The sequence below is a fragment of the Hyperoodon ampullatus genome, assembly GCF_949752795.1.
Source record: "Hyperoodon ampullatus genome assembly, chromosome: 1".
Classification (NCBI taxonomy): Eukaryota; Metazoa; Chordata; class Mammalia; order Artiodactyla; family Ziphiidae; genus Hyperoodon; species Hyperoodon ampullatus.
Window position 1 is genome coordinate 196,965,300 of NC_136914.1, and position 53,557 is coordinate 197,018,856.

At 40.4% G+C, this 53,557-nt stretch overlaps 1 protein-coding gene across 2 annotated transcripts; it reads right to left on the reverse strand.

Annotated features, from left to right (window-relative positions):
• Nucleotides 1–23,073: 23,073 nt before the first annotated feature.
• Nucleotides 23,074–50,078, reverse strand: TCTN3 (tectonic family member 3; the record flags this gene model as incomplete). 2 transcript variants are annotated; one of them, XM_079720308.1, is made up of 14 exons in its annotated part: nt 23,074–23,310; nt 36,312–36,449; nt 40,179–40,332; nt 40,613–40,707; nt 41,154–41,261; nt 42,135–42,260; nt 43,573–43,647; nt 44,218–44,253; nt 44,723–44,838; nt 44,918–45,026; nt 45,263–45,390; nt 49,122–49,240; nt 49,557–49,680; nt 49,844–50,078. In XM_079720308.1, 14 exons carry the CDS (start codon nt 50,076–50,078, stop codon nt 23,074–23,076), a joined length of 1,800 nt encoding a protein of 599 aa, XP_079576434.1. The 2 variants fall into 2 exon arrangements, with proteins under 2 accessions (XP_079576434.1, XP_079576433.1); XM_079720307.1 differs by having other exon boundaries at nt 43,573–43,653.
• Between the last annotated feature and the right edge of the window lie 3,479 nt (nt 50,079–53,557).

Sequence of the window (53,557 nt, forward strand, 5' to 3'; positions counted from 1 at the left end):
TTCAATCTTCCTCCTAGACTGAACCCCAAGTCCTCTACCTGGTTTCAAAGCCCTGCCTAATGGAATTATACACATTCTCCCTGATGAGATCACCACCACTGCTTTCAAGCTCACCTCCTCTCTGGCCCATCAGCATGCCATACTCATTCCTGCTTTTGTCTCCCACCTGGAAACTACTTGTAGAGCCTCCCCGTCCCCAGAACCATCAGGCTACACAATTCCAGGGGCACCATTCACAATGTGCACTTAGCAGCATGGAACATTTCCCCTCTGCTGGTGCAAATCCTATCAGTCACAAAGGCCCACCCTGAGTCTCAGCTCTCCTAGGAAGTCCCAAGAATGACCACACTCTCATTTGGCCTTCCCACCTCTGGACCTGTCAGCCACTGTCATTTGTGCCCTCTCATTTGGATATTACCTGTCTTGAACAATCACCTAATTATTTTGGGAGTCCCAGTCTGGCTCCCCAAGGGCAGAGACAACCGTTAGAGGTCTGTTAAGGCCCTCACAATGTAGCCCTTTGATAAATATTTGTTACACTGAATTGATCTGAGGGACTCAATCTGAAAGGCAGATTTGATAATAATTGCTTAGTACAGAAAATATATGAAGAAAATTCCATCAAATTTCAGGTTAGTAGTTTTCTAATACCAACTCCAGCAAAATTGTTTTGTTTTGTTTTGTTTTGTGGTACGCGGGCCTCTCACTGGCTCCAGATGCGCAGGCTCAGCGGCCATGGCTCACGGGCCCAGCTGCCGGACCGGGGCACGAACCCGTGTCCCCTGCATTGGCAGGCGGACTCTCAACCACTGTGCCGCCAGGGAAGCCCCAAAATTGTTTTTTAAAACTGAAAATACGGCTATGGAAGATAGAGCTGAATTACAGCTAGAATGGAAAAGCTCTAGCTTTATCTCCAGGATACCTGGATGTTTGGTTTTTTTGACTCTTGGTCAGGGGTTGGCAAACTATGGCCTGCAGGTCAAATCTGACCTGTGCCTGTTATTGAAAATAAAATTTTATCAGAACACAGCCATGCTTGTTCATTTATGTATTGTCTAAGGTTGTTTCAGCTACAATGGTAGCTGAGACAGAAACTGTACAGCCTACAGAGACTAACATATTTAGTATCTGGCCTTTTACAGAAAAAGTTTGCTGATCTCTGCTCCTGGAAAAGATAAAGGTAGTGGGATTTGTGATGTGATATTTAAAGTCCAAAACTCCCATGATGACCCCAAAGGTCAGTTTCTTTACTGATAAACTATCAGTGGTCAGCCTAGTTTGACTCCATGGCCAGGGGGGCATAAAGTTCCCACTGAAAACTTCTGCTGTGAGGCCTTCCAAAGTCAAGATTCCTTGCACAGATCTTTTGGTGATTCAGTCTGGAGACAGAGTGTGGTCTCTGTGCAAATAAAAGACCCTGGTGGGTGGGAGATGGGCTTGTGCATAGGATGTCTCTCAGACCCTCAATGCTTGCTTACACTCCCTCTGTGGCCTTGTATCCCTTTGCCTTTAAATGAAAGCCTTATATGGGTATTCTCTGTGGAGTTTGATAAGTCCTTTCACTATAATCTGAACTTGGGAAATCTTTGCAATGATAGCTCATACTTATTTCAAGATTACTAGGCTAACTAGAAAAGATAAAGCCCAGCAAAACAGAAAAAAAAAAAAAAAGCTCAATATTCACACAAGTCCATCTGGGTACTCAACCCTGACTACATATCAATCACCTGGGGAACTTTAAAAACACAGATGCTTGAGCCCCATCCCAGAGATACTTATTAAATGGTTGACTGTGAAGCCCAGGCACCTCCAGACCTCTCAGGTGATTCTAATGTGCAGCCAGGATTAAGAATCACTGACATACACAGCTAGTTCTCACTAAGAAGCTTGAGGGATGAACTGCATGAAATCAACTCCACTCCTTGACACCCCCTCTGCTTGTCCTGGGATGCTGTCTCCCAGTGGCACCTTCATCAGGAAACAGAGTTTTCAGACTGGGTTGAAATCTATTGTTCTCAAATTAGAATTATTTTTACGAGCTGAGAAACCTGAAATGACAGCTTAAAACGCAGATTTTGTTTTAGTTCAGCTGAATTTTCCATCTTGGCAATTACCTGCTCAACAATAGATGCCAGGCGCCCCAGTGCCAGGCCACATTCATCCCCTCGGGTCACCACGGCACTTCCGAGTTTCACCACGATTCTCTTGGCATGCTTCAGCTCACTGCGGTGGGCAAAAGACTTGCCATGCGTACGACTGAGGGGTACCGTGATAAAGGGGATGTTGCTCCAAGAACGAACGTGTCTGATGGCTGAAGGCTGGACACGACCTGCAGCCCCCGAACAAAGTCAAATGCAAGAAAAAAAGGATAGAAATACACAATTTCTCATTGAAAATATGCATGCAAAATAGTAACCAGTTTGGCCGCCAAAAAATAGCTTTATCATTCTTAACTGCGTAAAACCAGTATATCAAAAGCCACACTGATCTAGCATGTTTTATTCTAGTATTGTGTGGAGTTTGTACCCAGTACACAGGTGACAGGTGACAGGTACACTCAAACACTGCTGGTCAATAATTTAAATGAAACATTTTTCCCTGAAGACATGTTGGCAAAATATATCAAAAGCCTTAAAAATGTTCACAACTTTGATCCAGCAATTCCATGTTCAGAAATTTATTTTAGCGAACATATCAGAGATGGAGACAAAGAGATTTATCAGCAGGCTATTCATCAGTATTATTTATAACAGGAAAAATAGAAGCAGAGTAAACGTCCAAAAAAGGGCAGAAAGATTTAAATACGTTTAGAATTTTCAATAACACAGGAAAATGCTCATATATTAGTTTCACATACATGTCTAAATGCATAGGAAAAGATAAATAAATAAAAATATTACTATTTTATCTCATGATGGGGTTATGGGTTATTTATTTTTCCTCTTTATTCTTGTTTTGTTTTCCAAATTTATGCAGTAAAAATGCATTGCTTTCATAATCAGAAAAATATGTGTGCTTTTAAAGAAACCACACCGCTATTAAAAAAAAGTGAGTCTGATTAGCTAAGACAATACAGAACAAAGTAACTGGTATTAAGTAATAAAAAATCATAGCTAATCTCCCTACAAATTGCCTGTAACAATGATGAAAGAAACTGGAGCACTTTCTGAAAGGAAAGTAATGTTGGAGTCAGATACTTCTTTGTATCCCTTTAGACATCTGCCCCTAATCAATTCTGTCCTGATTCTTTTTTCTTGTAACATGGAACAAAATTTCTAAGAGGCAAAACAAAAACGAAAACAAAAAACCAAAAGAACCCCCACCAAAACAAAAAACCAAACTTGATTAAAAAGCTGAAAATCTAACAGTCACGGCTGAATGTCAGGCACTGAACCTCTTCACCACTGCTGACTGCCTTCCCCCACAACACGTTCTCTAGGTATCACTACAGACGTTAATAAATATTGGAATGAGTTACTAAAATAATCATTCCAAGCCACCTTTCAGGCTATTCTTCTATAACTGTATTACTACAGAGTAACTTCCTTCACTTGAATCAACCGTTATCACCTCCCTTTATATTTACAGACAGATTTCTCAGAACTTCTCTACCCAGTGCCTCTAACGCCTGACCACTCTGACCCGTCTAGCTGTAATCAAGCATCCACTGTCTCTCTCTATGCTACAAAAATGGTGGGTAAAGCAGGCAGAATCCTATTCTCACCGACGAGAAGATCCCTGTTCTCCTCCCTCTCTGCCTCCTTCACGCACAAAACTGAGAAAGAACATTTTAAATGAAGTCATAAAGAGCCTTTCCTTCTCTCTCTTAAATAACTGTTTCTTTAAGTGACAATGTTTCAAGTCTGCTGGAGAAACAAGACAGACGATGCGGGTCTTTTTTAACAACCGGCTTGCAGTCCAGTTCCCAGCAGAGAGCTGCACAGTAAGCCCGTCATCTGGGATAGAACTGGGGCTTGACACCCCTGCTATGGGCTGCCCTGTTCCTGCGGGGGGAGCCCCAGGGACGAAAGCACCGGTGTGTTGTGAGGGCCATTCCATGGAGAACTCCCTTTCTCCATCAGGCTCATCAGTATAGGTGCCCTGGCCCCGCCTTCAGGAATATTACCCTAAGCAATGCACACACCTAAGTCTACGCTTAAAAGTTGTACCCATATAATAGTTCTGGCCTCGCTGACCTGGTGGAGGGAGGGGTGGTAGAGGGAGAGACTTACTTCCCTGGGGTTTGGACCTGGGATCATCAGTGGCTGTATGCAGAGCTCAGAGCTGCACCCAAGTATCACGTGTCTCTTTGACAGCTGTCAGAACTAGGCCTGCTGCCTACTTTTCTCTCCTGTGTACTGCAGGGCATGTCCTGGCCTGGCAAAGTGCTGAGCATGGGTGGGCAGCCTGAGAGGGAACCTCAGGGACACAGGTGGTGGCAAGCAGGTCAGTCCTACCAGGCCAGACTAGCATGAATGAAACTCCTGATCCGCAGTCTGTATCAGCAGAGGAGGGTGGCGTGGCTTGGTGCCAGGCAGTCAAGGGTCATTCTGGCGGCAGGCAACTGGGTCACAGCAGATCAGGGCTGATAAAGTTCAAGAAGAGGCCACATCTACGAACAAGGTGTGTTTTTTTGGCAGTGTGACATATGGGATCTTAGTTCTCCGACCAGGGAAGGAACCCACACCCCCTGTGTTGGAAGTACGGAGTCTTAACCATTGGACCACCAGGGAAGTCCCTGAACAAGGTTTTAAGCAAGTAAAAGCTCAGTCATATCCAGTGGGTTCTGCACCAAGGAGAGCTCCATGGGGTCCAGGGCTTTTCTGGGTTTCCTATTCAACAATGCTTTCACCCTCCTAGATTGACCCTATCTTTCTTGAGGGCATTTTTTTATGTGCTGTAGTGTATTATACATTTTAGGGTCCATATGAAGGACTAGAAGGCCTTGATTAGTTAAGAAAAATCCATGGCTTCCGGAAGGGTAATCTCTTCCCATCTTCTAAGGAAACTTTAGGCTCTAAGTCTTAAAGAAAAGACATCTCCTCCTGTTAAGGATGAGGGGATACCGAGGTGTATGTGTATACAAATGTGTTGGGGGAGGGGGTTGTCCATATTCCTCAAAAGTGCCATGGGCCACACTCCAAGGGAGGAGAAGCCCTTCAGCTTTTCAGCATCAGAGTCCTAATTCTCAGTAATAAATGAGGCTGTGTTCCAGGCCTGAAGAGGAAGGAACCCTGACATGGTTCCTATCTCTCTTCCTGGCCTTCCACTTCCCTCTGTTTGTATTTCTATGCTTTTTCACTTTGCCTTTTTAATTTCTTCTCTGCTCTTCTGCTTATCATGGTCAGTGAACATGGGGTTCCAGAAAAATCTGGATACAAAGAAAAATCTAGGGATAAGATCAGAAAGTGCCTCCTTCTGTGAATGAGTCTAATGAGAATAAACAATAATATCAACAATAAAAATACTGAAGTGAATATTTACTATATACCAGGAACTGTGTTAACTATTCATGTACCTTATACAGAGGCAGAGGATATATGAAAGGACAAGCGTAGGTTCTGGAGTCAGACTCCCTGGGTTGGAATCTCAACTCCTTCACTTACTTGCTGTTATCTCATTGATCTCATAGGTTGTTGTGGGGAATGAAATGAGTTAATGCATGAACAAGGATTGGCACAAAGTAAACCCTCAATAAATATTAGCTGGTATTATAAAAAAGTGTTAGCTATGGGCTTCCCTGGTGGCGCAGTGGTTAAGAATCCGCCTGCCAATGCAAGGACATGAGTTCAAGCCCTGGTCTGGGAAGATCCCACATGCCACGGAGCAACTAAGCCCATGCGCCACAACTACTGAGCCTGTGTGCCACCACTACTGAAGCCCACATGCCTAGAGCCCGTGCTATGCAACAAGCCACTGCAATGAGAAGCCTGTGCGCCGCAATGAAGAGTAGCCCCCGCTTGCCGCAACTAGAGAAAGCCCATGCACAGCAAGGAAGACTCAACACAGCCAGTAAATAAATAAATTTATTTAAAAAAAAAAAGGGTTAGCTATGCCTATCATCATCACTATCGTTATCATCATCTTCCTGAATTCTCATGAGTTAAGACTCATGAGTTAGGTATTATTATGAATTAGTTATTATTATTAGCTTCATTTTATAAATAAGGAAACTGAGGCTCAGACAAGTTGAGTAACTTACCAATATTACCAGATTGGAAAAATGGCCACAATACTTGAAGCTTCTCCCATTAACAGGTGGAGTCTATTTTCCCACTCCTTGAATAGGGGCTGGCCCTATGACTTGCTTTGACCAATACAATGTAGCAGAAGCCTAACTCTGTGTAAATTCTGAGCTTAGGCCTCAAGAGACATTATCACTGCCATGCTTGCTGTTCTTGGGAAGCATCATGTGAAGAAGCCACGGATAGCTTGCTGGAAGATGAGAGGCCATGTGGAATAGAGATGATCTATCATCCCAGCAGATTCTCCCCTGGCCCTCAACAATCAACCCTGAGCCAATGGAGAGCTGACAAGGACACAGAACCACTGTGTAGCTGAGCCTGGTCCAAAATGCCGACTCATGGAAATGTGACCGAAATCCATAGCTGTGGTCACTAAGTAAGTAGCAGAGATAGTTTTCAAACACAGGGAGCCTAGTTCCAGACCCTGAACTTTTAAACTTTACCCTCTTCTTTACATGAATAGGAAACAGATTTTTCCAATGATGATAAGCTTGATTAGCTGATAAGCAAGTCCTCTTGCAGTAAGGTTTTGAGACAGACTGTTGATAACATTTAGGTGTTATCAAGAGATAGGCAACTCAAAACATCATAAACAGCCTTTCAACAAATGGTGCTGGAACTAGACCTCTAGATGCAAAAAAATGAACCTCGATCTAACCATCACACCTTATACAAATATTAACTCAAAATGGATCATGGAGGGAGTGCTGGCTACCCAGAGAGGGAGGGAGCAGGCAGACCCCAGCTCAGAGCAGCTGTCTGGACACCTTGAGTTTTGGAGTGGGGAGCGCTGGCTACTGTGAACTTGGACCCCATCATGGTAGCCTTTCTAAGGATGCTCTTTCTTTTGTCTGCCCAGCCCTGGACTACAGTAGCAGCAGGGAATACTTGCTTCTCTGCAATGTTGTGTTGATTCATGGAAATTCTGATAAGAAAACCTGTGAGCCTTGACATTCAGAGCACATCACTTTCTATGGTGTGAACTGTGCCATCACTGCAAGGGGTTAAAAAATTGGTGGACTGGCACTTCTGGTCAAACCATCGGTGCGTAGCAGCGTTCTTCATCAAGGGTCTTGGTGCTCTGGCCAGGTGTCAGGCCTGAGCCTCTGAGGTGAGAGAGCCGAGCTCAGGACACTGGACCACCAGAGACCTCCTGGCCCCATGTAATATCAATCGGTGAGAGCTCTCCCAGAGATCTCTGTCTCAATGCTAAGACTCAGCTCCACTCAACAACCAGCAAGCTACAGTGCTGGACACCCTATGGCAAACAACTAGCAAGACAGGAACACAACCCCACCCATTAGCAGAGAGGCTGACTAAAATCATACTAAGTTCACAGACACCCCAAAACACACCACCAGATGCGGTCCTGCCCACCAGAAAGACAAGATCCAGCCTCATCCACCAGAACACAGGCACTAGGCCCCTCCACCAGGAAGCTTAACAAGCTACTGAACCAACCTCACCCACTGGGGGCAGACACCAAAAACAACGGGAACTACAAACCTGCAGGCTGCAAAAAGGAGACCCCAAACACAGTAAGTTAAGCAAAATGAGAAGACAGAGAAATACACAGCAGATGAAGGAGCAAGGTAAAAACCCACCACACCAAACAAATGAAGAGGAAATAGGCAGTCTACCTGAAAAAGAATTCAGAGTAATAACAGTAAAGATGATCCAAAATCATGGAAATAGAACGGAGAAAATATGAGAAACGTTTAACAAGGACCTAGAAGAACTAAAGGGCAAACAAACAGTGATGAACAACACAATAAATGAAATTAAAAACACTCTAGAAGGAATCAATAGCAAAATAACTGAGGCAGAAGAACGGATAAGTGACCTGGAAGATAAAATAGTGGAAATAACTACTGCAGAGCAGAATAAAGAAAAAAGAATGGAAAGAATTGAGGACAGTCTCAGAGACCTCTGGGACAACATTAAACATACCAACATTTGAATTACAGGGGTCCCAGAAGAAGAGGAGAAAAATAAAGGGACTGACAAAATATTTGAAGAGATTATAGTTGAAAACTTCCCTAATATGAGAAAAGAAATAATCAAGTCCAAGAAGTGCAGAGTCCCATAAAGGATAAATCCAAGGAGAAACACACTAAAACACATATTAATCAAACTACCAAAAATTAAATACAAAGAAAAAGTATTAAAAGCATCAAGGGAAAAGCAACAAATAACATACAAAGGAATCCCCATAAGGTTAACAGCTGATCTTTCAGCAGAAACTCTGCAAGCCAGAAGGGAGTGGCAGGACATATTTGAAGTGATGAAAGGGAAAAACCTACAACCAAGATTACGCTACCCAGCAAGGATCTCATTCAGATTTGATGGAGAAATTAAAACCTTTACAGACAAGCAAAAGCTAAGAGAATTCAGCACCACCAAAACAGCTTTACAACAAATGCTAAAGGAACTTCTCTAGGCAGGAAACACAAGAGAAGGAAAAGACCTACAATAACAAACCCAAAACAATTAAGAAAATGGGAATAGGAACGTATATATCAATAATTACCTTAAATGTAAATGGTCTAAATGCTCCAACCAAAAGACATAGACTGGCTGAATGGATACAAAAACAGGACCCGTATATATGCAGTCTACAAGAGACCCACTTCAGACCTAGGGACACATACAGACTGAAAGTGAGAGGATGGAAAGAGATATTCCATGCAAATGGAAATCAAAAGAAAGCTGGAGTAGCAATTCTCATGTCAGACAAAATAGACTTTAAAATAAAGACTATTACAAGAGACAAAGAAGGACACTACATAATGATCATGGGATCAATCCAAGAAGAAGATATAACAATTGTAAATAGTTATGCACCTAACATAGGAGCACCTCAATACATAAGGCAAATGCTAACAGCCATAAAAGGGGAAATTGACAGTAACACAATCATAGTAGGGGACTTTAAAACCCCACTTTCACCAATGGACAGATCACCCAAAATGAAAATAAATAAGGAAACACAAGCTTTAAATGATACATTAAACAAGATGGACTTAATTGATATTTATAGGACATTCCATCCAAAAACAACAGAATACACATTCTTCTCAAGTGCTCATGGAACATTGTCCAGGATAGATCATATCTTGGGTCACAAATCAAGCCTTGGTAAATTTAAGAAAATTGAAATCATATCAAGTATCTTTTCCGACCACAACGCTATGGGACTAGATATAAATTACAGGAAAAAATCTGTAAAAAATACAAGCACATGGAGGCTAAACAATACACTACTTAATAACCAAGAGATCACTGAAGAAGTCAAAGAGGAAACCAAAAAATACCTAGAAACAAATGACAATGAAAACACGATGACCCAAAACCTATGGGATGCAGCAAAAGCAGTTCTAAGAGGAAGTTTATAGCAATACAATCCTACCTTAAGAAACAAGAAACATCTCAAATAAACAACCTAACCTTACATCTAAAGCAATTAGAGAAAGAACAAAAAAACCCCAAAGTTAGCAGAAGGAAAGAAATCATAAAGATCAGATCAGAAATAAGTGAAAAAGAAATGAAGGAAACGATAGCAAAGATCAATAAAACTAAAAGCTGGTTCTTTGAGAAGATAAACAAAATTGATAAATCATTAGCCAGACTCATCGAGAAAAAAAGGGAGAAGACTCAAATCAAAAGAATTAGAAATGAAAAAGAAGAAGTAACAACTGACACTGCAGAAATACAAAGGATCATGAGAGATTACTACAAGCAACTCTATGCCAATAAAATGGACAACCTGGAAGAAATGGACAAATTCTTAGAAATGCACAAACTTCTGAGACTGAACCAGGAAGAAACAGGAAATAAGAACAGACCAATCACAAGCACTGAAATTGGTGATTAAAAATCTTCCAGCAAACAAAAGCCCAGGACCAGATGGCTTCACAGGCAAATTCTATCACACATTTAAAGAAGAGCTAACACCTGTCATTCTCAAACTTCCAAAACATAGCAGAGGGAGGAACACTCCCAAACTCATCCTATGAGGCCACCATCACCCTGATACCAAAACCAGACAAAGATGTCACAAAAAAAGAAAACTACTGACCAATATCACTGATGAACATAGATGCAAAAATCCTCAACAAAATACTAGCAAACAGAATCCAACAGCACATTAAACGGATCATACACCATGATCAAGTGGGGTTTATCCAGGAATGCAAGGATTCTTCAATATACGCAAATCAATCAACGTGATAACCCATATTAACAAATTGAAGGAGAAAAGCCATATGATCATCTCAATCGATACAGAGAAAGCTTTCAACAAAATTCAACACCGATTTGTGATAAAAACCCTGCAGAAAGTAGGCATAGAGGGAATTTTCCTCAACATAATAAAGGCCATATATGACAAACCCACAGCCAACACTGTCTTCAATGGTGAAAAACTGAAACCATTTCCACTAAGATCAGGAACAAGACAAGGTTGCCCACTCTCACCACTATTATTCAACATACTTTTGGAATTTTTAGCCACAGCAATCAGAGAAGAAAAGGAAATAAAAGGAATCCAAATTGGAAAAGAAGAAGTAAAGCTGTCACTGTTTGCAGAGGACATGATACTACACATAGAGAATCCTAAAGATGCCAGCAGAAAACTACTAGAGCTAATCCATGAATTTGGTAAAGTTGCAGGATACAAAATTAATGCACAGAAATCTCCTGCATTCCTATACACTAATGATGAAAAATCTGAAAGAGAAATTAAGGAAACACTCCCATTTACCACTGCAACAAAAAGAATAAAATACCTAGGAATAAACCTACCTAAGGAGACAAAAGACCTGTATGCAGAAAACTATAAGACACTGATGAAAGAAATTAAAGATGATACAAACAGATGGAGAGATATACTGTGCTCTTATATTGGAAGAATCAACACTGCGAAAATGATTATACTAGCCAAAGCAATCTACAGATTCAATACAGTCCCTGTCAAATTACCAATGGCATTTTTCACAGAACTAGAACAAAAAATTTCACAATTTGTATGTTAACACGAAAGACCATGAACAGCCAAAGCAGCCTTGAGAAAGAAAAACGGAGCTGGAGGAATCAGGCTCCCCGACTTCAGACTATACTACAAAGCTACAGTAATCGAGACAGTATGGTACTGGCACAAAAACAGACATACAGATCAATGGAACAGGATAGAAAGCCGAGAGATAAATCCATGCACATATGGTCACCTTATCTTTGACAAAGGAGGCAAGAATATACAATGGAGAAAAGACAGCCTCCTCAATAAATGGTGCTGGGAAAACTGGACAGCTACATGTAAAAGAATGAAATTAGAACACTCCCTAACACCATACACAAAAATAAACTCAAAATGGATTAAAGACCTAAATGTAAGGCCAGATACTATCAAACTCTTAGAGGAAAACATAGGCAGAACACTCTATGACATAAATCACAGCAAGATCCTTTTTGACCCACCTCCTAGAGAAATGGAAATAAAAACAAAAATAAACAAATGGGACCTAATGAAACTTAAAAGCTTTTGCACAGCAAAGGAAACCATAAACAAGACGAAAAGACAATCCTCATAATGGGAGAAAATATTTGCAAACGAAGTGAGTGACAAAGGATTAATCTCCAAAATATACAAGCAGCTCATGCAGCTCAATATCAAAAAAACAAACAACCCAATCCAAAAATGGGCAGAAGACCTAAATAGACATTTCTCCAAAGAAGATATACAGACTACCAACAAACACATGAAAGGATGCTCAAAATCACTAATCATTAGAGAAATGCAAATCAAAACTACAATGAGGTATCACTTCACACCAGTCAGAATGGCCATCAAAAAATCTACAAACAATAAATGCTGGAGAGGGTGTGGAGAAAAGGGAACCCTCTTGCACTGTTGGTGGGAATGTAAATTGATACAGCCACTATGGAGAACAGTATGGAGGTTCCTTAGAAAACTAAAAATAGAACTACCATATGACCCAGCAATCCCACTACTGGGCATATACCCAGAGGAAACCATAATTCAAAAAGAGTCATGTACCACAATGTTCACTGCAGCACTATTTACAATAGCCAGGACATGGAGCAACCTAAGTGTTTATTGACAGATGAGTGGATACAGAAGATGTGACACATGTATACAATGGAATATTACTGAGCCATAAAAAGAAACGAAACTAAGTTACTTGTAGTGAGGTGGATGGACCTAGAGTCTATCATACAGAGTAAAGTAAGTCAGAAAGAGAAAAAGAAATACCATATGCTAAGACATATATATGGAATCTAAAAAAAAAAAAAAAAGGTTCTGAAGAGCCTAGGGGCAGGACAGGAATAAAGACACAGTAGAGAATGGACTTGGGGACATAGGGAGGGGAAGGGTAAGCTGGGATGAAGTGAGAGAGTGGTATTGACATATATACACTACCAAATGTAAAATAGATAGCTAGTGGGAAGCAGTCACATAGCACAGTGAGATCAGCTCAGGGCTTTGTGACCACCTAGAGGGGTGGGATAAGGAGGGTGGGAGGGAGGCTCAAGAGTGAGGGGATACGGGGATATATGCATATGTGGAGCTGATTCACTGTTATACAGCAGCAACTAACACAACAATGTAAAGCAATTATACTCCAATAAAGATGTTAAAAAAAAACAAAACAAAAACAAAATGGATCATGGACTTCAATGCAAAACTCCAAAACTTTTAGAAAAAGAAACAGGAAATCTTCAAGATCTAAGGCTATACAAAGAGTTCTTAGACTTGACCTCACATGTACAATCCATAAAATGAAAAACTGATAAACTGGACCTCATCAAAGTAAAAAAAACTGTCCTCTGTGAAAGACCCTGTTAAGAGACTGAAATGGCAAGCTACAAACTGGGAGAAAATACTTTCTAACCACAAATCCGACCAAGGACTAGTCTGTAGAAGATATTAAAAAACTCTCAAAGTTCAAAAGTAGAAAACCAAACAATCCAATTAAAAATGAGCAAATGACATTTCACTGACGAGGATATACAGTCAGCAAATAAGCACATGAAGAGACGTCCAACCTCACTGGCCAATAGAGAAAAGGAATTTAAAACCACAGTGAGATATCATTATATATCTATCAAAATGGATAAAATCGAAGAGTGGCAACATCAAATGCTGGTGAGGATGAAGAGAAAGTGGATCACTCATACATTGCTGGTGTGAATGTAAAATGGTACAGCCACTCTGCAAAAACAGTTTGGCCATTTCTTATAAAACTAACTACCACATGCAGCTAACATACAACCCAGAAACTGAACTTTTGGACATTTATCCCAGATAACCAAAACTATGTGCACACAAAGTCCTATACACGAATGTTCACAGCAGCCTTATTCATAACAGACAAAAAATGTTAAACGACCAGTTGTCCTTCAATGGTGAATGGTTACACTAACTGTGGTACCCCCATACCATTAAACACTATTCAGTAATAAAAATGAACAAACTGACAGACACAAGAACTTAGATGACTCTCCAGAGATTTATGCTGAGTAAAAAAAGTCACCCCCAAAGGTTACATACTGTATGATTTTATTTATATAACATTTAAAAATTATAAAAATGGAGCACAGGTTAGAGGCTGCCAGGGGTTAGGGACAGGAAGGAGAGGACAGCTAGAAAAGAGAAACTTGAAGGATCCTGTAGTGATGGAAATCTTATCTTGACTCTAACCACCCTGGTCAATACCCTGGTTGAGATACTGCGATAACTGGGGAAAGGGTATAAGGGATCTCTCTGTATGAATTCTTGCAACTGCAAGTGAATCTATAATTATCTCAAAATTAAACACTTAATTACAAAGAAGGAATGAACAAAAATAGCCTGCAAAAAATCTGGGGGGATTAAATAAAGGTAACACTTTATCTTAAAATTTTTTTTTTAAATTTTGAGTTATTTATTTATTTGACATACGAAAATCTGTACAAAATTAATGTACACAAGTTGATGAGTTTGCAGGTAAGTATACACTCGTGAAACCATCACCATAATCTATGCCATAAACTTATCTATCCCCTCCAAAAATTTCACTTTATTGATAAATACAAACACAACGTTCCACCAGTAGGCTGCTTCCTTGCTTACTGCCTGTGTCCAATTCTGCCAAATTACATTTTTTTTACTTTTTAAAACCTTGTTGAAACACACTTGGACCAACCTCACACATATTTATGTTTCCTATGGTACCTACAAGATCTGGAGAGTGTTGTGGATTGGACCCAGGGCAGGAGACGGTGGGTGAAGGACTGGGACCCAGAGCGGCAGACTCGACTCAACATGCTGCGAGGTGGTCACGGACCAAGGTATCTGCAGAATGCATTTTAAAAAATGAATAATCAAAATACTAGACAATTCATTTTATTTTCGTCCACCTCCCCACACTGAGAGTAAAAACTTAACTCTCCTGCTCCAAACTCCCCTGTATTAGAGGAACTCCCACCTCTTCTACATATAGAAAAGAGAGAAAAAACAAATGGCTCCTTCCCAGGCTCTGACTGTATTCTTCCTTTCTTACAACCATCTTAGTTTTTTCTTTAAAATTAATTAATTAATTAATTAATTATTTTTGGCTGTGTTGGGTCTTCATTGCTGCGCGCGGGCTTTCTCTAGTTGCGGGGAGCAGGGGCTACTCTTTCTTGCGGTGTGCGGGCTTCTCACTGCGGTGGCTTCTCTTGTCGCGGAGCACGGGCTTCAGTAGTTGCAGCGTGCGGGTTCAGTAGCTATGGTGCATGGGCTTCGTTGCTCCGCGGCATGTGGGATCTTCCTGGACCAGGGCTCGAACCAGTGTCCCCTGCACTGGCAGGCAGATTCTTAACCACTGTGCCACCAGGGAAGTCCCAACCATCTTAGTTTTTATGCAAACAAATTGAAACTAAGGATTATGAATATTTTGAGTGACAAAAAATTCTTTAAGGTATAATGTTTACGTATTGGTATTAAATCTTCACCACAATTCCTATACCATTAAGGAGTCGCCAAGAGATCAAAAAACAGATTCAACATTCCGTAAACAGCCATCTCCACCTTCCTGCTAGCACCTCCCGACAGAACTCTGAAAACCACATATTTGAAATGCCAGCTTGATCCTTGCTGACACAAGAAAAGTGAGGAAAGGTCGGAGGCTGCTGTTTTGTCTTTCTTCTTGCCGTCCACAGGAATCCAAAGCACACTCTTGAATCCCTGGGAAGGAGTGGCAATGCCTGCAAATGGCTGGCATCTGAAATGACCGTGGGCACATCTCTTGGAGGATGAGTACATACCTAGAAATCTCAGAGCTGAGAACATAGTGGCTGTGGGCATTTTCCCACGGTAGGTCAAACTTGAAGTTTTAGACAAAGATTAGGTTATTTCACAAATAGGTAGGGGGCTTCTTCATCTATCTATCTTCATATATACATATATATATATATACACAAATATTTCACACACACACATATATATAAAAAAACAGAGAATACGCCATTCATTATTGCAGCTCTTACACTACAGGGACATGGTTGTTTTCACAAGATAAGAAAAACACTGTGTGTTCTTTGCTTGTGGGTCTCCTTTTAACTTCTCTACGTATTGGTAGATATATTCAACCCTCTTAAACATGCCTCAACGTGCTTAAACATGCCCCAAAAGACTAGCATTTTGTCCCAAAGTGAAGAGAAACAAGGAATGGTTAATGCTCTTCAATTTATACTGCACAAAGGTACAGAAAGAAGAGAAGAGACTGGCCGGATACATCTGTTGTAAAAGATATGGCCTCTAATAGGCAATACAAAGTGTTAAGTGCTCTCTGTTGACTTCAGTGTTTGTGACAGTATGGAAGGTCCCAAGACAAAATTATTTGCATAACACTGAAGCAGATATGAGCCCATGATCTATGTTTGCTGCTTTTACAAATTCCTTCAGTAATTATTGCTAAACAATTATTTACATATGAATTCTCCAAAATAACCCTAGAAGAGCCAAAAGGGTAAAATAATCAAATAGTGACACTAAAATTCTAATTCTATCTCCTTCACAAACTTTCCCCAGCAACTCTAGCATTAGTTTCTGACTGGTTCATGTGTTACTGCTGATTCTCCCAACTAGATTATAAACTTCCCACTGACAGCATGGTAAACATGGGACACAAGGATTTTGGAGTTGGAGAGATTTAGTTAGGTTCAAGCTTTGCACTTGTTAGCTGTGTGCCTTGCTAGCTGTGGGCCTTCCAATCTTTCTAAGTCTATGTTTCCTCATCTGTAAACTAGGGACAATAACAGTAAGGACCTCATGGAATTTTTGTGAGAGAATGCATGGAATGCCTGGGTACAAGAGATGCTCAATAAACATCTGCTCTCCTCTGTCTGTCTTTCAGACACTAATGATATCTTACAACGCATTTCTTTATTTCTTTCAGGACCTGTCACAGGCACAAAGAATTCCATATCCTCTGATGGACAGACGTAATCATAAATTATACTTATGGACTGTTTACCTCTCTCTTATCTATGAATAACTGAAAGCTCTGAATGTTTAAGGTCAGTAAGTTACCAGGTTGAAGACTGATCTAGAAACCAGGCCTCCCTGCCTCTCTCATGGCCTCTGACTGACTCCTACCTCACTGCAAAGGATAATTCATTCTGCCAGAATTTATTATGCCCTCAAAAAGTACATGGCTAATTCCAGGGAGCAAAGGTTACGTGTGTCTGTCTAGACTCCATGTCATCAAATGAAAAGTTTCCACGTTTTGACTCAGGACATTTCTCAAGTACCTTTTTACAGGTTCTAAACAGAAAGCCCTTACCTTTCTTACCTGAATAGGGAACTGAACTTTAGTCTCAACAAACGTCGCCCAGAAACACAGGCTTGGTATATGGTTCACCACTTTAAGACAAAGACCCAATGATAAAGCTCACCGCCACTAGAGCAGAGAAAGGTGATGGGGGAGGGGATGGATCTGGGTCCGCCCTGATGTGCCAGAAGGAATTCTTCACAGACCGTATGCCACACTGCGAAAGGCGGTGGTGAGCGAGCTCTCCGGCTGCGGGGTGGGGGGGAATGGTTTTGAAGAGGGGATCACGAAAGCTCGGGCGGGCTGCGAGGGACTGCACACACAGGCCCCTGAGAGTCGCCGTGTGGACAGTCACAAACAGGGTGAAACCCCACCACCCATGCAGGTGCACTGGAAGCTGGCTCCGGACTCCTGGGCGGAAAAGGGGTCCGCAGGGTCGTCAAGCCTCCACATGGATCAGTTCCTGCATTTGGGTGTATCCTAGGGCTGCCACGGAGTTCGGGTGCCCGCAATCCCCGCTGCGCCTGGGCCTCCGCGCCCCGGCATGTGGCGGTGCAACGCGCTCTGGGCGGCCCAGCCCGCCACCATCCCTCCGCGCTCCCACACTCACTCGCGGGCCTGCCCCGCCACCCTGCTCCGGCCGCGCGCGCCGGCAGCCCCTTCGGTCGCCCGCGACCCTGCGCACACACCTTCTCCAGCCCGGGCGGCGCCTCAGCCCCCGCGGAGGCACCGGCGCCACACCATCCCCGCCACTGTCCCCGCCATTCTCGCCGCCCGCCCGTACCTACCTGAACGCAGCCGCCCAGCCCCGGCACCCGGCCCGTACTACACGCTGGCGGATTCTGGCGCCGGCTTACACTCCCTTTTCTTCCGTCCACGTCCCGCAAGGCTGACGTTACGTCAACAGCGTTGGAGTAAACCCAGGCCGCGCGGCCTCCGCTGTTGACGCGACGCAAGGGGCCGGCCCGGAGCTGCGCCGCGGCAATGGCGTAGGCGCCTTCTGAGAATCGGGCCCGCGCTCCACGTGGCGAGCCCAGCCCGCTGAGGCCAGGCCGACGACTGGGGCGGGGGGCGGGGCTGGGCTGGAGCGCTCTGGGTGAATGTCCATGTCCCAGGAGTAGACGGGAACTGGGCTGAAGAGGGTCGCCCATCGGGCCTTCCAGGGAGGCAGAAAAGATGCCTGGATCCCTCAGCTGCTGGTAGATCCCATACGGTGTGTTTGTCACTGTTGATCATTATATCCCAGGCACACCTCAGAAATATCAGTCGGTTGGATCAATGTACACAATTTGAAGATCCCACACTCCAGGCAAACTTCTGCTGCCTAAATGGAAATATGTTGGCACTGCGATAAAATGATTTGCCCCCTAGTCGCCTGGAGGTTTCCCCAAGTGTCCCAGCCCAACTCTCGTTCAGCAAGGGCATTGGTGAGACTACTGTAATTTAAAATAGTTGTATTTAATCCCTGGCAATTGACACCATTCCAAAGGTGAATGCGGATCCACCCTTGAAATTAGAGCTCAGACTCTCTCCCTCTGTTATACTTGCTGTGTTTTCCTCAAAGGGCACATTCCTGCATAGGCACAGAGGTAGTGCTGGGCACGCTGGGCACGTGGGGGGTTGGGGAGGGCAGAGCACGTGGGTGGAGGTCGGTGACGAGGAAGGCATCTTGCCCCTTGCGTAGTTGTCCCTGAGAACATTGCTGAGCCTATTTATTCATTCCCTCGCTCTTAAAACGTTGGCTACTTCATGTATCAGGCATTCCCTAGGTTTGGAGGAAGACATCATCATCTCTCTAGATCAGTCCGTAGCCTTATGAGAAGGCAGACAGGTGAGCAAAAGATTACAGCACTGTGTGATTAATGTTAGAGGAGGGGGTGCCCAGGGGCACAACAGGCAAGGCTTTGAAAAGAGCAGATATTCAAATTGTGCTTTTTTTTTTTTTTTTTTTTTTTTTTTTTTGCGGTACGCAGGCCTCTCACTGTTGTGGCCTCTCCCGTTGCGGAGCACAGGCTCTGGACGTGCAGGCTTAGCGGCCATGGCTCACGGGCCCAGCCGCTCCGCGGCATGTGGGATCTTCGCGGACCAGGACACGAACCGGTGTCCCCAGCATCGGTAGGCGGACTCTCAACCACTGCGCCACCAGGGAAGCCCTCGAATTGTGCTTTGAAGGACAAGAAGTACGTAGTTCATGTATAAGAGGGGAGCAGGATCACAGGAGGAAGAGGGAATGGAATATGCAGAGGCAGGAGACACCCTATGAGGAGAGGCTGCATGTGGGACATGACAGGCGGGGTTTGGTGGGGTAGGGGCATCTTGCAAAATTTTTGTGCCATGCTAAAGGTTTCAAGTTTTATCATCCTCAAGGTTAGAGAACCATGACTTTTAAAGTACTGGAGTGGCATGATCAGATTTGTGTGTCTGAAATCAGTAGAGAGGGGTATAAGCTGGGAGCTTGGTTAGCCTATTGCAAAGGCCCAAGAAAAGAAATGATGACTGGGGAAAAGGCTCCAGTAGGGGGCAGGGAGCGTAAAGGAGGGAGAGGTGACCTCGCTAACTACTTGAAACGGGGAGGGTGAGAGACAACAAGGGGTAGTTGCAAATCTGGTGGTGCTGCAACACAGTGTTAGGAAATAGATGAGGGGAGCAATTCTTTTGGGTGACGGATGAGAACACCGAACATGTGTTAAGTTTTGAGCACTTTGGATTTAAAGTAGGGTAGGGGATACAAAAGAAAGAAAACTGTCCTCCAGTAGTTTCATTGGGTACTTGAGCTTTTAGGATTCTCACCATGAACTTAGAACAAAATAGGTAACTGTGGGTATAGCTAAAATCATTAGGGACAGAGGCTTTCTCCACTCAGGAAGTGCTGTTCTGTTCTTAATGTGTCCTTAACCCGCACATCACCTTATGTTAATTGCTTGTCTGCCTTCCCTGCTAGAATATAAGCTCCTAAGAGCAGGGAAGTATATTCCTGGCACATAATAGCCAATAAATATTTGATAAATGAATGGACTTAATTTCCTTGGGCTTAGTTTTCTCAAATAAGCAATGTGTTAATAATACTGCCCTTGCCTATCTTCTATACTTGCCTATATTCTATATACTATATTCTACATAAATTAGCCTATAGCATTGTTAAGATCAAATATGAAAATCCTTTAACATTGTCCAAATATTTTCTATTTATTTTCATTACTGTCTTACTATTAATATTCTACTTCACCAATAAAGAGAAAGGAGTGGGATATGTGACTGTGGGTTAGGAAAAATCAAATACCAGAATTATAATCTAGTTTGCCTTTCCATAGAAATGAAGGAAATAGAAAATAAAACAAACTAGTGAATATAACCAAAAAAAAAAATGAAGAAAGAAAGAAAAAAGAAAGCAAGGAAATAATACAGCCATGGTATCTTTCCTTCATGTAACTTAAAAAAAAAAAAAAAGTGATTCTATTTGGATTGGAGGGATTTAACTTTTGTCTCAGCAAGTGGAAACAGGGCTGGACATGACCAGAAAGTCACAAAGGAAGTGGACTATTTAGAACTTGACTATAAGAATGCAGGATTGAAGACTGCATCTTTACCTGCCATAGAGTACTAGGTTAAAGTTATCTTAGGGGACTTCCCTGGTGGTCCAGTGGTAAAGAATCTGCCTTACAATGCAGGGGACACAGGTTGCATCCCTGGTCAGGGAACTAAGATCCCATGGGCTGCGGGGTAACTAAGCCCGCATGCCACAACTACTGAGCTCGTGCGCCTCAACTAGAGAGCCTGCATGCCACAAACTACAGAGCCCATGTGCTTGGAACCCACGCACCACAACTACAGAGCACACATGCTCTGGAGCCTGCATGCCACAACTAGAGAGAAGCCCGCGCGCTGCAATGAAAGAGCCCGCGTGCCACAACTAAGACCTGATGCAGACAAAAATAAAATAAATAAAGCTTTTAAAAAATAAAGTTATCTTAGTCTCAGGTTCTTTAATTGTTAGTAACAGAAACTTATTCAAACAAAACAATTTACTAGAAAGAGTAAAAGGTAAAGAAGAGCAGAAGGTAAAATTGGATGTCATAAGAGGTGGGTACAAGGAACTGGAAGTTGGGAACCAATATTCTCCTCCATTTCTGGGTTTCCTATTTACACTTCTGTCTGCAATCTGCTTCTTTTTTTCTCCTTTCTGCTTCTCTTCATTAGTGAACATCTGGTGGAAAATGGCTTCCTCAGCCCTAAAGTATCTTTAGTGCCTCCTCCCCACTGACTTTTAGACTTCATCCTAGTTTCATATTCCTAGAGAGAAAATCTTACTGGCCTAACTTGGTCCAGGACTCCATTTTTGGTCTAGTCAGCTGTGGCAGGGAGAGGAGGGGTCATGCAGGTAACTCCAACACAGCAGAGCTCTGTGTGGAGGTGATTCTCTGAGAAAAGGGAGTAGGCTAGGCCGGTAGACATGTTACGTGAGTTGGCAATGTTAGGACAAACACTTAACCAGTTTCAGCCAGACTATGCAATATAACTTTGTAGTTTCACAAACCAGGCTGAACATCAGAAGCACCAGGAAGGCTTTTAAAAGATACAGATTCTTTGAGCCCCCAGTGAATTAGAATCTCTAGTCGCAGGGCCGAGGAATCAGCATTTTTAAAGAACCCCAGTTTATGATGTGACTGGCCTTTAGGAACCCCTGCTTTAAAAGACAGGCCCAGAATGCCAAACAAGCAAATACATCAATAGAAATGGGAAGTTACTCATAAATAAGGAACATTCCTATATACAATAAACAGGGAGGTTTTTCCTGGAGAACAAATACTTTCTTTAAAATACAGTTTTATTTTCTCTGATTATAAAAATCAGAAATGCTTATTATTAAGAAAAAATTCCCATTTTAGACATGTTAGCTTTCCAGATGTTTAAGTACATATGTATAAATATTTTTTGTTTTACAAAAATAGCACCATAAAGTATATGTACTATTTTGTAGCCTATTTTATTCACTAAAAATAGATCATGAATGTTTTCTTATGGCAATAAAGCCAGGTCTACTCAATTTTCGGTGGTTGTACAACATTCCAATCTATGGATACATCATAGTTTATTTAACTAATTCCCTATTGTTGGACATCACCCCCCCCGCCCCATAATGTCTAATAAGTGGAATTGTTGGGTTAAAGTTTGTGAACATTTTTAAGGCTTTTGATACATATTAAATAGCTATTTGCCCTTCTGTCTAAGTTTCTACCAGTTTATGTTCTCACTAAAAGTATTCGAGAGTACCTGTTTCTCCACACCTGTAACGGGCCGCTTGGGATTTCAATTTCATTCTATCCAAATTGCACATACCCCTTTACAGTAAAACTTGCTCCTTAAATTGAATACATGATTACAATAGAGACCTCGTGCAGTAAGAGACCTCCTGTATAAACAAAGGGAGGGAAGAAGACTGCATTATTCTCTAGATGATTTAAAAAAATGTTTTTCAAAGGTCTGTTACAAGGGGAGTGACTGGAGATAAGAACATCATAAAATCTTATCTAAGATATGTTAAGCAGCTTTGTAATTGGAAACTAGGCTTACAAGCTAATCAAATTAGCAGAGGGGTAGAGAGGAAAAGAATACTTGGGGTATTCCTGCCTCGGAAGAGCAGATGTGCTCATTTCTAGTGTAAGATCTCATACACTACAGTTTTAAAAGGCATGGTAGATCACGATGAGATCCATTTCACACCCATTAGGATGGCTAATATAAAAATAACAAATATTGGGAAGGATATGGAGAAATTGGAACCCTTACATACTGCTGGTGGTGCAGCCAGTTTGGAAAGTAGTTTGGCAGTTCCTCAATAGATTAAACATAAAGTTACCATATTGCCCAGCAATTCCACTCCTTCATTTAGGTCCTCTGTTCTCCTAAATGCTCTCCTCTGGTCATGAGCAGGTGAGGATCTGTTTAGCCAAGATAAGCAGGGTGCCTCAGAACTTCCCATGGGGAACACTGAAATCTGCTTCTTCTTCTTTTTTTCACTTAGTCTCTAGGTTGAGAACTCCAAGTAGTAAGAGACACAGGATAAGAATGGGAGAGACTGAGCCTTTTTGAGAGTCTACTCCTCTGCTGAATACCATTTTGAAGGGAAAGAAGAAGTCGAATGGCAATTTCCAGTCCATTCTGGGTTGGCCTCTTGGAGGCTCTGGCTTCTGGGTAATGTCCACAAAGGTCACAACAGTTGTCAAAGGTACTTCTGTTTCTTGTTGGGAATCCTGCAAGAAGAATGTCCGTGACAGGTTAGTGCTTGGTACCCATTCAAATAGCCCTCCAATTTGACTGTTATTATTACTTCCCTGAATAAAGACTCAAAACAAACTGCTCTAAGCAAGACAGACCTTTTTCTCATATTGATCCTATGTAGTTCTCCTTCTGAGTGAGACACAAGGAAATTAAATTCTTAGCAATACTCCAGGACACCAGAACTGTGAACAGTTACACCTACCAAAAGACTGACTCTAGCTTCCTGCAGGTGGGGGCCTGTCTGATATCAAAGAGGCCACTGCTTCTGTTATGTGTTCAGCAGCTCTACCTTATCAGGTAGAAACTGCTGCTGTTAGGTGTTTAGCAGCTCTACCTTATCAGGTCCCAGAAGGCTCCATGCTCTGAAACAGTACACACGTACTAGCAGTATTTCTATTCCTTCTTCAGTTGTAGAAAGAAATGTGAAACTTCATGGAAAAAGCAAAGAACTCAGTAATGTGGATTAAAAAACCATCAAATTCACAGAATCTCAGGGTTAGAAAGGATCCTCCCAACCAAACACCAATTCAAGTCAAGTGAAAAAGATGCTCTTTGTCAAGCTGACTCAAGTATCTGATCTAATAGACATAGCTTTGGGTAGATATGGTTGCAGCCTGATGACTGGAATTAAGTTTGTCTAAACTGAATTCCCTTTGTTCTGACTCTGTTCACTAGGCAAACTTTTGATTATAATTTGACAGTAAATAACTATCTTGTGGAACCAGAAATGAAGATTTTCATTTACCTTCCTTCACTCTGATGCCACATATCTCTGCTGTGGTCTTTGGCAACAGTAAATATCAGGCTCTGGGAACATAATTTTGCTTGGTATACCCTTCCACAGGCATTTTTAAAATAAATGGATGTGGGACCAGTGTTGTGATAATCTTGCACGTCATACTAACTCTTTGGATTTTTTTTTTTAAACAGTGAAGCTCATATGGGAGTTGGCATAGAACTAAGGTAACTTATGTGGCATTGAAAGACCCACATACATTCCAAGTACAGCCAGCTTAGGTTGAAGATGCTGAGGGTATCCTGACTCCAGCCACGCATTGAAAACTGGCTGAGACTAACCAGACAAAGAAAATGGGGAGGAGTTTATTACTTAAGATTAAGTAATAAACTTTCTTTGGACTTTAACTTACAAAAGGATTTCCTGTTTAGGATTTTAATTTTTCCGTAGGAACTTTATAATGGGGAGAGGATATATATTCAATTTTTGGAGAAAATCTTTGCAGTTGACATTATTGAAATACGTTAACATTGTTATTTAATCTCACTGCAGAATGCCTGATGAGCTATATAAGCTGGGATGGCTGGAAACACTTTGGGATGGGAAATAGAATAGGGAATGAATTTTTAGCCTTGGGTTCAGTGTTGCCTAAGAGTTTATTTAATTAATGGGCTGTTCTGACTCATTTCAGAGCCTTTAGGGGGAGGGGAAATTTTAAACTGCCTACAAGCAGTCCCAGGTGTTGTGGTTCTAACTAGGGTAGTGGCCTCATAATGGAAGAGTGTAGTTTTACATTAGGAAGCTCACTGCTACACACCCAAGCCAAATCTACCTATCTAGTGTTTATTAGTGATAAAGCTGATATTTTGATCTCCACCTGACTCTTTTAATTGGTTTCAAGCTGAGGTAGGGAAAAGTGTCATTAGCTCCTGCAAACTCCAAAATCAGGGAACTTCTGGAGCCTTGGGGTCAGCCTATACTGGGAACTGAGCTATGAGCCAAGAAGGCAAACTTTAGGCCCATGTCTACCCAAATATATATATATATACACACACACACACATATACATACATATACACACACACACATATATATGTGTGTATATATATATATATATATATATATATATATTTAAGTCTATAGTGGTATTTCAATGGCTGGGAAATCCCACATGGTAAAAGTTCTTCGAATTGTTTTCTTCAGACTCACTTGGGATTAGGCTCATCAGAGCTACTACTGGACTTGATTTTAGGATGGCAATGTAAAGACATGTCTTCTCTCTGTATATCTTAAAACCACTCCAATACAATAAGAAACAGATACAAAATTCCATCTTCACTGAAATAGAGAGATATCATAATATGTGAATACAGAAAACAGATGGAGGCAAGGTTTCACAGAGGGAAAGAAGGCCAAACCTAAAAGCCTTCAGAGACGAGAAGAAGATCTCTGTAGAACCCTGAAAGACTCAGTAATAGAAGACAACAGGGAAGCAGGGATGAGGCAGGGACAGAAGATGGTTACTGAATGATACCCTCCTCAATGCAATCAGACAACCACCCTTTCCCTATCTCAACAAGAGACCAGAAAATTTAAACCGGAGAAATTCTGGATTTAGGGCCACTGGACATGGAAAAGGACAGAGTGAGGGCTTCCCTAGTGGCGCAGTGGTTAAGAATCCACCTGCCAATGCAGGGGACACAGGTTCGAGCCCTGGTCCAGGAAGATCCCACATGCCGTGGAGCAACTAAGCCCGTGCGCCACAACTACTGAGCCTGCGCTCTAGAGCTGGCGAGCCACAACTACTGAAGCCCGCAAGTCTAGAGCCTGTGCTCTGCAACAAGAGAAGCCACCGCAATGAGAAACCCTCGCAAGTCAAAGAAGAGTAGCCCCCGCTCTCCGCAACTAGAGAAAAAAAAAAAAAGCCTGCACACAGCAATGAAGACCCAGTGCAGCCAAAAATAAAAAAATAAACAAAATAAATAAATAAAAACGAAAAGGACAGAGTGAGGTATGGAACTTAAAATAGGGCAATTATTCTGTATAATGAAATCCCTTCCCCCAGTCTGGCTTCAAAATGGTGAGAGATGGTCTTATACACATATCCTTCAGTCAGGAGCCAGGAGGGTTTTTTTTCTGGAGAAAATTAACAGTCCCAATAAGAAGATAAAAAGATAATGACATTGGCAGTCCTACAACCCTCAAAGCTACTGCACCTAACCACCGTACAGTGAAGCCTACAAGTCAATAAGTCTCACTTATGATCACAGAGCTTTCCATCAGTTTAACACCTTACTCTTATTTTGGATAGACAGCTAGAGATTGCCAGGTAAGTGGTAGAAGTTTCTCATGTTAAAGAGAAAAACTGTACCAAATGAATGGAATAAACAAATTCAGAGGAAACAGAGATTAAAGATGAAGACAAAAAATTGTTAATATCTTAAAAATATATAAGAAAAGGATATTATGAAAAGACACAGAATAGGATTGAGCTCTCAGATATTAAAAATGTGATAGCCAAAAGAAATTCAGTAAAAAGACTAAAAGACAAAGTTGAGGAACTCTTCTAGAAAGAACAAAAAGATAAACAGAGAGATAATATAAGAGAAAAGAAAAAATTAGAGAATCAATATAGTGATCCTGTAACAGATTAACAGGAGTTCCAAAAAGAAAGAACAGAAAATAGTGGGGGGGAAATTATTAAACATATAATAATAATTGAAATTTATCAGAACTGAGCTTTAAAAGAGTAAAAAAATCGCATGAATTGTTTGGTATGATGAATGAAGAAAAAATACTACCCAAGGCCTCATTTTGTGGAAACTTCAGACTATTAGGGGTAAAAATAGTATCTTAAAATGGCTTCTCAACAGCAATATTGGAAACTAGAGGAATGCTTTCAAAATTGAGAGTGAAAATTATTTTCAATCTAGAATTCTATACCTAGCCAAATGATCAACTATGCATCATGATAATGATGACGATGGTGGTTAAATAAAGTTATCTTTAGATGTGTAAACTAAAGAAAAAAAAGTATTTTACATGCTCCTTTTTTCAAAGATGTTATTAGAATTTGAGCTCCACCAAAACAAGAGAATAAACCAAGAAAAATGAAAAAGTAATGTCTAGTTAACAGCAAATCTAACACAAGTAGGAAGCAAGGGGGAATCTCCAAGATGACAGTAAAGGAAAGTTCCAAAACAGCTGCTGGGCAGCAACTAGTCCATTTTACATCAGATTATGGAGGTCTCCGTGAAGAAAATACGTAGGAAAGGTAGAACAAGTAACACTATTGGCAAGTTCAGCTGGCAATGCAGCTGGAAAACTGCACTGAGAGGAATTTTACAGAGCTGTTAGAGTATGTGAGAAGTTTTAGCTATTAGCTCAAAGAAAATTAAAGAAATGAAATATGAGGTAATTATTAATTTTAGGAAGAATAAAACATTTCACAAAAATTTAATTACTTGGCTCAACATAAATGTATGATCACAAAAATGAAACACTGAATATTGACTTAATAAAACATTTTGATGTAACTATACTGGGAGAGTGGTGGGAGGGGTAGGAGAAGAGTAACAAAGCTAAACTCATCTACCAAGATAGGATGTCAATAGATTATATAAACTCTAAATTCAAGAGATAACTGAGTATGATATTGCTTAGAAATTGAGACAAATACCAGCAAGAAAGAGGAAAAGGGTTAAACAGGTTAATTTCTGGAGAGCAGGGGGGATATGGGACTTTATTTTTTGTTAAGAGATCCTCTTTTCTAGCATTTTTGACTTTAAAAATATGTTTACATATTATTTTGATAAATTATACAATTATTAATTAATTTGATATATTATACCATTATGTAGCATTAGCCTAATCTGCAGGGGAATTCTGAGCTATAATGTAGGATTTACAGTTCCAACAATTTGTGTGCTCCCAACCCAAGGCAAGGGAGTTGGGCTCTCATATTCCTATGCCCTTAAGTCATTAGTTAAGAGCCATCTGGGAGATGTATATTTCCAGGCACTTGACAGGCAAAGTGGGTTCCAGGAGCTTGAGGGTGGCCTTCCAAAACAAACAAAACAAAAAAGGGAGAAAAACTTCAGAATACCTACCAAATTAAAAAAAGAGTGGTGGTTGGGGGGGGGGGATGAAAAATACAAGGGTTACTGCAAAAAGTAGTATTATATTTGGTAGTCAACAGGCTATTACCATATAAGATATAAAAGAACTGAATGAAATGCCCAAACTAAAAACTATCCATCATCCTTGACTCATTCTCTCCCTCAACCTCTGCATCAAGCAATCAAGTCCTATCCGTGATAAACCTCCTGAACTCTGTCTCCTTCCTGCAGCCCTCACATCTGGGCCCAGGCTGTTAGTATATCCTGGATAATTTCTGTAACAGTGTTCCAAACCTCACCTCGGTATTGCTCCACACCTTCTGTAAGAGTGGATGACATCTATCTTGTTTACCACACTATACCTAGCACCAATCATGATACTTAGCACAGGGGAGGCACTCAACAAAGATCCTTTTTTGCATAAATGAGTAGAGGTATTTTGGAGATAGGGAACTAATATAAAGTAAGAAGAGGTAAATAAATCACAAGGTAGTAAGTATGCCATAGCTAATTTGAGAGTCAGCAATTACAGGTTACTTTGACTCCTTATCCTTCCCACCACACTGTAATTAGGATCTCTAAAGGTTGTGGTTCATTCATTCATATACTTATTTGTTAATATTTCAAATGAAATGCTTATTCTTCATATATTAAAAATACTGCCTCCATATTTATGTGGAGGTTTGGAACAAGTGCAGTCTAGTAGATAATCCAATAATTAAAAGGAACTTGAATGCACTTGCCAGGTCACTGGGTAATACTGAATGTTATTGACCCATTTTAGAGCCTTTGTTTTAGTGCCACATGAAGAAAAAGATTTTAAAGTTAAGTTCAGTGTGTTACACATGAATTCTTAAGTCTAAAGTTTTTTATTTGCATTTTAAAAGTTATGTATAAGCAAAATTAGAGAATTCACTGCTTAGCATGTGTAGCAAGAATACTGAAAAAAACAAAACAAAACAAAAAAACAAACAAGCAAACAAAAAAAACCCAAAACCCCTCAAAGTCCAGTCATTGGGACTTCCTTGGTGGCACAGTGGTCAAGAATCCACCTGCCAATGCAGGGGACATGGGTTCAATCCCTGGTCTGGGAAGATCGTACATGCCGCGGGGCAACTAAGCCGGTGTGCCACAACTACTGAAGCCCGCATGCCCAGAGCCCATGCTCTGCAACAAAAGAAGCCACCGCAATGAGAAGCCTACACACCACAACGAAGAGTAGCACCCTGCTCGCCGCAACGAGAGAAAGCCCACGTGCAGCAACGAAGACCCAACACAGTCAAAAAAAAAAAAAAAAAAGTCTGGTCATCTCATTTCTTTTATCAAAACAAAAGGACAAAGCCAAGTCAGCACAATTTCTTTTACTATGGATCTAGTTCTTTTATGTATGGTTGACAATTTATTTCTACCTTAAGCTATAATATTTTATGATGTTTACCACCAGCAATTCTGTTTTAACACTTTGTGAAGCTTAGGGGATTTATTTGCTTCAGTTCAGTTTACATGCAGCAAAATACTTTGTCCCCAAGTAAGATTTACTGTTTAATAACATAAAAAGTTTGGATTAGATTCTGTTTGGCTTTGATAATAAGAAGTACACCCTATATGTTACTATATTACATATTTATAATGATAACTTTTAAACCATTATGTGCTAATCCTCTATGTCAAATCAATACAAATGAAAACTATCACTATTAGAGAAAAAGCTGTGGATACCACCTCTTAGATTTATGTTTTTGTAGCTACATATTTCAGACTATGGACTATGTGCTATTAAGACTAAGGCTGTGATGAACATTCTTGTACAAATCTTATTTTGGACATATGTTTTCATTTATTTTGGGTAAATAACCAGGAAAAATTGCTGGGTCATAGAGAAGATGAATTTGTAAGACTAAGTGATTGTACCATTTTTCATTCCCATTAGTGAAGTATGAGAGCTCCAGTTGTTCTACATTCTTGCAAGATTTCATGTTATCACAGTCTTTTTTTTTTTTTTTTTTTTGCGGTACGCGGGCGTCTCACCGCTGTGGCCTCTCCCGTTGTGGAGCACAGGCTCCGGAAGCGCAGGCTCAGCAGCCACGGCTCACGGGCCCAGCCACTCCGCGGCATGTGGGATCCTCCTGGACCAGGGCACAAACCCGTGTCCCCTGCATCGGCAGGCGGACTCTCAACCACTGCGCCACCAGGGAAGCCCTCACGGTCTTTTTGATTTTAGCTATTCTAGTGCATATTCTATTGGATTTTCTAGTGAGTGGTGTCTTATGCTTTTAATTTGCATATCCCTAATGACTAAAGATGTTGAGCACTTTTTCATGTTTATTGGTCATTTATGTAGTATCTGTTCAAATCTTTTGCCAATTTCTAGTGGGTTTTTTTTTTTGGTCCTTGCATTATTTATTTGTTGGTGTTCTTTGCATATCTCGATATGATCTTTTGTCAGATAATGCATTGAGAAATATGGTCTCCCAAGCTGCAGTATGGCTTTTCATTTTCATAATGGTATCTTTTGATAGGCAGAGATTTTAAATTTTGATTAAGTCGAATTTATCAAATTTTTAGTTTTACGGTTAATGATTTTTGTTTCTTGCCCAAGAAATCTTTACCTACTTCAAATTTGCAAAGATATTCTATGTTTCTTTTAGAAGTTTTATGACTCTGGATTTCACATATAGGTTTATGATCAAGGCATAAGTATTTTGTGTATGGAGTTAGTTCATTTTCTCCCCATATGTTTATTCAGTAGTTCCAGTTTCATCCAGTTGTTCCAGCACCAACTGTTTTAAAAAAAAGGCCTTTTCCTATTGAATTTTTTGTGGATCTATCTTTAGACTCCCTGTTTTTTCTCATTGGTCTATTTGTTACCAGCACCACACTAAGATTTAGAGTAAATCCTGAAATCAGTAAAGTCTTCCAACTTTGTTCTTCTTTTTCAAAATTGTTTTGGCTATTCTAAGTCCTTTGCATTTTCATGTAAATTTTAGAATCAGCTTGTCAATTTCCACAAAAATGCCTACTAGGATTTTTTGGGGTTTGCATTGATTCTATAGATCCATCTCGGGACAGATAATGGATCTGTCTTCTTCTCCATGAACATGGTATATCACTCCATTTATTTAGGTCTCTTGTAACTTCTCTCAGTAATGTTCTATAATGAAGAGGTTTTGCATTCTTTTTGCTAAATTTGTTCCTAAGTACTTTATGTTTTTTCATGCTATTGTAAATGAAACTGAATAAATTCATCTTAAAAATAACATCTAGGGCTTCCCTGGTGGCGCAGTGGTTGAGAGTCCGCCTGCCGATGCAGGGGACACGGGTTCGTGCCCCAGTTCGGGAAGATCCCACATGCCGCGGAGTGGCTGGGCCCTTGAGCCATGGCTGCTGAGCTTGAGCGTCTGGAGCCTGTGCTCCGCAACGGGAGAGGCCACAACAGTGAGAGGCCCGCGTACCGCAAAAAAAAAAAAAAAAAAAAATAACATCTAATTATTATTATTTTTTTAAATTTTTGGCCATGCTGTGCTGCTTGCAGGATCTTAGTTCCCTGACTAGGGATCAAACCCATGCCCTTGGGAGTGAAAGCACAGAGTCCTAACTACTGGACCACCAGGGAATTCCTAAAAATAACATCTAGTTATTTTTAGATGTTTTCTTAGTGACTTTGAGAAAGTTTAATTATTACAAAAGCAGTAAATTATACTGTAAAAAATTAAAGAATAATGATAAATAAAAAAGATATAAAAACACCATATTTCCATCACCAAGAATACCACTATTAACATTTACATCTTTATCTATACACACAGACATTGATATATGCATTTTTAACTATATGGGATCATACTGTATAGGCTGTTTTATAATCTACTTAAAAAAATGAATCTCTATTTTTTCATGTTAATGGTAGTTCTATGTAAAATATAGTCCATATTCAAGTTTCCTCAACTATCCCAAAATATACTTTACAATTGTTTGTCCAAATGAGAATCCAATGCAAAAACATGAACTGCATCTGCTTGTTATATTCATGAGTCTCATTTAATCTAACACAATCAGAAATGGTGGTATCTATTATGATTGTTAGAACTTATAAGTACATGATTTTTAAGAAGTTAGCTGACATCTGGTATTAAAACTGATTTTAGGAGAACTAGTGATTTAAATACAGTAAAATCAATAATAATTTCTGAAAAATAACTAATGAATTATTTATATATAACACTTTCCAGATAATATATACATTATTTCTCCGTATTTTCTTGGGGAAAAACATATATTTGAGGGAAAAACCAATGAAAAAATTTTAATACCCTCACTTATTTTAAAGATGTCAGTGAAGTTATCATGATTTTCAAATGAGTCAAAGAGAATGCATATGTTAGAGTAAATGTTCCTAAACATCATGTGTCAGGGAGAGATCTTAGGTGGTTATACATTTTAACATATGGAACAATGAGCATAACTTTAAAAAGTTCTTTAAAAAAATAAAAAGAGGTAATAAGATAACAGAACAATCCAGTGAACTAGGTAAAGTTCTATACAGACTACTAAGAACCACAGAAAGGGGCAGAGAACTTCTATAGTCTAATCATTCATCGAGAGAGAAGCAAATAGTGGTTGACTGATCCTTGAAAAAGAAAGACTTTAGTGACAGAAACTTTACTGACTGTCATAGCAACCAAGTCCACTGGCAGTGTTACTGTTGCCCCTTCTCGGAAGAGAGGTCATTTGGTATTCTCCAATACATCAACAGAAATGAGAAAGAGAACTGTTTGTTACCAATCCAGCCACTTCCTAGTCCTTTCTTTCATAGCAATTAGTTCAAAAAATCTAATTCTGAATTATTCTTATTTTGTTTAGTGTTCTTTATCTTTCCTAGGATACTGCCTGTTTAATTAAGAGATTGTGGTAGAGATTCTTAGCCGGGCTTCAAGAAATCAATAAATCCCTTGAAACTATATAAAGAATGTTGTGTGTCTGTGCATTTTTCTAGTAAGTGAATAGCTTTCAACAGATTCTCAACAGGGTCCATAAAATTAAGAACCACTAGCTAGACTGATAGCTAGGTTGGCAGTTTTTCTAGCATATGCTATTTAATTGAGGTATAAACACTGCTAACTTTCATTTACAATATAATGAATAAAAGGCATTTATTAAACAATATATTTAGCTTTGAAATGTAGTCAGAGATATATTCTCTAAAAGTTTTTCAAATTGCAAATTGTGACCCACTAGTGTCTACCATTAAAAATAAAACAGAATAAATTACAATAGAACAGACTATCACAGAGTGTACTGCATAAAGATAACGTTTTATAAAAATCTTATTTCAGTTTTATATAAGTATGTGTTATAAGCTGGGTTGTGATGTAAAATATATTTCTTACCATGGATGATAGCCAACAAAGGTTGAAAAACACTGCTCTAATTCCTGCTTATCTCTTTTGTGTTTTGCTTTAAACCTATTTGATATGCTATTTATATGGAAATTCAGAACCAAAAATGGTATGATAATAAAACAATAATGACGATATGATGAGCGATATTTACTGAGTATTCACTATGTGCCAGGAAATGTGTTAAATGTTTTATTTTATGGTCTCATTTAATCTGCATAACCTAATGAAGTGTTATTATTAATCTCCATCTTATAGATGAGAGTAATTAGATTTAGAGAAATAAAATAACTTGATTTGGGCCTACGTCTGTCTGACTCAATGCCTGGGCTCTTAATTACCACCCTCAACTTCAGGCAACAGGTCTCCTAGATAATCCAAAAAGCTTGATGATCCACTTAAATATAGAAATGAATATTATAATTCTAGAAAGGTTCAGAGCCTTGATCCTGTGATGCTACGCTGTTCTTTTACCTCACTTATTATTTTGGTTTTATTGATTCAAAATATTCTTTATAACTAGTTGTTTCTTCCTTGAGATATATTTTCTTTTTTAAATTAAAAGAAAGTTTAGGGCTTCCCTGGTGGCGCAGTGGTTGAGAGTCCGCCTGCCGATGCAGGGGACACGGGTTCGTGCCCCGGTCTGGGAAGATCCCACATGCCGCGGAGCGGTTGGGCCCGTGAGCCATGGCCGTTGAGCCTGCGCGTCCGGAGCCTGTGCTCCGCAATGGGAGAGGCCACAACAGTGAGAGGCCCACGTACAGCAAAAAAAAAAAAAAAAAAAAAAGAAAGTTTATATTCAGACAGAAGACATGATGTATTTTATCAAGCCCCAAACTTAACGATCCCTTTAAAGGACCAATTAGTACAAAAACATAAGCAGCAGAGTACCATGTAAATAAATCCTATTTACTTCATGGGTTTTTTGTGAGAATTCAATACTAAAAACACATAAAAAATATTACCAGTGCCTGTTACATAGTAAATGTTCAATAAATGTTTTGTTATTATTATTATCATACAAGAAGACAGGGAAGTCTACACAGTGTTTTGCTTAAATTCTTCCCTATTTTGTAGTTTGTTGTTGGGAACATTCCAAAAATTTTGCTGCTTCATTTTTTATAGTGAGAGGAATCTCAGGTGTTTCTAAAGCTACATTTATACCATGAAAAGTCATTCAGATAGTTCAGTTCAAAATTCAACCGACCTTCATTTCAAGGTGCAAAAACAGAAATGCCTACCAGCCTAAGCAAATAACCTGAATGAGAGAAGTGGGATGGCTAAGGGTGGGTAGGTATAGGCTGTGTAAATGGGGTACTCTAGTAGTTGAAATCACCATTCAGCAGCAGGAGAGTTTATGCCATGCAGGAGTGTAGGATCTTTACCACCAGATTTTCAAGAGAAGTCAGAGTTCTGGATGTGAAGGTAAAATTTCTTGATTTTTAAATGTTGACACAAATTTAAAAAACAAAACACTTTGTAAAGGGGGCAGAATAACCTGAAAAGTTAACCTCTACTAAATACTAGAAAAATATAATGATTAAAAATATCTAGACAAGAGGCACTGGGTAGCCTTCAATGCCTGAGAGAGCCAGAGATTCAGGAAGATAAAAACAGTCCTGTAGGTACCTCCCAAACTACACAGGTATTCATAAATAAAGATACAGTTCATAAAAATAAAACAATAGATTCAGTGCAGTATCTGTAACAGATTACCTGAGTCCTACAGAGAGTTCTATTTTATTCAGTAAACCAACACAGGGAGAATGGAATGTTCTCATTAACACAGTTTCCAGCAACCTGAGTTTTAACACATTTACAGGCATAGAGAGCTAAGGTGGTCAACTCTGTTGTGAGGGAGGAGCTAAAGGTCTTTTACTTCTGACTTAAATGTAGTCTCTAGTTTCTTTTCTGGGAGGTAAATGCTATGACTTACAGGTAATAATTTCAATTACTTTTAATTTCCATTAAAAGTTAATGAGTTCATACATGAATCAGTTCACCAGGACCTAATGATTTCTGTTTTTGAACTTCTAAAGCTATGTGTTAGGTTCTAAAACCAAGACAGATGCTAAAGCTGTCTTAAGGCACATCATAAACAATGGGTATATGTTTACTACATGTTAAAATGATTTATTTTAGGGAATTTCCCAGCGGTCCAGTGTGTAGGATTCTGCACTTCCACTGCAGGGGGTACAGGTTCGATCCCTGATCCGGGAACTAAGATCCCACAAGCTGCATGGTGCGGCCAAAAAAAAAAAAATTTATTTTAATGGAGTGCAATCAACCAAAAATTGATGACTACAAACTAGCCACAGTAGTAACTTTAACAGCAACCCACAGGCCCAGAGACTCTAATTAGCATGTGACTGTCACACTGAATACAGCTATGGAAAATCTTTTCTGTGGTTGAATCAACCAGTGTAGTAATACTGGTATGATTAAGTTAAAAGAACTAACCTATTACTATAGTCATGAAATTAAAAAAAAAAAAACAGAAAAAAAGGGATATAGATTGTATTCACCATAAAAACATGTTAAATTTCAGTAACCAGGCAGGGAGGATTGACTTGAAAGTTAATTGTGTCAGCTCATTCTAACCAAACATTGGCTGGTAGCATAAATTGGCTCCCAGAAGTTAAAAAATTATCTGGTCATCAAATGGCTGATAAGACAATCGAGGCTTTGTAAGCCTTGGTGGTCCTTTATGAGCCAAGACTTACCTGTATGGGCTGACAGTGGTATAGGAATCGGGCTCCTGACACATGAGCTTGTGGGTTGGACTGGAGGCCTACATATGCCCACAATATCTGGATCTCCAAGGAAACTGGTATGACACAGCAGGAAGTACAATGCACAGCCTGCAGAAGGGAAAAGAAGCATTTGCTTCAATTGTTGATGGTTGCCTATAGTTATTTATCATGCATTAAGTAGCCACTGTTTCTTAAACATTACACAATAACAGAGAAGGCAAATGTGGCTTAGAGAAAGGACACAGAAGTTCGTAATAGGCCATATTACTGTCCATGAGCTTAAAAAATTAATATTCTAAAATAGAAATACTAATGTAGAGATTAATAAAACATGAGCCCATGTACAATGGTTATAAGAAGTGCTCAGTGAGTGGTGCAGTCAGTACTGTGGAATGCCAGAAGAAGAAACAGCCATTTCTGGCTGAGGATGGTTTTGTGGAACTGGGATGAGTAATATGTGACTGGAAGAAATAGTGTTTAAAGGAAAATTTACGTAGAGAGATGGCATATAAAGTGGTATGCAACTAGAACAGCACGTGATGCCATTGAGGGACAGTTGCTGATTAATTAGAATAGTTACTGAGTGTCTCCTATGTGCCAGACATGTGGGAGGCACTGGCCTTGAGCAGATCACTCGACTGAAGCAAAGGATTTGAACACAGGAACAGCGAAAAGATTAGGGAAGGACGTTTCAGGGTTAGATTATGAAGTCCAACCAAGCAGTGTGACCCCCAGGAGGATTAATTCCAAGATGCAGGAAGCACTGATGGAAGTGAGGACACAAATCAGGAGGTTACTATAACTTAGCAGATACAAACTATCCTCAAATATGCCTGTGCTTTTCTAACTTCATACTTTTTATAGTAAGGCTCAGACACAGGCAATAACATGTTTAAACTAGGACTAGGGGAAGACAGACTAAGTTTATGTTCAATTTATTAAGGAACTGTCAAACTCTTTTCCAAATTGGCTCCACCATTTTGCAGTCCTACCAACAATGTCTGAGGGTTCCAATTTCTCCACATTCCTGCCAACACTTGTTATTGTCCATTTTAAAAATTATAGCCATCCCAGTGGGTATGAAGTGGTATCTCCTTGGGGTTTTGCATTTCCTTAATGGCAAACACTTTTCCTTTCATTTATTCTATCTACGTTAGGAAAAATTTTCCATGTTATCAAATATCCTTCAAAAATGTGATTTAAAAATATAAATAGTAGGTTTAAGAATAATAAAGAGTAGTTCCACTATAATCTCAATCCTTGTCACTAACCATCCCTTTTCTGTACTCAGCCATGTATTATCCAAAACCACACTCCCTCAGTATGGCTGTATGAAGTTTAAGAGAACTCAGTTTGACTGCAGTTCCCCAAAGGCTGGATCAAGTACATGTAGCTACTTATCCCCCAAGTCTCATTAAAGGAAAGAAGTATACAAGGAATCAAGTCATAATAGTGCTGAGAAAGGGAAAGGGGGCACTTTAAAAATAATCTCTAAGGAGAAAGGCCTTTCAAAGTCTGAACCAAAATGTGAAAGTTGAGGAAAAAAAAGAAGATTGATAAATCTCACAATATGAAAATCAATTTCTGCAAGGCATGAAAGCCATAAACAAAGTCAAAAGACAAATGACAAACTGGGAAAAGAATATTTACAAATCATACAACAGAAAAGAGCCAATTTCTCAAATACAAAGGTTTTCTACAAGTTATAAGACAAGTAATCAATAAAAATGGGCAAGAGATATAAATAGATCATAGTGAAGAAAACACGAATTGTTCAACTATATGTCAAGATACTCAACCTTACTCATAGTAAGAGAAAAATAAAACTACAATGGAATGCTATTTTTCATTTATCAGATGAGCAAAGATTAAAAGTTTGATAACCCAGTGTTGAGGAGAGTATGGGGTAACAAGCCATCTCATAGATGGATAGTGGGACTGTAAATTGGTACAACCTGATGGGAAATAAATTGGCAATATTTATTAAAAATTTAAATGCATATACCTTTTGATCTAGCAATTCTACTTCTAGGATTTATCATATAGGTTTATTTTCACAAGTATGAAATGGTGCCTGAACCAGGTTATAAAATGCCACACTCGCAGTGGTTAAGAATCCACCTGCTAATGCAGGGGACACGGGTTTGAGCCCTGGTCTGGGCAGATCCCACATGCTGTGGGCAACTAAGCCCATGCACCACAACTATTGAGCCCACACACCACAAATACTGAAGCCCACATGCCTAGAGCCTGTGCTCTGCAACAAGAGAAGCCACCACAATGAGAAGCCCGTGCACCACGATGAAGAGGAGCCCCTGCTTGCCGCAACTAGAGAAAGCCCGTGCACAGCAGCGAAGACCCAACACAGCCAGTAAAATAAAATAAAATAAAATAAAATAAAATAAAATAAAAGGACTTCCCCGGTGGTTCAGTGGTTAAGAATCCGCCTGCCAATGCAGGGGACATGGGTTTGAGCCCTGGTCCAGGAAGGTCCCACATGCCATGGAGCAACTAAGCCTGTGCACCACAACTACTGAGCCTGTGCTTTAGAGCCCGCGAGCCACAACTACTGAGCCCACGTGCCACAACTACTGAAGCCCGTGTGCCTAGAGCCCATGCTCCACAACAAGAGAAGCCACTGCAATGAGAAGTCCGCGCACTGCAATGAAGACCCAATGCAGCCAAAAATAAATGAATAAATAAATTTATTAAAAATAAAAATAAAATAAAATAAAATGCCACACTGTAACAGCAAAAGGCTGAAAACAACCTGAATGTTCACCAATAAAACTGGCTAAATAAATTATTTATGGTTCATCCATATAATGGAATAGTATGCAACTATACCACGCAAAGAATGAGGAAGCTTATTATATACTGACATGGAATAAACGCTGAAGGTCAAGTGAAAAAAGCAAAGTGCAGAGCTGTGTTTATGATATTATAAAATTTGGATTAAAAAAAAGAATATGAGTATTTACTTGTGTGAGCATGCAATATCTCTAGAAGGAAAGAAACTAGTAACTTCTTTTGCCTCTGTGGAAGGGAAGAGTTGTCTGAGAGAGAGTTTTATTTTGTACTTTTGAGCCAAGTGTATGTATTATTTATACAGAAAAATAAACAATTAAAAAGTTTAAGTGAAAGGAAATAAAATTAAAGGTACAGTTGATTAAAGCCAGGAGGTAGGGGGTAGGCAAAAGAGGAAGAAGAAAGATTTCTTTATTTTACTTAGACACACACAGATTTCCCTATTTTACTTAGATTGGAATCAAGAGGTATACCTGCTGAGCACTGATGTAGTGGCCACCAGAAAAAGTAAAAACAGAAACAGCTAAATGAGATTCCTTCAGGGGCAGTGGGTACTGAGGTTTTTACTTTTCATTAACACTATTCTACATGGTTTGAATTTTTACCGTTAATGTATTTTTACTAAATGTAAATGTAAAAATGTTTTAGAACACAAGGAACACAATTTCAACCTCAGAGAAAGAATCTGTGCTGACCAAATATTCAAGAATGTAAGAGAATATTTGAAATATATATGAAATATATTTAGTTTATTTTTCTCCTGTTATGAGTAAGGTTGATTTTGAACCAGAGGCCAATCTCTAGACTTCCTACCTTCAAATTTTTCTCTAAGTGAGGAAAGTTATGTATAAAACTAACCTGAAATAATGACTTCAAACGGGCATGATTTCTTATATTCTTTCTTTTATGACAACCACATTCTCTTTCTTCTATGACAACCAAATCAACTATGGAAACAGGGCTGGTTTTAATCTTAATAAACAAAAGAGGAAAGTGAGCTTTGGTCAGAATGTGTATTTCTCTCCTTACTGAAACACTGCAGTTCCTGCTGAGGATCCTGGTCCACTCTCCCTTCTGGGCTGGGTCAGCATTACCAAAGATGGCAACGTGTTCGGGTCTGGGACTTCCATGAAGAGTCTGATAAATCTCCTGCTGCAAGTGGCTGCAGTCCACCCTTTTCAGCCTGAAATGAAACACCACAGAGGTTGGGGTCCAATGCTAACATAATAATGTAATTCATCCAAATATTAGAAATGATATCTTAAAATAAACTGAAGGAAATAATCCTTAGCAGATATAAAGGACTGTCGAAAAAACCTCTTAGGAATATTAATATTATTTAAATATTACTCCTAACTAGCATTCTCTGAACTCTGATTTCAAAATATAAAAGTTGCCACATCAACATATTCCCTACAGGCAGAGACAAATTTGTTGGAAATGATGTGGAAGCAGAGAATTACCTGAGCTTGCATCCAGATATTGCATTCACTCCAAATTGTACTTCGTGTCTCTTAATAGAGCAAGTTCCATCACCCTCGCTCTGTAAGAGGGTCATCTGAGGTAGAAGGCGATGGTCAAGGAGATCATAAAAGAAAAAAAAGTAGGCAGATTGGAAAATTTATGCTTCTTATTATTTCCTTAACACTTTTTGTACTTTATTAATATATTATTCAAGTCACAATTCTTTTTCCTCTGGCAATGAAAACATAGAGGAACAATTATTGTTCTTCCAAAAATGGATGACCACACACCAGCATATAAATATTTCATTAAAACAAACAAAATTTAGTCAGGATCCTCACCTTTGGCCAGGCTAATGTAAGTTCTAAAGCCTTTGGTAGCATCAACATTTGAGATCCTAATGTATTAATGGTTTAGTAATGGAAGACCTCAATACCTAAAAAATGGGGGAACCTCAGAATTGGAAAATCCAAAAGATCAGTAGTTAAAGCTTTTCTCATTAGGCTGCAATAGGCCACCCAGAGACCCAAAAAAGGATACTGAGTGTCTTCTATCACCGGTTAGAGCCAGGAGTGGCTTCTCAGCAATATAGCCAGGATTCCCACTTCTAAAACCAGTAAGAGAAGCAGCTGTGCTCTGTTGAAAAGCCTGCAGAAAGAGTGAAGGAAAAGTCAATATGGAGAAAAGCATGCTCTCCCACCTTCCAGTGTGGTTTCATATCCTTCCTTAAGGCAATGCTGTAGGTTAGCTGCACTGAACAATCTGGCTTCCTTCCACAGTGCAGATTTTTGCAGAAGTTGATACTTCAGCATCTTTTACTGTTTTTTATTCACTAAAATAAATCCTGAGGATCTGAACATTGATGTTCACTACATGCTACTTCTACCAAGGATTACAACTAAAGATCTATCAACGATCTATCAATCCTGTTTTTCAAAATTACTATTAATTTCGGGCTATGTTCAGTGTGGCTAAAACCAGAGGAGTTTAAATGTAATTTAGAAATATATTTTAATTAACTATAGATGTTCCACAGATGAACTCTGAGAGACATGGGATTTGGTTGATCACTTGAGGGTAGAGTTGAGGAGAAACTGGACTCTGCTGGGTTCAAAAAGAAAGAAAGTAGAAGAAAGCCAAAGGGTGGTGATCAAGACTGGAAACTTAGATTAAGTGGGAAATGAGCAAAACCCTGAATGCCCAGAAACATGAAAAAAGCTAGTTAAAGAATTTTTGTGGGATATTAGTTGAGTTTATGATTCACAATGACTATTTAAAAAAAGAGTTTGGATTTGTGAGTGAAGTCCTGCTTTGCTGGGGGACCATGCTAATGAATAAACACTGTTGAATCCTTATCACTTGAAGTTAAATTATGGAATATTAAACGTTGAGGCTTCAGTTGACAGATTGAACTAGTCCTTCATATTCTTATTCTATCTTGCATGTGTTACAGAAGCAGGGGAGCTACTTCTAACCCGATATTTCTTTCTTCTTGATCCCCTGTAGTAGAAGGGCCCTAACCCTGAAATGAATGATGAAGTGTTGCTGGAATGAAGTGCCTGGCTCGACAGTCAGGTTGGTTTGCACAAAACTGATGGAGACTTTCTGGATTCCAAAAGTCCCATTGGTTTCTATCTCATAGATGACCTGAAATACAAAAGTAGAATCAATTAATAAAAACTATTTTGTGGGCCAATTATGTTTAGGACATAAGATTTCCTGTCTTTAAGGGTTTTACTGTAACTGAATGAGGGAACAGAATGGTGACTGTAGTTAACAACATTGCATTATATATTTGCAAGTGGCTAAGAGCAGATCTTAAAAGTTTTCATCACAAGGAAAAAATTTGTTAACTATGTGTGGTAATGAATGTCAACTAAACTTATTGTGATGATCATTTCACAGTATATATGTGCATCAAATCATTATGTTGTACACCTAAAACTAATACAATGTTATATGTCAATTACATCTCAATTTAAAAAAGTAACTGGATGAGAGAGACTAAAAAAGTAATCTTAAAAATGCCAAATACAGGGCTTCCCTGGTGGCGCAGTGGTTGGGAGTCCGCCTGCCGATGCAGGGGACGTGGGTTCGTGCCCAGGTCCGGGAAGATCCCACATGCCGCGGAGCGGATGGGCCTGTGGGCCATGGCCGCTGGGCCTGCGCATCCGGAGCCTGTGCTCCTCAATGGGAGAGGCCACAACAGTGAGAGGCCAGCATACCACACACACACACACACAAAAATGCCAAATACAAATACCATGAAAAGATAAAATTTGACTTCATATTATATCTACACATGAAAAAAAGAGACTGGATGGAGCTCTTTGAAAGAGTTCATGGGAGAGGTGAGTTTACAGTAAGAACTGAAGGGAAGAAAAATAAGTTTTGATCTTGTGCAGAGGAGGTGAGTAGAAGCACAGGCAGAGGTGAGCAAGGAATGGAAACCTGGTTTGCCTGGCTCTCACAATGTCCAAGGATGAATAAAGATGGCAGCTGGAGACGGAAGTCATGAAAAAATGAAGGTAACCTGAGATTTCTAAGCATAGTTTTTAAAATGATGTTTTCCAATAATTCTTACTTTTGTTGGTTGATTAGAAGAGAGAGAAAAAAGGAAAAGAAGGTGACTAGTCTATTTCAGAGGTTCAGATGATACTGACTTTGTCAATAAAAGAAACTGTGGTCAGTAAAAACCATAACAGACTGCACATGGACAAAGAAGGAGGAACCAGAAATAATCTTAATGTTCTGGATGTGAAATGCCAGAGGACGGCAGCAATGGAAACAACTGAAACACGTGGGGAGGAAGGTGATGGGCTCAGTCATTAATGTGTTAAGTTTCAGGTAATGCTCAAAAATTCACGTGGGGTTGGTTTGGTACTTAATGGAAGATGAAGCACCTCTGCTAATGCTGATCAACATACATCAGTCCAGAATCTGAGGTCAGCATCCCTACCTGGGAAACAACATTCTGACAAGTGTTTCCAGACAACAGAGGAGAGTCAGCCTGTGAGACAGGTGTTACAGGCACCTGGAACTAGCAAGGGAAAGAGGCGAATCAATTAAAATTGAAAGCAGCACTTTTTCTTCTAGTTACATATTATGCTGAAATGAGTATTTTTCCTTTTTGACTATCACGTTCCTCTCTCCTTCCATTGCCAGTCTACAGCTTAAGTTCAAAAGTCATTCTAATTCAGCACTTCTCAAAACATATTTTTTGGAACATTACTTCTATTAGATATAAAATAAAGGTTCCATGGTCAAATAAGTTTTAGAAATACTATATCTGGCACTTCCCTCTTAGAGATTAAGAAGACCCTCTAGCATATTAAAGACTTCAAGTAGTCCATCCTAAATATAATGTTTAACTTTATTTAACCCGAAGTTTCTCAAACTTACCTAATACCTTATGATTCTTATTTCACATGATGCTTATTAATTATATAGAACAAAAAGAAAAACACTCTTTTAGACTCATACTTGAACAGTCTGATGCATCACGCACATATTCTCTTTCACCATTACAATCTAGAGTGAGACTGCCTCAGATGTAAAGGGACCAAATATTCTCTTTCGTTTTTCCTGATAAAAAGCATCATACCTTCGTATTCTGCAGATCACTCAAACCTCTTGGAACCTAGTATAAGAGAACAGCAAGGACATGAGTGTGCATATATCTTAACATAAAATCTGCAGGAGCTTGTGGTTTCTCATTTGGGGGAAAAAAAAAAATCAACATTTTTTTTCTACCTGACTTTTCCTTACACTAAAATGCCAGAAGCAGGGCTCAGCGGAGGTTGGATGGACTGTGATGCCCACCTACTCTGAGTAGAGCTCTAACAAACAGCAAAAGCAAGACGTTTTGGTGAAATAGTGAGATGTCACCCCATCCTACCTCCTCTAGCAAATTCCACTAGCCAGAAAGGTGAGAACCTCTTATCCTATCTATCCCTACTTCTTTCATCTTTCTTCAGATGACAGGGCTTTTAGGCCCTCTGCCTTCTACATAGCTCTTGGGCATCCTGACTTCCAGTTCAGTGCTTGTGGGAAGCATGATAACTTTTTAAGTCCACAGTGGTGACAGTGGGGAGAGAACGGACACCCACCTTCAAGACCGTGAAGTTATGATAAGAGGCAGCATTGAGGGTGGGATCCAAGGTACAGCTATCTGCCAGATTCTTGAAGAAACGAGCACAGGTTGTACTTTTACTCTCCAGGAAACCTTAGAATTAAGGGAGTGGTACATGAGAAAGCCTATTTTAAACTGAACAAAAAGGCTGGCGCTTGTACTCCAGGCTCACCTGCAGGATTGCTCTCAGCACAGAGTCCCCCAGCTCCAACTCCTGCAGGCTGCCTCAGCAAGCCTATTACAGACCACTTGGGGAAGTAAGTCAGAATGGGGTCCCCAGCCTAAACAAAGTATAGCAGAAATTTATTCACAGTGAGATTGGACTGAACTCCACCAGAAAAGAATAAGCAGAAACAAAAGTTAACTCAATAGGTTGTTAACATGGACAATACTGCCCTCCAAAAGAGCTGACAGTGGCTTACCTAGTTGCAGGTGGGTATCTCAAAGATACCTCGTCAATTGTCAGTATGCGGGCAAAAACCAAACCAAACGATCCCTCCCCCTTCTGTAGGCTCACCCTGTAAAAAGGTGGTGGTGACTGGGTTTGGAATGTTGAAGTGAATGATTCACCTCCAAACTCTGTAGCCAGGGCCTGGAAGCTGGTTGCATTGACCTTTTGGAGCTTCTGGAAATAGGTTAATTTTGCTAAAATATTTTTAAAAAGAAAAGGGGTTTAGATAAAATAAAATCATTTTTAAGTATCTGGCATACCAAGAAACTAATCTTTAAAAATATTTTTATTGAGGCTTAAAATATACACAGTAAAGTATGCAAATGCACTAATCTTAAGCATAAACTCAAAGAATTTTAGAACATTTATATACTTTTATTACTACCACTCAGAACATTTTCCCAGGTTCCCAATCAATACGCCGTCTTCAGAGATAATAACAATTTTGATTTCTATCACCTAATAATTTATTTGTAATTTGTTAACTGAATTATTGTTTTAGTATTAAGATCTGAGATAAGAATATGACCAACGAATGCCAGTCAGTTCCATGTCTCTGATGCCAGGAATGTGTATGATTAGCAATTTGTGATGAAAATAGGAGTCTCGGTAATGCACACATTTGTCCCATACCAGAGGAGTCTCTAGTACAACAAAATGGTACTGTTTCCATAGGAAGATGGCAGAGTTGGAGACAATATTTGACTTGTCCTCTCCAAGTCTTCCAATCTCCTGTAAACTTCAACTAACCAGTCCTCATAATAAGGTTTCCATCTCTCAAGTATATGGATTTGTCGTATTTTATTCCTTTCACCTTATAATTTCTACACTGAAGATTTTTCAAATACACCCAATGGGTATTTTCTCTAACAATTCTGTAATTTATATTATAGCAATGTATAAATCTATCCAAGCTCCTGCAGCCATCTCCTTATGGCACTTCAGAACCAGGAGAGAGATGTAGGTAAAGGCCTCTGACATTCTCCCCTGCCCAGAGGGTGGCCTATAATGAACACTCTGCTTTACCACCCAAGTTTTCTGCTAACTTGAAAAAGGGATGTAGCAGAAAATTGGCCCATACTAGTTTCTCTCTTTCTTCATAATTATGGTCATTTGGACAGATTCAAAAGGAAATCAAGACATGTATCACCAAAAGCTAATGAAGATGCCACATAACATAAGCTTGACCTTTATCCTCTGTGATCACAAAGTCCTAATCATTTGACTTTTCAGTTTTCTAATGGAACACGAAATGAAGATAACTCAATTCTGGGGCCTTTCAGGCTACTCACTTTCTATCTGTCTCCTAGATCTTTATTACTCAAAGTGTGGTGCACAGACTAGCAGCCCCAGCACTACCTGGGATGTTGTCAGAAATTCAGAATCTTAAGCTATGCACCAGACCTACTGAATCAGAATGTGCATGTTAACAAGACCTCCAGGTGATGTGGGTGCATATTAGGATTGAAAAGCCTTGCTCTGGAACAGGTGATGCTAGTGCTGCTGGTCTGCAGACCACCTTCTTCCATCTCTGATCCGAAATGTTCAAATTTTAAAGCTTCCAGGAGCTGTTTAATATTTCCTTCAGAACTCATCCCTGAAAACCACATGGAAGAAATACTTACCTCATTAAAAAATGTAGTTATTTCTATCTTTATAAATGAAAGAAAAATTAAGCTAAAAAAGAAGGTACGTTGACGGGCTTCCCTGGTGGCGCAGTGGTTGAGAGTCCGCCTGCCAATGCAGGGGACACGGGTTCGTGCCCCGGTCTGGGAAGATCCCAAATGCCACGGACCGGCTGGGCCCGTGAGCCATGGCCGCTGAGCCTGTGTGTCCGGAGCCTGTGCTCCGCAACGGGAGAGGCCACAACAGTGAGAGAGGACTGTGTACCGCAGGAAAAAAAAAAAAAAGGTACGTTGAGATGGAAAATATCCATCTGAATATTTTTTCATGGCTTAAAAGAGTAAGAGAATGTTAACATTTTGTCTCTCACTGTAGTGCAGGGATATTGGTGGTAGTGATGGTAAGCAGGAATAATGCAGATAAGAAGCACAGGCTAAGGAAAAATAGAATTTCTACCTAAAATTTCTACCATCACATATGGTGTATTATACCCAACAGGGCTTAAAGGTATTTAGACTTAGACTGATACAATTTCAGATGTGGAAGGAAGCCCAGAGATCATCTGGTCCAATTCCATTAGGAAATTTGGATCCTAAGAGGTAAATGAGTTGCAAAAGGCCACAGAGCCATCTGGCAGAGCCAGGAGTAGATCACAGATCTCCCGATTCCTGGTCTGGGATTTTTCCCACTCCATCATGTTGTACAGCCTCTAACAATGTCTGTTACTGATGATTATTATCAGCAAATATTAAGCACTATGGGCAAAGATATGGTCCATCCTTTCTACGTGCCGACAATTTACCTGGGGAGACACAACATTCATATAAAATGATAACAATTCAAAGTATCATATAAGTTCTAAAGGAGTGACTCTCAGGTGTTGCTGGGGAAAGAAAGTTCAGAAACACTGGTCTGGAAACAGTATGGCGTGGGAAGCAGGAGGGGATTAAAAGCAGGCAGCACCAGTTGGACGCTACTGCGATATCCCTCGAGCATTTTCATGAGGCTAGAATTAGAAGGCAATGGGAGATTTGGAAAGGATGGGGCAGCTGCAGCCTTACTTTAAAATGCAGCATTTGCCTTGCTCCCTTTACCTTCTCACAACCTGAATGGCTGCAAGCCTCCTGATAACTGCTTCCACATTCAAGTCCCCTCAAACCCAAACTTGGTTGCTTTATGAAACAAATATAGTTTTGCAATTTATTTTCTAACAGATGAAACCAGGATGAGCTGACTTCCAGAGTGTAAGGGACATTTAAGTCTATTTTATGTGAGAACATTATCTTGCTTCTTAGACAATAAGTTAAAAAAAGATATATTAGATGTACATCTTTAAAAATGTTATACTCATCACCAACAAATTTTTAAGTCTATTTAATTATTTATTTAGGCTGCATTGGGTATTCGCTGCCTGCTTCGCTGCTGGGCTTTTCTCTAGTTGCGGCGAGCGGGGGCCACTCTTCCCTGTGGTGCACAGGCCTCTCACTGCGGTGGCCTATCCTGCTGTGGAGCACGGGCCCTAGGTGCATGGGCTTCAGCAGTTGTGGCATGCAGGCTCAGTAGTTGTGGCGCACAGGCTTAGTTGCTCCACAGCATGTGGGATCTTCCCAGACCAGGGCTCGAACCTGTGTCCCCTGCATTGGCAGGCGGATTCTTAACCACCACGCCACCCCAGAAGCCATCTAATTCTATTTAAAAACCTTAATAACAACTACCTTTCATTTTTATTGCACTCTACAGTTATAGAGCACTTTCACATTCAGAATTAGTGATATTATTTCTCATTCTGCAGTTGAAGAAATGAGCCTGGAAATTTGTTCAAGTCTGTGCAGCTGGTAAGTAAATGAAGGGCTGAGACCCAAGTCAAATGCTCTTTCCCCTATATTGTTGCCTCATAAAATAAAAACAAGGTTGATGTAGACTCATTTGTCAAAGACATTCATTCACGTATTATTTGGTGCCTCTTATGTCAGGCACTGGGGATTCAGTGAGCCCCTTCATGGAGATTGTAGCAAGTGGGAGATATAGTCTATCTATAATCCTCTGAGCTAAGAGGGCTGACTGAAATTAAAGTTCTGTATGGGCTTTCTGATCCACAGCCAAGAGAGCAAAAGAGATTGCCAATGTTCACTAATAAGAGAAAACAGAAGGGGCACGGGGACAGGTGGAAGGAGAGGGAGCATGATAGAGATCCATAGGGGGAAAAAAGTTTAAAAAACAAAGAAAAGGAAAAAACGTCGGAGACTAAGCTAACCCTCAGTAAATGTTAGGCAATAGGAATAGCCAACATAGTTCTACTCACAGTTGTTCACATGGACACAAAACTGCTTAATTCCATTTGAATCCATGAAAACTCTTGAAGGAAACGGGGAATTACTTCGGAAGATAAGAGAGTTGTCTACACACACCCAACTTAAAGACCTGAGGAAATAGGAGGGAGAATAGATACATTTAGAATGAGGATTAGGTCCAAAGAAGGGTGCCCCACCGGTATCAGTCAGATGCCAAAGAGAGGACTCCTTGGGCAGCCACAGGACAATACGAAGATTCTATTCTATTGGCCAGCCCTGCTCTAGAGCACCAGAAGAGGAACGGCTCTCCTGGGAAAAACCAAGGTAGTTCCATCCCCAGGAGTGGAAGTGGGGGTGGGAGGCACGAAGGCTAACCCTACTTCCAAATGTTACTTATTCTACAGCCCCAATCCCCTTTAGGATTCAACCTGAGCATCGCAGCTCACCTCACGCTGCCTGGAAGACAGAAGGAGAAAACTGTCCTGGGATGGAGAAGATAGCAGTCCCTGTCGCAGCAGCAATTCATATCGCAGGCACCGGGAGTCAAGTCACAGACACAAATCGGTAAGACTACAACATAAAGCAGAGCAAATGGGGTGTGCATCCCCAAACTCTTCCAAGTGTTAATTCCCCTTCTTCCAACAGCCCCACTCCTTACTTTATGGGAATTCACTTTGTTCACAGAATTTGGATCTAAGTCAGCAGTTTCCAACCCCGCATCCTCTCCCCTCACCTGGGAAGAGATCCACGGTCCTATTCCCAGGCGCCGAGGGAGTCACGACAGTAGGACTCACTGTAGAGACGCCAGGCACCTCCGAGGAGGATTGAAGGGTCTCGCCCTGCGTCCTTGGCCCCAGGTCCGATTGGGTGGACACTGCCCCAGACGGGGACGGAGATGGCTGAGGCCGGACCTCCTCGGGGACCATCAGGAAGAACACCTGCAGCAGCGCGAGCTGCGAGGTAAACATGCGGTAATACAGACGTCCCCACCAAAGGGCTTGAGGTGGGTTTCGGTGGTCTCTAGACGCGTCTCTAGAGAGTGGGTGGGAGGAGTCGCATGGCGTCTGACGTCATCCGTATGCATCTGATCATTGGCTCATGGCAATGGCCGAGCGCTCTTCAGCCAATAGAAGGCGGCGTTGTTACAGATCCCTCAGCATCTTTCAGTCTGAGCCCTCCTCCTTAGGCCAGGCCCGGCACTCTCTCCGTCGCTCGGCAACCGCCAAACTGGCAAAGGAGCCCTTGTCTCTTCTCTCCGCTGAGTGGCAGTAGGAGTTCAGCCCAATGCCCAGTGTGCACAGACTTCGCGGCCCAGAGGGCAGAGCCCTTCCTTGATAGAGGGAAACCTCAGAGGCTGCAACTAGAATTGCGTATCTTTTTCACTCCGGATTCTAACGGTGAGAATCCTTTTCTTTCTCTCTCTCTTTTTTTTTTTTTTTAAGTATGAGCCCATTTTTAGAGAGCTCGTTTTATTTATTTAAAAATTTATTATTTATTTATTTGGCTGCATTGGCCCTAGGCTGCGTGGGGGCTTTCTCTAGTTGCAGCAAGCCGGGGAGCGGGGGCTACTCTTCCTTGCCATGCGTGGGTTTCTCATTGGTTTCTCATTGCGGTGGCTTCTCTTGTTGCGGAGCATGGGCTCTAGGCACGCGGGCTTCAGTAGTTGTGGCACACAGGCTCAGTAGTTGTGGCTCGCGGGCTCTAGATTGCAGGCCCAGTAGTTGTGGCGACAGAGCTTAGTTACTCCGCAGCATGTAGGATCTTCCTGGACCTGGGCTCGAACCTGTGTCCCCTACATTGGCAGGAGGATTTTTTTTTTTTTTTTTTAATTTTTGGCTGCGTTTGGTCTTCGTTGCTGTGCATGGGCTTTCTCTAGTTACGCCGAGCGGGGGCTACTCTTCGTTGCAGTGCGCAGGCTTCTCATTGCGGTGGCTTTTTTCTTGTGGTGGAGCACGGCTCCAGGAGCGCAGGCCTCAGTAGCTTTGGCTCTCAGGCTCAGTAGTTGTGGCTTGCGGGCTCTAGAGCGCAGTCTCAGTAGTTGTGGCGCACGGGCTTAGTTGCTCCGCAGGATGTGGGATCTTCCCAGATCAGGGCTCGAACCCATGGCCCCCGCACTGGCAGGCGGATTCTTAACCACTGCGCCACCAGGGAGGTCTGAGAATCCTTTTCTAAAGGATAATCTTAGGGAGGAAATCACACTGGCAGCCACACTGAGAACTTCTTTAAATTTAAAAAATAGCCAAGGGACAGAGAAGAAAACTTATTTTTTGCTATTATTATAAATCGCCACTTCTTTTTTTTTCTTCTGGGCTGCCCCGCGGGGCTTGAGGGATCTTAGTTCCCCGATTCCCCGACCAGGGATCAAACCCAGACCCCTGCCATTGAGCATGCCAAGTCCTAACCACTGGACTGCCAAGGAATTCCTTAAATTGCCACTTTTTGTAGCCCTCTTTAGAAAGTTTTGTTTTTTCCCAGGAGTCGTGTGCCTCTTCTGATTCCCTAGAACAGCACTGTCCAATAGACCTTTCTGAAGCATGGGAAATGTTCTGTATGTACACTGTTCAGTATTGCAGCTGCAGGCTATATGTGGCTACTGCGCACTTGACGTGCAGCTAATGTGACTGAGGAGCTGACTTTTAAAATTTTAATTAATTCAAAGTTAACCACGCATGACTCGTATTTAGTGTATTGGATAGTACAACTCTAGGGTATCAAAATCTTGTTCCTGCTAGACTCACTGTTTTTGTCAATCTTCACAGTCCTGATATCTGGATTATTTCAATTGCTTGGTTGGGGATATAAATTAAGATCTGTTAAGAGTTACCTAACATCTAATACCCTTACCAAAACCTAGCTAATACCTTCTTTTCCAAGTGAATCGCTTAGGCAGATAAATTTTAGGGTACCTGACCTTGCTCACATTCTCTGACAAGATGTTGATATTCTGTTGTTTTGAAGTCAGTGGCTAAATGTATCTCTGTGTTATAAACGTTCTCAAAATCTTTTTATGTGATTGTGTGATGGAGTGCTATAAGAGCTATCTATATTTGTGTTTGGGCATAAAAGATTTATCTACCTTTTTAGTAATTTCTGTAGGAAAAGGCCATGTTCATATTATTCAAATTATATGCATTTACCAGAATATAAGCTCCACAAAACAGAGGGTTTTGTCTGTTTTGTTCACTGTTTGTATCCCCTGCCTAGAACAGTGCCTAGGACTGTTAGATATGCATTAAATATTTTTAAAAAGATTGTTTTGTTGAACTCTTTAGATTTAGCTGCTATGAATATTTAGTGTTTATATGATCTCAGGATTGCATTTATTTATATAAAATTTCTATTGTACAAGCAATTGGAGACCATTTTAGATTTCCAAGTTTGCATTTTACTCTTTAATTCTCAATCAGTGGTAAATCAATGATAAGTTATTAATGAATTTATTAGTGTTGGCAAAAGAGCCTGTTGATTGAAGTAATTTCAGGGTTGAGTGTAGGGAAATAACATTTCAAGGTTACTGAGTTGCTTTTTCTTATTTTTGAATTTTAGCACTTTACATATTTTTAAATACTCTTTTTTGTTATAGTTGAGCAAAAATATTATTTATATTTTTGTTGTGATATGTTTTTAGGAATCTCTGTAATACGGAACTCTCAGGTCTTTTGAGATATTAAAATCTGGAAGATAATTTTGAGGAATGAAAATGAAACTTATTCACATGTGTCATGCAGATGCCAATTTCAACATGGGGATTGAGTCTTAAATTGAAATAGCTTAATATGATATCACCTCAGAAGCAGAGATTTCCAAAAAAGATCATATGATACTAGTAGTTCTCTGTGTTTGGTACTAAAAGAGTTCAATATGTGCTTAGAAATTTAACCAAGAGGTTGAATCAAGATGGCAGACTGAGAACAAGTTCTAGCCTCTCCTGACTCCTCCCCTTTTTAGAAAATCTCTAAAAAGTACAGGAAAGTTAGATGAATACACCCTCTCATATGCATCCATGCACATACGTTGATATTGAGAAACATGAAGGAGTGCTCTCAATGGACCAGACATTATAACAATCTTTGAAAAAAAGAAGGCCAATGGGACTGGAATATAGTTGGACAAAGAAAAGTTGCATAAGCAGAGGCTTAATATGGAAGTAAGAGTGGCTCTTGGGGGTGTTCTAAGCACACAGAAAGAAGCTATTGATATCTGTAGGGCCCTTGGACAATTGAGTTATTGATTGAGTTACCACTGTAGGAAGAGTCAGATAGGTCAGCCTCTCAACCTTGCTTCCATGTGCAAGCAGTGGATTGAAGAAGAACTGGCTCCTAAAGAAGGCAGGGACAGTCATGTAGGCACTTTTGTTAAAAAGATAGGACAGGGCCCTGGATGGCTTTTGACAACTAGGAGGAAGAGAGAGGCCCTACATCTTGAAGACTGGAATCAACTCCCTTTA